At 45.3% G+C, this 60,948-nt stretch overlaps 3 protein-coding genes and 2 non-coding genes across 8 annotated transcripts; all 5 read right to left on the bottom strand.

Annotated features, from left to right (window-relative positions):
• Positions 1 to 2,463: 2,463 nt before the first annotated feature.
• LOC116335324 (P2Y purinoceptor 14-like) lies at positions 2,464 to 3,761 on the bottom strand. Its single transcript, XM_031758983.2, has 3 exons — positions 3,513 to 3,761; positions 2,927 to 3,186; positions 2,464 to 2,764 (listed from the first exon to the last, which is right to left on the bottom strand). The coding sequence occupies exons 2-3, from the start codon at positions 3,157 to 3,159 to the stop codon at positions 2,491 to 2,493; spliced, it is 507 nt and encodes a 168-aa protein (XP_031614843.2). The 5' UTR covers positions 3,160 to 3,186; positions 3,513 to 3,761; the 3' UTR covers positions 2,464 to 2,490.
• A 10,610-nt stretch (positions 3,762 to 14,371) lies between these two features.
• On the bottom strand, positions 14,372 to 26,631 carry atg16l1 (ATG16 autophagy related 16-like 1 (S. cerevisiae)). 4 transcript variants are annotated; one of them, XR_004200632.2, is made up of 21 exons: positions 26,427 to 26,631; positions 24,569 to 24,677; positions 23,645 to 23,738; positions 23,467 to 23,569; positions 20,187 to 20,260; positions 20,029 to 20,098; positions 19,347 to 19,528; positions 19,189 to 19,254; positions 18,958 to 19,044; positions 18,820 to 18,879; positions 18,544 to 18,649; positions 18,351 to 18,456; positions 18,162 to 18,232; positions 18,016 to 18,087; positions 16,891 to 17,011; positions 16,716 to 16,821; positions 16,451 to 16,600; positions 15,609 to 15,656; positions 15,428 to 15,529; positions 14,908 to 15,343; positions 14,372 to 14,789 (listed from the first exon to the last, which is right to left on the bottom strand). XR_004200632.2 is itself a non-coding variant. In XM_031759033.2 (20 exons), the coding sequence occupies exons 2-20, from the start codon at positions 24,672 to 24,674 to the stop codon at positions 15,250 to 15,252; spliced, it is 1,818 nt and encodes a 605-aa protein (XP_031614893.2). In that variant the 5' UTR covers positions 24,675 to 24,680; positions 26,427 to 26,631; the 3' UTR covers positions 14,372 to 15,249. The 4 variants fall into 4 exon arrangements, 3 of the variants coding, with proteins under 3 accessions (XP_031614893.2, XP_031614892.2, XP_031614894.2); XM_031759033.2 differs by having other exon boundaries at positions 14,372 to 15,343; positions 24,569 to 24,680; XM_031759032.2 differs by having other exon boundaries at positions 14,372 to 15,343.
• Positions 17,332 to 17,607, bottom strand: LOC116335363. Its single transcript, XR_004200635.1, has one exon.
• LOC116335362 lies at positions 19,600 to 19,872 on the bottom strand. Its single transcript, XR_004200634.1, has one exon.
• Positions 26,632 to 31,661: 5,030 nt separating the features above from the next.
• spint2 (serine peptidase inhibitor, Kunitz type, 2) lies at positions 31,662 to 40,188 on the bottom strand. Its single transcript, XM_031759005.2, has 10 exons — positions 39,641 to 40,188; positions 36,209 to 36,379; positions 35,089 to 35,202; positions 34,699 to 34,719; positions 34,442 to 34,603; positions 34,272 to 34,328; positions 33,938 to 34,102; positions 33,818 to 33,862; positions 33,488 to 33,593; positions 31,662 to 33,369 (listed from the first exon to the last, which is right to left on the bottom strand). The coding sequence occupies exons 1-10, from the start codon at positions 40,077 to 40,079 to the stop codon at positions 33,282 to 33,284; spliced, it is 1,368 nt and encodes a 455-aa protein (XP_031614865.2). The 5' UTR covers positions 40,080 to 40,188; the 3' UTR covers positions 31,662 to 33,281.
• Between the last annotated feature and the right edge of the window lie 20,760 nt (positions 40,189 to 60,948).

Here is a 60,948-nt window from a genome sequence, read left to right as displayed (position 1 = left end):
TATTACATCTGTGGGATGATTATTGGTAATTTTTTCTCTAATGATAAAAATTTTATTTGTGAAGAAGTTCATGAAGTCATTACTAGTTAACGTTAAAGGGATGGTTGGCTCAGTAGAGCTCTGACTGTTTGTCAGCCTGGCTACAGTGCTGAAGAGAAACCTGGGATTGTTCTTATTTTCTTCAATCAGTGACAAATAGTAAGATGTTCTGGCTTTGCGGAGGGCTTTCTTATAAAGCAGCAAACTATTTCTCCAGGCTAAATGATGATCCTCTAAATTTGTGACACGCCATTTCCTCTCCAGCTTACGAGTTATCTGCTTTAGGCTACGTGTTTGAGAATTATACCACGGAGTCAGGTACTTCGGATTTGAGACCTTAGTTTTCACAGGAGCTACAGTATCCAGAGTGAAAAGGTTTATGTAACCTAACTCTGACCATAAGCTGCTGTGCAGCAGCCACACACTGCCCTTTAGTTTCTATGCCATATGTTAAAACAAGATCTAGAGTGTGATTAAAGTGGTGGGTGGGTTCTTTTACATTTTGAGAGAAGCCAATTGAGTCTAATAACAGATTAAATGCCATGTTGAGGCTGTCATTTTTAGCATCTACATGGATGTTAAAATCACCCACAATAATTATTTTATCTGAGCTGAGCACTAAATCAGATAAAAAGTCTGAGAAATCAGAGAGAAACTCTGTGTAAGGCCCAGGTGGACGATAGATGATAACAAGTAAGACTGGTTTCTGAGTTTTACAGCTGGGATTGGGATGGTAGGCAAACTGAAGGGGATCGACAGTGTCTGGGACCATTTGGTTGATGTGTGTGAGAACCAGTTGTTCTAGGCACTTCATGGCAACTGGTGTGAGTGCTACTGGCCTGAAGTCATTTGGGGGACTGGTATGATAGAGGACTTGAAAATATGTGGAGCTACTGCCTGGGATAGTGACAGGTTGAAGATGTCGGCATACACACCAGCTAGTTGTTCCCCACAGGCCTTCAGAACTCTGGAAGGAACTCCATCGTGTCCCACATCCCTGTTGGGGTTCACCTTCTTCAGAGTTTTCAAGATCTGTGTGTGTTTGACCTGGAAGCCAGTGCCCGTGGGGTCGCTGGGGGCCTTTGAGGGTGTGTCTGTGTTCAGCCTGTCAAACCTGGTGTAGAAGGTTTTAAGGCTGTCTGGATGGGTTGCATGTTGGGTGTCTGTGGTAGTTGTGGTTCTTGATTAGTTTGTGACAGATTTAATTCCCTGCCACGTGCTGCGTGTGTTGTGGTATCTGGAACAGCACATGGAGGGTCCAGACCAAAGCTGTGACGTGTCTGTGCTAACTGGTACTCCGCTGTTCCGTTACGATGTCTGACCAAATACTGCCTTTTCTTCTGTTTGACCACAAGGGTGGGTGGACTAAAATGTTCTGCTTAGACCCTGCCTCATGGCACCCCATGGTCAGAGTTGTGAAGTAATGAAGTACAAATACTTTGTTACTGTACTTAAGTGGAATTTTAAGGTGTCTGTACTTTACTTGAGTATTTATTTATTTGAGTATACATTTTCTAACAACTTTTAACTCTTATTCATCACATTTTCACATAAAAATCTGCACTTTCTATGGCTTACATTTTAAAAACAGCTTCTTTACTTTTGGTTCAATTATTTCAGTTATAATGTTTATGATGGAGGGTTCAGGTGGGTTCACTTACATCAGGTGTAGTACATTCATTTGTGTTTTAACCAATGACTCTTAGATTAATGCACTAAATTCAGCCTTCATACCAACAGTGTTCAGTCGAGGATAAACACAGTATAAACAGTATTACTGTCAGAGTCCATCCATCTATTTTCTTCTGCTTATCTGGGGCCGGGTCGCGGGGGGAGAAGCCTAAACAGAGAAGCACAAACCTCCCTCTCCCTGGGGAACACCGAGGCATTCCCAGGCCAGCCGAGAGATATACGCTCACCAGCGTGTCTTGGGTCTGCCCCGGGGCCTTCTCCCAGTGGGACATACTGGGAACACCTCACCCAGGAGGCGTCCTAGTTGAACTGTCTCAACTGCCTCCCCTAACCCTACTATCAATGTAGGGAATGGAAATCAGGCAGGAAAACTCATGAAACATTTGTTTACATCTGGTTGAATTTAGTTGCGTAAATCCACAAAGAGCAGGAGCCCTGCAGGAGGTGCTGTAAAATGGTAAATGGCCTGTATTTGTATAGCGCTTTACTTAGTCCCTAAGGACCCCAAAGCACTTTACACTATATTCAGTCATCCACCCATTCACACACTGGTGATGGCAAGCTACATTGTAGCCACAGCCACCCTGGGGCGCACTGACAGAGGCGAGGCTGCCGGACACTGGCACCACCAGTAGGCAACGGGTGAAGTGTCTTGCCCAAGGACACAACGACCGAGGCTGTCGGAGCCGGGGCTCAAACCGACAACCTTCCGATTACAAGACGAACTCCCAACTCTTGAGCCACGATCGCCCAACACGATCATGTTGTAAAGAAGACCAGGGATATTAGGACCACCAGGAAGATGATCCCCAAACAGGTGTGGATGCCCTTTCCGAGCAGGCTGGCAGATGCACTGAAGACGGAGTCACAGTGTCTGAGGTCAGAGATCTGAGGTTTTTGGGTGATGAAAAATGTGGTGATGAAGCTGATTGTTGGGGCCAGGAGACAAGCCCAGGTGATCCCGGAGAGGATTTTTGCAGCTCGTACTGTCTGCAACATGTGAGTTCCTGATGGATGGATGATCTTCAGATACCTGGAGAGACCAGAGGAAGGAGGCAGTAGATAACTTTACTAATCAGTCACAGCAGTTCCTGTTCTCATCTGCAGAAGGCGTTAAGAAGAGAACAAGATTCATGTTTATTAAGCTTTTAATATTCTTATGAACTACAGTCTGAAATCAACAAAGGTTTTCTACCTGTTAGCAGCAATGTACCCCATGAACAGGATGCTGGCGTACATGTTAAAGTATAGCACAGGGATTCCAATGCTGCAGTGGAGTTGGTGGATGGTGGTGGAGCTGCTGGCGTAGTTGGTGATGCGGATGGGCAGGCTGAGGCAGAGCAGGAAGTCAGCAGCCGTCAGGTTCTTCAGGTAGACTGTCAGGTTGCTGGATACCCGATGATGAGCTCGACAGAAGTAAAACTTCATGGTGAAGCTGTTGAGGAGTAAACCCACCTGAAGACATGAAGAAGATGGAGAAGACAGGAGTTGGGACATGCATGGGAAAGGGTAACTTCTTTTAAACAGTATGGTCCAATAAAGCATCAGCTGGAGATCTTGTCACGATTCTGGGTCATGTGACTCAGCGTTTTGAGTTTTAATATATTTTGATGTTGATGGTTTATGTTCATTAGGTTCTCTAAGTTTATTTCTATTATGCCTAGGTTGCTGTTATAGTTCATTGTTTCTTATGTTACGTTCCAAGTCTAGGTGTGCATTAAACGCAACAAGAAATTGGCCCCACTCACGACCCACCCAAGAAACAACACAAAGAGTAGTACCTTTTAAAGTGCTAAGCAGCCATTTAGTTGCTTCAGCAGTGAGCAATGTGAGTGACAGCAGGTGGCTGTCATCTGGTGGTTAAATACTGGAGGTGATCAACCAATTATCCAATCCCAGGACAGCAAGAGACTCCACCCAACTACTCAGCAGGCACGCCCAGGTGTCCACCTCCTAAGAAAGAAAAGGAAAACCCCACAGCCATCCTCTGGTGGGAGGAGTCACACATAAAACAAACACTGACAACATTGGACCATAACACTTAGGCTGTGTCCCAATTCAGGGTCTGCACGCTTGAAGTACGCGCACTACGGTGCGTACTATAAGTACGAGAAGTGCGGAAGTGAGAGGCTTGTGAAATGGGACGGTCTAGCCTTCCGTGCTGCTCAGGTTGCCTAGCAACCATGATACTAACCGCGAGAAACGTTACATACAGCTTTGTGTGACAGAAATGAAGGAGAAAAAATGTTTTGTTGGTCATTCATTTTTGTCATGACATCACTTTGATTAGTTGAGTATCTGAGGCTGAGACCACAGGACTGTAAAACAAACCTGCAGTCAGCTGAGACTGAAGAAGTCACTTGGATGAGTGACGAAACATTTCTCCCACAAAACGCTATGTCCAGATGAACAGATTCAACTTTTGGATATTTACTTTCCTGGATGATTGAGAATGCATCAAGACAAGAGAAGGAGGATTTAGTGTTTGTGTTATTACGAGTGCTAAACAAGAAGAGTTCCAGATGGTCCAGTGGACACATGTGTGACTCCTGTGATTAAAGCATCTTTCTTTCAGCTTAACGAGTGAACCGTCAGCTCGTTCAAACACACGTTAAAGTCCGTTTGGCTCGACACCACCGAACAGAGGCAGCAATATAACATAGCTAACATTAACAGTACAGTGAATCCTGCTTGTGCCGTCATATTCAGGACTGCAAACCGAGCAGCATCACTGACTTTCAGCTTGTTGTGTTTGTGGATATATGACTGACTTTAATTATCCATAAAATCATCACATTCTCTGTAAGATTAAGGTCGACAGTATATATATACATATATATACATATACATATATATATATATATATATATATATATAAAAACACCCAGCACGCCCCTGCGGGGCGGTTTATCCTTCAAGCTCGGGTCCTCTACCAGAGGCCTGGGAGCTTGAGGGTCCTCTTGCGCAGTATCTTAGCTGTTCCCAGGACTGCGCTCTTCTGGACAGAGATCTCCGATGTTGTTCCCGGGATTTGCTGGAGCCACTCGCCTAGCTTGGGAGTCACCGCACCTAGTGCTCCGATTACCACGGGGACCACCGCTACCTTCACCCTCCACATCCTCTCGAGCTCTTCTCTGAGCCCTTGGTATTTCTCCAGCTTCTCGTGTTCCTTTTCTTGATATTGCTGTCATTCAGAACCGCTACATCGATCACTACAGCCGTCTTCTTCTGTTTGTCTACCACCACTATGTCCGGTTGGTTAGCCACCACCATTTTGTCCGTCTGTATCTGGAAGTCCCACAGGATCTTAGCTCGGTCATTCTCCATCACCCTTGGGGGCGCCTCCCATTTTGACCTCGGGACTTCCAGGTTATACTCGCACAGATGTTCCTGTACACTATGCCGGCCACTTGGTTATGGCGTTCCATGTATGCCTTGCCTGCTAGCATCTTGCACCCTGCTGTTATGTGCTGGATTGTCTCTGGGGCATCTTTACACAGCCTGCACCTGGGGTCTTGCCTGGTGTGATAGACCCCAGCCTCTATGGATCTTGTGCTCAGAGCTTGTTCTTGTGCTGCCATGATTAGTGCCTCTGTGCTGTCTTTCAGTCCAGCTTTGTCCAGCCACTGGTAGGATTTCTGGATATCAGCCACCTCCTCTATCTGCCGGTGGTACATACCGTGCAGGGGCCTGTCCTTCCATGATGGTTCCTCGCCTTCCTCCTCTTTCTTGGGTTTCTGCTGCCTGAGGTATTCACTGAGCACGCTGTCAGTTGGGGCCATCTTCGTGATGTATTCGTGGATGTTTCTTGTCTCATCCTGGACTGTGGTGCTGACACTCACTAGTCCCCGCCCCTTCCTTCCGCTTAGCGTACAACCTCAGGGTGCTGGACTTGGGGTGAAACCCTCCATGCATGGTAAGGAGCTTTCTTGTCTTTATGTCAGTGGCTTCTATCTCCTCCTTTGGCCAGCCTATTACCCCAGCAGGGTACCTGATCACGGGCAGGGGCGTGGTGTTGATGGCCCGGATCTTGTTCTTACCGTTCAGCTGACTCCTCAGGACTTGCCTGACCCTCTGCAGGTACTTGGTGGTTGCAGCTTTCCTAGCGGTCTCTTCATGGTTCCCATTCGCTTGGGGGAACCATGAAGAGACCGCTAGAAAGCTGCATCCAAAAGCTATATATATATATATATATATATATATATATATATATATATATATATATACATACATATAGAAGTAGAGGCTTTAAAACCAAGTAAATGCTGAATGTACAAACATCACTAATGTCACACAACTTTGCCGACATGTGGCCAACAGTAATGTTTTAATGTTCTTAAACATTCGCACATAAATAAGTGACATAATATTCAGTACTTACTTTTGACAGTTCTCTTCAGCCGCTCCCTTCTGCCCTATTTTGCGGCAAAATTAACCACACCCACCGCTGTGCTATGAATTGTGGGATATATGGGACCACGAAGCGTGCACCGGACCACGCTTGATATTTGGGGAAATCAACGGCGCATTTGGAGTATGCATTTGAAGTACACTTCGAATTGGGACAGCCGTCGTCGCGTGGCGGTGATGTAATCGCACTTAAAATGCGTACTTCAAGCGTGCAGACCCTGAATTGGGACACAGCCTTAGATTCCCCTTCATCCCTGTGTTTAAGTCCCCCTCACCTTCATGTGTTTTATGTCTGCGTCTCATTATGTTTCCTGTTTTATTTTGAAGAGGTCTGGTGTCCCATGTTCAATTCAATTCAATTCAATTCAATTTTATTTATATAGCGCCAAATCACAACAAAAGTCGCCTCAAGGCGCTTTATATTGTACAGTAGATAGCACAATAATAAATACAGAGAAAAGCCCAACAATCATATGATCCCCTATGAGCAAGCACTTTGGCGACAGTGGGAAGGAAAAACTCCTTTAACAGGAAGAAACCTCCGCAGAACCAGGCTCAGGGAGGGGCGGCCATCTGCTGCGACCGGTTGGGGTGAAGAAGGAAAACAGGATAAAGACATGCTGTGGAAGAGAGACAGAGATTAATAACAGATATGATTCGATGCAGAGAGGTCTATTAACACATAGTGAGTGAGAAAGGTGAGTGGAAGGAAAAACTCAATGCATCATGGGAATCCCCGGCAGCCTACGCCTATTGCAGCATAACTAAGGGAGGATTCAGGGTCACCTGGTCCAGCCCTAACTATATGCTTTAGCAAAAGGAAAGTTTTAAGCCTAATCTTGAAAGTAGAGATAGTGTCTGTCTCCTGAATCCAAACTGGAAGCTGGTTCCACAGAAGAGGGGCCTGAAAACTGAAGGCTCTGCCTCCCATTCTACTTTTTAAATACTCTAGGAACAACAAGTAGGCCTGCAGAGCGAGAGCGAAGTGCTCTAATGGGGTGATATGGTACTACAAGGTCATTAAGATAAGATGGGGCCTGATTATTTAAGACCTTGTATGTGAGGAGCAGGATTTTGAATTCAATTCTGGATTTAACAGGAAGCCAATGAAGGAAAGCCAAAACAGGAGAAATATGCTCTCTTTTCTAGTCCCTGTCAGTACCCTTGTTGCAGCATTTTGGATCAGCTGAAGGCTTTTCAGTGAGTTTTTAGGACATCCTGATAATAAAGAATTACAGTAGTCCAGCCTGGAAGTAATAAATGCATGAACTAGTTTTTCAGCATCACTCTGAGACAGGATATTTCTAATTTTAGAGATGTTGCGCAAATGGAAGAAAGCAGTCTTACATATTTGTTTAATATGTGCATTGAAGGACATGTCCTGGTCAAAAATGACTCCAAGGTTCCTCACAGTGTTACTGGAGGCCGAGGTAATGCCATCCAGAGTAAGAATCTGCTTAGATACCATAGTTCTAAGATTTTCAGGGCCGAGTACAATAACCTCAGTTTTATCTGAATTAAGAAGCAGAAAGTTAGCGGCCATCCAGGTCTTTATGTCTTTAAGACATTCCTGCAGTTTCACTAATTGGTGTGTGTTACCTGGCTTCATGGATAGATAGAGCTGCGTGTCATCTGCATAGCAGTGAAAATTTATGCTATGTCTTCTAATGATGCTGCCTAAGGGAAACATGTATAATGTAAATAGAATTGGTCCTAGCACTGAACCCTGTGGAACTCCATAATTGACCTTAGTGTGTGAAGAGGACTCTCCATTTACATGCACAAACTGGAGTCTATTAGATAGATATGATACAAACCACTGCAGTGCAGTACCTGTAATACCTACAGCATGTTCTAATCACTCTAATAGGATATTATGATCAACAGTATCGAACGCAGCACTGAGGTCTAGCAGGACAAGCACAGAGATGAGTCCACTGTCAGAGGCCATAAGAAGATCATTTGTAACCTTCACTAAAGCTGTTTCTGTGCTGTGATGAGCTCTGAAACCTGACTGAAACTCTTCAAATAAGCCATTCCTCTGCAGATGATCTGTTAGCTGTTTGACAACTACTCTTTCAAGGATTTTTGATATGAAAGGAAGGTTGGAGATTGGCCTATAATTAGCTAAGACAGCTGGGTCTAGAGATGGCTTTTTAAGTAAAGGTTTAACTACAGCCACCTTGAAGGCCTGTGGTACATAGCCGATTATTAGAGATAGGTTGATCATATTTAAGATCGAAGAATTAATTAATGGCAGGACTTCTTTGAGCAGTTTTGTAGGAATGGGGTCTAAAAGACACGTTGATGGTTTGGAGGAATTAATTATTGAAGTTAACTCAGAAAGATCAATTGGAGAAAAGAGTCTAACTTAACAATCGATGGTACTAAAAGTAGCTGTAGATAATATTACATCTGTGGGATGATTATTGGTAATTTTTCTCTAATGATAAAAATTTTATTTGTGAAGAAGTTCATGAAGTCATTACTAGTTAACGTTAAAGGGATTGTTGGCTCAGTAGAGCTCTGACTTTTTGTCAGCCTGGCTACAGTGCTGAAGAGAAACCTGGGATTGTTCTTATTTTCTTCAATCAGTGACGAATAGTAAGATGTTCTGGCTTTGCGGAGGGCTTTCTTATAAAGCAGCAAACTATTTCTCCAGGCTAAATGATGATCCTCTAAATTTGTGACACGCCATTTCCTCTCCAGCTTACGAGTTATCTGCTTTAGGCTACGTGTTTGAGAATTATACCACGGAGTCAGGGACTTCGGATTTGAGGCTTTAGTTTTCACAGGAGCTACAGTATCCAGAGTCGTACGTAGAGAGGAGGTAAAATTATTAACAAGATAATCGACCTCTGTTGGAGTAGCGTTCAGATAGCTGCTCTGCTCTATGTTGGTACAGGGCATTGAAGATGATAACAGTGGGTGGATTATATTCTTAAACTTAGTTACAGCACTTTCAGAAAGACATCTACTGTGATAAAGTCTACTCTCCACTGCTGTGTAATCAATTATTGTAAATGTAAATGTTATCAGGAAATGATCAGACAGCAGAGGGTTTTCAGGAAACACTGTTAAATGTCCAGTTTCTATGCCATATGTTAAAACAAGATCTAGAGTGTGATTAAAGTGGTGGGTGGGTTCTTTTACATTTTGAGAGAAGCCAATTGAGTCTAATAACAGATTAAATGCGATGTTGAGGCTGTCATTTTAGCATCTACATGGATGTTAAAATCACCCACAATAATTATTTTATCTGAGCTGAGCACTAAATCAGATAAAAAGTCTGAGAAATCAGAGAGAAACTCTGTGTAAGGCCCAGGTGGACGATAGATGATAACAAGTAAGACTGGTTTCTGAGTTTTACAGCTGGGGTGGACGAGGCTAAGCATCAGGCTTTCAAATGAATTAAAAGTCTGTCTTGGTCTTTCGTTAATTAATAGACTGGTGTGAAAAATTGCTGCCACACCGCCCCTCGGCCTGTGCTTCGAGGTTTCTGGTAGTTAGAATGACTCGGGGTGTTGATTCATTTAAACTAACATACTCATCCTGCTGCAACCAGGTTTCTGTAAGGCAGAGTAAATCGATTTGTTGATCAATTATTAAGTCATGTACTAACAGAGACTTGGAGGAGAGAGACCTAATATTTAATAATCCACATTTCACTGTTTTACTCTTTGGTTCAGATGTGGATACTGTATTGTTCTTTCTTTGTGATTTTTTATGTTTAAGTTGTTTATTGCTGGTTTTTAGTTTGTTTTTTGTCTTTTTGGGAGCTGACACAGTCTCAATGGAGATGGGTTTTTGGGGGGGTAGCAGGAGGAGAGAAGCTGCAGAGAGGCGTGTAAGACTGCAACTCTGCTTCCTGGTCCCAACTCTGGATAGTCATATTTTGGGGGTTTAATAAATTGGTCCATATTTCTAGAAATGAGAGCTGCTCCATCCAAAGTGGGATGGATGCCGCCTCCTAACAAGACCAGGTTTCCTCCAGAAGGTTTGCCAATTATCTATGAAGCCCACATCGTTTCTGGGACACCACTCAGACAGCCAGCAATTTAAGGAGAACATGCGGCTAAACATGTCACTCCTGGTCTGATTGGGGAGGGGACCAGAGAAAACTACAGTCCCACATTGTTTTGGCAAAGTTACACACCGATTCAATATTGATTTTAGTGACCTCCGATTGGCGTAACCGGGTGTCATTACTGCCGACGTGAATTATGATCTTACTGTATTTACGCCACCCTTAGCCAGCAGTTTTAAATTTCCTTCAATGTCGCCTGCTCTGGCCCCTGGAAGACAATTGACTATGGTTGCCGGTGTCTCTAGCTTCACATGTCTGAGAACAGAATCACCAATTACCAGAGTTTGACCCCGGCGGGTGTGTCGCCGAGCGGGGAAAAAGTTTAGACACATGAACAGGTTGGTGGTGTACCTGGGGCTTCAGTTTAAGACTATGCTTCCTCCTCACCGTCACCCAGCCGCCTCTTTCCCCAGCTGCTTGGGGTCTGCCGGGAACAGCTAGCGGGGCCTACGCTATCTTCGGCTGCACCAGCTACAGGGGCCTGGCTAGCTACGGGTGAATGAAGGGTGCGGCTTTAGTCTCCAATTCAGTAATCCTGGCCTCCAGAGCTGCAAACATGCTACATTTGTTACAGGTATCATTACTGCTAAAGGAGGCCGAGGAGTAACTAAACATCTGACACAATGAGCAGGAAAGTGCAGGAGGGACAGGTGAAGTAGCCATGGTGCTAACGAGTCGGCTACGAGCTAAGCTAAGCTAGCGAAACAGTACAGAGACAGTGAGTGAATACTTTGGCTATAAATTAGGTAGTGAATACACAGAAAGGGTGATTCAGATGAAGCACATTAAGATTATACTATGAAGAAGGGATGTATCAAAAGATTTAAATTAAATTGCTAAGCAGAAAAGCTACTCAGAAACACCACTGTGTTTGAGCAGGAACAGGAAGTGATACTCTACCACAAAGCGAGCGAACACCAAGTGACAGCGCCACCAAGAGTCAGGGAGTCAGAGAGGCCTTCTCCAGTCACTGTGTTTAGTTTCACTTCCCCTGTGGTTTCATTATGTTTATTCTAATCAGCTGTTTCCCCAGGTGTTCCCACTTCCCCTGATCACCTCCTGTGTGCTTTCAGTCTTCATTCGTTCCTTGTCAGGTCATCTGTTGTTTCTCACCATGTTTCCAGGTCTCATGTATATGTCAGGGTTCTTCGTGTTTTAGTTCACGCAGTTTAATATTTAGTTTTGCATCACTTTGCCCTTTACTTGTACCTTTTAATCAGCCTTATTAAATGGCTCGCCTTTTGTTAATTCAAGTTACGTTCCATTGTGTCTGTGTTTGGGTCCACTATTCACACTCCACACAGTCTGTGTCCACACACTGTGACAGATCTGAAAGTCACCAAGAACACCAGAGTGTGGAACAGTATAAAGCAGGAGTGTCCAACTCCAGGTCTCGAGGGCCGGTGTCCTGCAGGTTTTAGATATAACCCTGGGTGAACACACCTGAGTCACATGATTAGTTCGTTACCAGGCCTCTGGAGAACTTCAGGACATGTTGAGGACGTCATTTAGCCATTTGAGTCAGCCGTGTTGGACCAAGGACACATCTAAAACCTGCAGGACGCCGGTCCTCGAGGCCTGGAGTTGGACACCCCTGGTATAAAGGGTTGGCTGCTTTGGTGACAGGATCACGGGTCTGCCCTGGGGCCTTCTCCCAGTGGGACATACTGAGAACATCTCACCCAATTTGTGTTAAACCAAAGTCACAGCAGACAGTTGACTCCGTCTGAAGGCGTTTACTGAGAGATTTAAACTCAAAGATTATTTTAATTGCCAGTTCACTATATGCACAAGACATACAGGAGAATGGAAATACTGTTTCTCTCTCACCTTAGTACAAAAGAAAAATGAAGAGCAGTGTTAGCATCTTTGGCTCACTGGTTTTGGATCCACCGTGTGGGCGGGGCCATGACCCTGATAAAGATAAGGGGAAGAGAATGGAAAATAAGGGACACTCCAGGGAGTGTATGAAACGTATAACAGTGAGCAGTACTGCACGGGATAAATACAGAGAGCAGCTTGTAAGATGGACAGGAGCACAAATGACCACAGCAGCAGGTATGACAGTGAGAGCACATGCATGCTTTAGTACAACCCCCCAATATCAGAGAGAGAACCACAATGATCAGATGATCCAGCAGAGCCAGGACTGAGGAGGCGATCGTCCGTGAGAATGAGTGAGATGGAACCAGGGATGGAAGAAAAAAGAGAACGTGAAAGGAGAGAACAGAAAGACCACAAAAAGTCTCTGTTCATAAATGGGTTGATGACCGATCAACATATAGATGACAGAAATCCGATTACAGCAAAGCAGCAACCTCTGGGCTGCAGTTCCTCTACTGCCCAACAGAGGCAGCAGTGAGTCAGTCCCATAGATGTTTACAGCCTGGTACACAAACCGTTTGGTCTCTAGTCACACAAACCGGCTCGCTACGCTTGCAGGCAAAAGACTGCTCCATCGCGACAGCCAGTAGTGGAAGGCTGAAGTGTTTTTTTCCAGCCCAGATTACTTGGATCATCTGTTCATGGAGGAAAAACAAAGATACGGAGAGATGTGTGATCCATAACATGGCAACGTCTCTCCCAGAGCTCCAGTTCGGTGACATGTACCTGTATCACCTCACCCTGCTGCCAGGACGAATGCTTCCAGTTACAAAGTTACACGCAGTGTTGATGTGGATGGGTAAATAATGCTGCTGTGTGGGAGCTGTTCGAGGCCGCTGCATGGAGGGACTCACTTTCTGTTTTTAGCTGCATCTCAACCTAGTCTTAAAAAAGTATAAAATGGATCATGAAGCATGAAGTACAACAAACGAAAAGCCTGCAGGTGTCTGATCAGCAGAGAGCGGTGAAACCAGCCTCATATGGTGTAACGGCACCGAGGACACATTTCCTCTCTTCACTGTTTCCATGTGAGACAATAAAGACATGAGACGGAAAAACGTCACTTCATTCTCTGATAAGTTACAATCTTTATAAAACTCCAAAAGTTGAATCTGTTCATCTGGACGTAGCTTTATAAAACTCACCTCTTCTTTTTCTCAGCTGGACTCGAACCCTGATGGCAGAGAAAAAAAAAGACCTCGACCCAAACACAGCCGTGTTTGTCTTATCTCTCACTGCATGGACGCAGTCATATATTACTGCATATGTGCTTTTGATTAATCCAGCCTCAGATAATTCATGAATGTACCACAGAGGATCAAGTCCTATAGACTGCTAAACATTTAAACCACTTCCTGTTCACACTTCCTCCTGGTCAGCCATTTTCTTTGTAATGGTTCAAATTAAACATGCAACAAATTCCTTTCCCCTGTGACGTACCGCGTTATGTTGTAAGGACGCTGCTGACATCACAGCATGCAGTTGTAATGTCTTTGATATCCACATACATGATCAAATGTCAGCCAGTCAGGAGTGCAGATGCTGCAGGTATTTTAGAGGCTATTGATGAAGCAGCGAACACCACGAGTATCAGAGACGACACATGGACAAAGAAAGTGTGTGCAGATTTTGATGGTGCTGCAGTGATGATGGGTGAGAAAACAGGAGTAGCCCACATCATAACAATCCACTGTGTGGCACACGTATTAGAGCTAGCCGTGCCGAACAGTTGAATCTTTTCGCCCTGACAAGTTTATTCGTTTCTGGAAAAGGTTCAAGACACCTGGATCATCAAACCCCGACAAGGAGAAAGAAGTGAAACGGAGGCCGATGCACAGGAAGAGAAAGCTGATGAAGGAAATGCTATGGCCTCAACGTCACGTGGCATTTTCTCATCTGACTTCAGTGCAAATGTCGGATTCAGAATCTGACACAGACTGATTCATGTTCTACACAGTTCATAGAAATTTCTGTTCAATTAGAACCAAATATTTGAGTTGATGATTGTAATTTTTATACAGTTGTTGTACAATATTATACAATAAAAATAATCTCTACCAAAAACTGAAGCGTGCCTGCCCGAAGGGCAACCAGGGATTTTAAAATTTTGCGAGCCCTGCTTCCAGCAAGAATGTTTGGCTCCTTAATGTGAAGAACGTTTCGCGGGAAACATCGAGACGTAAAACAAGATGACCTCAGCCTGGGCTCAGGAACAAGAACAGCTCGCCACCGCAATGAGGGGCTCAGAGAGCGAGCGGCGTGGAAGAACGCTCAGGTGTCAGAGGATTTATTAATCAGGATTTTTACAAGACATTTACAATCATCGGGTTACACACTCGCCCATCTGTCCATGCTCGCAGCGAGGTTAGTGCTGAACAGTATGTAACACACCTGTGAATCAAACACACAAACCCACACAGGTGTGCTCTGACAGTTTAATGTGAAGGTCCACTTCCTGTTTGTGGAAAAACATCACTGATGGCGGTTCACTTTACAGTCCAAAGGGCCTCATTTCCACTCCGCCCCCTCCTTCCTGTTTCCACTGACGACGGAACCGAAGCTCGCGCTGACCGCCAGTTGAGGCTCGGGCAGGCGCCGCATTCAGAACACGTGATGTGGAACACGCTGTCCTGCTGATGATGTCACAGCGACACCCGCAGCAAGGACGCGGTTCTGCCTGCAGTGGAAAACGAACAACAGGAAGTCAGTGGTACCTGGAGCGAGTGAAGCGGCGAGGTAGAAATGAGGAGTTGCTGAGTGCAGACAGGAACAAACCACACGACAGTTTCTTTAACCTCTGATTGGTCGGTGCACGCACTTCCTGTTTCCTGAGGCGTCCTGTGGAGTGAGGATGAGTAGAGGAAGCGTCAACATTGAAATGTCTCTGCGTTTCCAACGGGTCACCTGACATCCGCCTGTTGTCCTCGCAATAAAACCTCATCAGCAGCTGCGGCGCCGCATATGGCTCCGCCTCCTCCCGGTCATTAAAATGATGCTGAACATTAAAAGCTGCAGAAACAGAACACGGCAGCTCGTCTCCACAGTCTCAGTGGATCCTCTTCATCTTCACCGCGATGAAGACGGCAGAGGGGCCGCCACTGGCTGCCTACAGCCTGACTCCGCCTCCTCGGGCCCAGTCACATGTCTGACCACAAGATGGCGCGACTGCCTTTCTCCACGCTTGCCACGTATGCTCCCGAAGGCGACCAGGACACCGAGTTGATGGCTGAGCTGCAACAACAGTAGCAAAGAGAGGTCAAAGGTCAGCAGTGTGGCGTAGGCCGCTGGCGTGTCGATAAACCTGAACGATCTTACCTGTGGTTCCGGTCTAGAGTTCGGTCCACTTTCCCCGTCAGCACGTTCCAAATGTACAGAGCGCCGTCAGCTGATCCACCAGCCACGTAGCTCCCGTCAGGACTGAAAGAGAACGAGACACACTGAGCACGCTCAGATCTCGCACACACACGCACAGGCACGAATAATGAGAGGAACCCACCTGAAGGTCACTCTGGTCCAATCAGCTCCACACTTGAAACCCTGCGCACTGAACAAACACACACACAGTGAGTCAGCCGAGGTCACCTGACCATCACATCACAAACAGAATGAGTCAGTCACAAGACCACAGCGGAGCACAGGAAGTGGATCTGCCTGTGACGTCAACAGTGAGTCAGTGTCACTACGGCAACAAAAGTATCCTGGGTACTTTTCCCGGGAGTCTGACGTACGACACGACCGTCAGTCAGTTTGACTATTTTTATATGTTACAAGCACAAAAGAGCCGCTTTGTCATTTCAGTCGTTTTATTTTGTCTCGTGAATTCTTTGCTTGAATTCTTTTGTTGCTGTTCGTTAAAGTTCGGCGCCGAGCACCTCGCGTGCAGGTGATGGTTAAAAACACTGAGTGTGAGTTTAGGCACTGTACGGCTGAAAATCATGCTTTTACACTTTATAAACCGTATTTTTAGTTATACCAACATTCCTACCTCTTTAAACTGCATTTATTATATTAGCAACAGCTAACTTGTACATATCTTTCTTGTGTAAATGTAAATTTGTCTGTGTTATTGTGTAGACAATATTTCACACACACGCGGAGATGCCAAACTGCCTTTCACTGTTCTTGTAACAGTGACAACAAAGAGCTATTCTTATTATTCTCCTTATAATCTTCTTGTTTTTGGAGGTTATTTAAATATAAGGTGATATTTCCTCACATGGCCCAGCCCTGCCGACTGCCTGCCGACTCAGGTGAGATGGACTCGCCATGTTTCTGCTTCCCACCTGCATGGCTGTCTCTGAACTTTGACCGCTTTGTGTTACACTGGGCCCGCCTCACCTGAGCGTCTGCTTCACGGCGTTGGTGCGCAGGTCGACGATCTTCACCAGGTCGTCTCTGGAGCAGGTGAGCAGCTCGGTGCGATCGTGGTTCAGATCCAGAGACGTCACTCTGCCGAACAGCTCCAGCTCCCGCACGATGCTCTCCGCTCTGATCGCACACACACACACACACACACACACACACACACACAGAGCGTGTCATCATCGTGACGCAGAGTGATGTCAGAGATGCCAAGTGATGACAGCGTTCGTGTGCCCCTCACCTGATGTCCCAGAAGCGAACCTTTTTGTCAAAATGTCCGCTCATGACGCATTGCTCGGTGCACACGATGTCGTTGCAGCTGGAGCCCGCGAACACCGTCTTCATACCTGCACAGGTGAGCGTCAGTTAGCTCGGGCGAGGACTCAGTGAGACTGAGCGAGTGTGCACTCACGTACAGACTTTGCTGCGAAGGTCCCACAGTTTGAGCGTGCGGTCGTAGCTTCCAGAGACGATGCGAGCGTTGTCCAACAGGAAGCGAGCAGAGAGGACTTTCCCGCTGTGACCCGTCAGCGTGTGCTGCCGGATGGACAGAAAGACACAGGTAGGCGCAGGTAAACACACACACAGGTTATCGGCAGGTGACATCTGCCACTTCCTGTCAGTACGAGAAACCCCGGCGACTTCTGACATCATCACTCTGCATCAGTCCCACCATCAGCTCGCAGATCTTTAACGACGTCGAGTCATCATCAATAATTGATCACACCTGCAGAGGTCAAACTGAACTCAGGTGTGACCTCGTCTCGGCAGGTAAGCTCTACCTGAAGACCTGCTGATGTCACTGCGGGGACATCACCTGATTCAGACAGGTGACATTACATGGACAACAGTTTTCTGGCCTCAGAACAGGTGTGAGATCACCACTCAGACCCCGCCCCTCGGCCTGATGCTCCATGCTGATTGGTTTTGTTGGATGACATCATCACAGAGAGGCTGTAGGAGCTCTGTACAGACCTCGCAGTGATGCCACATCCTGTGTGTCAGCAGCTGCTGAGACCATCGCTGCACCACTAGAGCATGATGGGAGCAGAGAGCGGGGCTGCTGGGAGCCAAAATGGTGGCCGCCAGGGGGAAGAACTGAGCTTCAGACCTTTTACATGACATCACTGACCAGGAAACTGAGCCGCCACTTCCTGCTGGGCTCAGGTGTCGGACAGGTAAGAGCGTGGTTTAGCTCGGCGCACGCAGACAGGAGCAGCTGAGCAGGACGTTGGTCAGATAAACCTGTCACCACCAGGGGGCAGCGCTTACTTAGAAATATTTTCCTGATCTTTTGAAAAAAATCAAATAAACTGCAGAAAAATGTGTTTCAAACACAAACAGGTGCAGAAACAAGGCGGCCAGCCGCTGTGAGGTGCAGCCTAAATGGAACCTTTCTGCTCCGTCCACGCTGTTTGTTCTATTGCAGCCGCTGTAGCTATGGTTACCCAAACACAGCTCAGCTGACTAATCTGTTGACACACGGTTGGATTTACAGTGAGCGTGTGTGATGCAGCTGTGTGACAGCTGGACGCACTCACCCTCAGTCTGTAGTCATCCACGGTCCAAATCCGGCTGGCGAAGTCGTTGGAGGCGGCGAGCAGGTAGGAGCCCTGAAACACAGGAAAGCAGGTCAGTCTGAACAGGAAGTAACACTGCCGTATCCTTCCGCCGCCTGGACACTCACAGCACTGTCGAACTCAATGCTGGTGATTCCCGCGTTGCTGCCGGTCAGAGCTCCTTTGGGCTCACAGCGACCTGAACGCAATTACAGGAAGTGATTTAGTCACGTGACCTGCTGCAGCTCCGGGGTTATTCGATCAAACATCCTAGTGCAAGCAAAACAAATTCCTGTTTAAACCCCTCCTCCACTCACCTGCCACCACCTCCCACAGCTTCACCCTGCGGTCCATCCCTCCTGTTGCTAGGAGACGGGAGCCAGGGCTGAACCTCACAGCGTTCACCTCGCCGTCGTGGGCTTCCTGAACACTCAGAGAGAGAGAGAGAGTGCAGACTGAGACACGGCCGAGCGAGTCATCCCGACGACGACGAAGAGCGGCTGTACTTACAAAGACATGCAGCGCCGTGGTGGGCACGCGGACCTCCGTGCAGACGCCTGACGGGGCCTCGCTGCTCTCCGGTGAAGTGCTGAAAGAGTTGGCGCTCCGACGCCTGCTGAGGACGAACAAACGTTCACCTTTTATTTATCGACAAGTGACAACAAGGGTCACCTCGAGGCACTGTGTGCAAGGTGGTCCAATACAGAGGACCCCGAGCCAGCACGCACAGACACACACACTCATGCACACAGAGAGACGTGCGCACACACACACACACCTACATACCCAAACATGAGGGAGATAGAGTCAAGCAGCCCCCCTGGAGGCTGCTGGGAGATCTTCTTACTGCGGGCAGAGACACATCGTCACACACATGCTGAACCTCCGTAGAGGTCAAAGGTCAGTGGGCACGTGCGGCCTCACCTGGGAGTCCTGGTAAGCAGCCGGCTCGGCGACGTCTCCCCTCCTGCCTTCCCGGCGTCCTCAGTCAGCACTTCGATGTCGTCGTCCCTGCGGAGAAGCAGAGCGAGGTGAGGAGCCGTGAGAGGAATTCCTTCTGTGTCACTGTTGTTCCTTTATTTTTTCCTGTCTGCTGTAACCATGGGAATTTCTCTGGGACATCTTATCACATCTGATACAAACTCAGACACGCACGCCTCAATGGGCAGCGGTTCCTTGGCAGCGTCGGCGAGCTCCTTCTGCAGTTTGGCCTGCCGCCGTCTGAAACACACACACACACACACACACACACACACATGAAGATGACCTGAAGTCGCAGCGGCAAACCTCCCGCCTCCAGCCGCCCCGCTTACTTGCTGTCCTTCTCGTTCTCGGCGTTCAGCCGGTTCGCCTCCTGAGCCTTCTCGGCCATCCAGCGGGACACCAGCTCCTGGTTGTCCTCGGTGGTCTTCCTCAGCTTCTCCTCCAGGGCGGAGAAGGTGATCTGCAGGGCGTCATACTCGTCCTTCAGCGTCTGATTCGCCCTCTCCAGGTCCTGTGAAACAGGAAGTCACGTTAACCTCACTGTTCGGAGCGAGGTGATGCTCGCATGTTCTGGGCAACGAAGGTCTCAGCTTGAAAACTTGAGATCAGCTCCCTGCTCCTCCTCCTCAGCCCGACGCTCCATGCTGATAGATTCTGTTGGATGACATCATCACAGAGAGGCTGTAGGAGCTCTGTACAGGCCCTGGCGTGATGTCACATCCTGTGTGTCAGCAGCTGCCGGCACCACTGCTGCATCACTGGAGCATGATGGGAGCAGAAAGCAGGGCTGCTGGGAGCCAGAGGCAGCAGGAGGGGATTGTGGGTAATCAGACCTTTTACTGCTCATCACTGACCTTCATGACCTTCTCACTTGGTTTACAGATGAAAACGATAACAACCGTTATTGGTCAGTATAATAGAACTGGTCACAGGTGGGAGGGAGTGACTCCACCTGTCCGTCACAGCTACACCACCTCAACCGCACAGGTGAGCCACATGAGGCGGTCCTACCTGCAAGCAGCTCCTGAGCTCGCGGCAGTCGCCCTCCAGGCTGGAGATCTGCTGCTGGTACTCAAGCATCCTGCAGGGGGCAGCACAGAGGCAGGGTCTGTGTTACTGTGTGTGTTACTGTCTGTGTGTGTGTGTTACTGCGTGTGCGTGTGTCTGACTTGGCCTCGTTGTTCTGGATCTCTCGGTCCTTCTGTTGGATCTGGTTGTTCAGTTCGATCACGCTCTGAGCCAGCTGATGACACAAACACAAAAATAACCAATCAGCTGTTTACAGGACTGTCACATGACCAAGTCACAGGAAACAACATACACACAAACACAATAAAGACCCTTTTTTACCTACTAGGATCAACTTGGCACAGTTTTCAATTCAATTCAGTTTTGTTTTTTTTGTTTTTTTAAATACAGCGTCACAACAACAGTCGCCTCAGGGCGCTTCATACTGTGAGGTAGACCCTACAATGATACACACAGAACAACCCAACAATCATATGACCCCCTATGAATAAGCACTTTGACGACAGTGGGAAGGAAAAACTCCCTTTTAACAGGAAGAAACCTCCGGCAGAACCAGGCTCAGGGAGGGGCGGAGCCATCTTCGTGTACGTATACGTGTTTGAGAATTATACCACGGAGTCAGGTACTTCTGATTTGAGGCCTTAGTTTTCACAGGAGCTACAGTATCCAGAGTCGTACGTAGTGAGGAGGTAAAATTATTAACAAGATGATCGACCTCTGTTGGAGTAGCGTTCAGATAGCTGCTCTGCTCTGTGTTGGTACAGGGCATTGAAGATGATAACAGTGGGTGGATTATATTCTTAAACTTAGTTACAGCACTTTCAGAAAGACATCTACTGTGATAAAGTCTACTCTCCACTGCTGTGTATGGAACGCCAGGACTGACATAATGAATTAATTAAATACACCATTAAATAATTAATTAAAATTGGAAATAATTAATTAAATATTTATGACATGTTTCATTAATTATGTATTTATTTAATTTTAATTTCCTTAATCATGGAATTTGCATAATTATGATTAAGGAACTGACCTCACAGCCCATTGTTCCTTCAGTGGGCTGGTTTCAGTCATTATGCAAATGTGCTGTTTATAAGGTTTGGGGAAACCTGCAGTCAGCTGAGACTGAAGAAGTCACTTGGATGAGTGACGAAACGTTTCTCCCACCAAACGCTACGTCCAGATGAACAGATTCAACTTTTGGAAACAAGAAGAGGGCTTTCAGAGGGGGCAATAAAGAGGAGGTGAGGAAGGTCCAGGTGTTACTAAAGGACAAGATCAGAGAGGCTAAAGACAATTACAGAAGGAAGCTGGAGTGGAAACTCCAGCAGAACAGCATGAGAGAGGTGTGGAGGGGCATGAAGACCATCACTGGATTCAGGCCAACCAACAGCAGGGGAGCTGAGGGAGGTGAGGAAAGAGCTAATGAGTTGAATTTGTTTTTCAATAGATTCGACACTACAGTGGCTGCTCACACCCCCACAACCTCACCTGTAGTCAGCCTGGAGTCCAGAGCCACACCCCTGTGCCTCTCTCTCTCTTCACATGGTGCTCTTGCCTCCTGTGAGAGTCCTGACACCCCTCCCCCACCCATCACTTTCACTCAATACCAAGTTCAGATGCAAATGAGGAGACTTCACTCAGGCAAGTCTGCTGGACCAGACGGAGTGAGTCCCCGCATCCTCAAGGCCTGTGCCCCCCAGCTGTGTGGAGTATTCCATAAACTGTTCGTGGTGAGTCTGAGTCTGCAGAGGGTCCCAGTGCTGTGGAATCATGCCTCGTTCCTGTACCAAAGACACCACGTCCCAATGGCCCCAAGGATTACAGGCCAGTGGCGCTGACCTCCCACATCATGAAGACTGGACAGGCTCATCCTGGACCAGCTCTGACCCATTGTCATACCACATCAGGATCCTCTTCAATTTGCTTACCCGCCCCATCTCGGAACTGAGGACGCCATCATCTACTTGCTCAATTGTGTCTACACCCATCTGGACCAGCTGGCGAGCACTGTGAGGGTCATGTTTTTGACTCTTCCAGTGCTTTCAACACCATCAGGCCGACCCTCCTGGCTAGCCCTAACCCTAACATCTAGAGTGTGATTAAAGTGGTGGGTGGGTTCTTGATTGAGTCTAATTAAAAGTCTGTCTTGGTCTTTGCTTTTCAAGGTTTTGCATTAGGTCATAGGACGTGGTACCTTTGTAGTATCAGATACGTCTGTAGTACCTGTACGGACGAGGTTCCAAGCGATCTGAGCAGGTACTAAAATGTGACGTCATCAGACTGTGTGTCACCGATTGGCTGGTCAGTGGCGTCACTCGATGAGTGTTCCCCTGAGTCTGAAGAAACGCCGTCTGCCTTTGTTGTAGCATTCGTGTGGCACACTAATTACTTCGCGGGACGCTCGGACGCATTGCTATGACAACGACCAGCAAATTAGGATGTACTAAATTGTAATGGAAAACCAGTTGATCGAAGTAGGTACTGATGAACACACATGCAGGCTCCTGTTGGATGCAATGTGGTTCTACAGCCCAAAGGTGGCACCATTAAACCAAACCAGAGGTCAAAGGTCAAAAACTAAGCCAGAAACAGAGTAAGTTCACGAAAAAGGAAAGCAGCTCAGCTTCAGCCTGTCCATGGATCACTCTTTATGCTCCGTTTGGAGCTGTGACATCATCGGCATCAGCACTCAGTGTTCAGAGGTGGAGCTCTCCAGCACAGGACTGCACCTCCACCTGCCCTCGCTCACTGTGATGAGCTGCAGCAGGAGGGAGAACTGAAAGTCAAACATTCACACTTCCTGCTATAAAGCCTCATGCGTCACATGTCACCAGCTCAGAGTTTCCATGAGTCAGAGGACATCAGCTGACTTCCTGCTCTGAGTCACCGACACATCACAACTGAGATCACGTGACTCCATCGCTGTGACATCACTTCCTGTTAGTGATGGTCGGGAATCATGTGATTAGCTGCGAATTCCCTCATATGATCAGAACTGCGAGCTGACGTCCTGTCATCCTCGCCCGTTTCAGGCATCCTCAAGAAAACAGACCTGGTGGCGTTTTAAGCAGCGGGCGTGGCACAAAGACGCACCTCAGTCTTGGGTGGGCCAGCGGTGTATGGGTGAAGCAGAGCCTTGTTTCACCACCAACACGTGAGCGGCCACAGCGCGTCGGCAAACACGTGAACAACCCTCCACCCGCAGTCTGTCTAAAACGATGTCACGGCGCTGCGACTAGTCACTCTGTCACCGGATTATTCAGGAACAAACTGAGCGTGTCAGACAGGAAACACTCAAGGCTTCCCTTCACCATGTGCACAATCACAGCTCCGGAAATCGCACCTGTACATCCCCCTAACCACACCTCCCCGCACACATGCCTCAGGCCCGGCGGCACGCCGGCAAGTGCTCACCTCTCCTCGTTTCTTGTGCAGCTCCGTCAGCTCCTCCTGGTGCCGAATCCTCATCTGAGCCATCTCCTGCTGCAGGGCGTCGCTGCGACTCGAGTCTGCCGCACTGTCACAGGACACAGAGACACGTTAGACAACATGCCAACGAGTGACAGCACACACCAGCATGCTCTAAACTTACCTGGACTCGTGGCCTCTCTGGACGTCATATTTGTCGGCCTGGTAACGCTCTGATAGGACGGCCTGCAGGTCCGCCTTCTCCAGGAGACGGTTATCTGAAAACCCATCAATACATCAAAAAACAATGACAACTCGAACAACATGGCCGCTACGCTGTAGGTGGAGCTGACAAGTGTGTGGATGGAGCGTCCTTCTGTCAGCTACACTCAGGGTTACGTCAGGTCCTCCTGAGCGTCGACACGACAGCTCCAGTCAACTGTACAGGTGTGTGAGCTGCAGTCATGTTTAAATCCAACATGGGAGTCAGCACTGCATTAATGTGAAGGGGGCGTTACCACAGCAGCCTACGAAGCAGAGCTCTGAAAGCCTTTACTGCAATGAGTCGATGTGTCGCTGAGTGCTCCTGTGGGCACACACTGCTCTGTGCTGCCGACGGCCTCTGCTAACTGCTGTTAGCTGCTGTCAGTGGAGCTTACGTCGTTGGTATCGGACACTTGGTGACCAAACAGAGTCGAACTGAGAACGTATTCATTCTTCATCAGAGTGGAAGTGTGATTTTTAGGACACTCAAGCCTAACATTAGCGGGCATAATGCTAGCTTCTAATCAGCTCCTGCTGTTGTTTGGCAGGGCGTAGTCATGTGGGTCTAATCTATCGGGAATAACTGGGCGTGTTCATCCAGGTTTGTGTCTTAGAGCTCAGGACTTCATTTCAGACTTAAGGAGGAAGATGAAGAAATGTTCATATATAGCGCAGCTACTTGAGATCTGTAACTTCAAACCAACTTACAGCTGCTGCCTTACAGCAGTTTTTAAGATACATTTAAGAGTCTTTGACGGATTTCTATCTGAATCTCTGGAATCTGGAACATTCCAGGGAATTCTACCGAGTACAGAGTGTTAAAGAAAGCGTGTGTGTGTCTCACACTGCAGGATGATCTCCTCGAAGGCCTGTCTCTGCTCTCGGTCTCTAAGCTTCAGTTGCTCCGCCACGTGTTTCTTCCACAAACACTCGCCTCGCCGCTCCGCCATCACCTGCTGACACACACACAAACACACACATCTGGGTCCAGACAGAGCATCGACCTTTTAATGCAGTCTCCACCTGATTAACAGAGGGCCATAACTAGGAGGTGCAACATATCCAGGCTCTCTTTGAGTTAACTAGATCAACAAAACCTAACCTTAGTCAGAGCTAACTCTCTCTGATAACCTGGGCTCTCTGCTTCAGGCTCAGTGTGCACCCACATAAAACAGGGGTGTTCTGCAAGTCATGCGACTCTTCCTCCTCACAGAATGACCCTATGAGTGCTGCTTGCACCAATCAAAGCCATGATCAGATGATGATGATGACGATGATGATCTGAGAGATGAAGCAGCAGAATGTTCGGCACAGAGCGGGAGAATAAAGTTTGAATTACAGTGAATGATTTGGTGTCTGAGCGCGCTCAGTGCTGCTGTTTGTCTCTAAGGTGACAGCTGCACATTAGAGCGGTTTCCATGGAAACATGAACACTTCCTGTCCCACAGCCTGATGAAGGAGACGTGAAATCAGTTCAGAGGGAATGAATGTGATTAGTTGAACAGATGTGTTCACTGTTTGCAGAGTGACTCAGCAGGAGTTCTGCATCACATGACCACATGACCACATGCAGTCTTAGCTGCTGGGCATCTTTTACTGCTTTCAGGAGGAAGCTGCACACTGACAACATGCTGCACATAAAAAAAACCAGAGGAAACATCACCTGTTCTGCATCGGTTTCCATGGTGATTCAGCCTGTGGAGGAGCTGATTGGACCACAGAGTCTATCTCAGCTGATAGGTGATAATAAAACCTGGAATCTGTGTTAAAATTGCCTAAATAGGATCTTAAGTCCCGCCTCCTAGATCTCTGTCTGAAAACAGAGGCTCAGGCTGCTTAAGTCTCACCTGGCCTGCAGGAGTGTAACCTCTGCTGCGATCCCTCTGACATCCAACAGAGGCCCACTGTAAATGTCTCTATCTTAATTGCCCCTTGGGGATAAATAAAGTCTCTCTGACTCTGTGAGTCTGCGCTACAGACTGCCATGTTTAACACCGGACAGGGTGTGGAAAACACGCCTGGGTAATAACCTGCATTATTGGGGGCTTGGCCTCTTTGACTAACAGGTGTCTGTAAATGGACAGGTCCGATACAACTACCGGAGTGTTCAAAGAACTTTAAATCTCTCTCACACACGCACACCTAAAGAGTAACTCAGGGTTCAGTGTCTTGCTCAAAGGCACTTTCGCACCCAGGGCTCAAACCACCAAACTTCTGATTGCTATATAACCTGCAGCTTCACATGAGCTACCTGGACCTCTGTCCCACCATCTCCACAAGCATGTACGCCTTACAGGTCGGATGACGTCACTCTGATCAGACCCACCTGGTGGCGGAATATCTAAGCAACCTGTGAACTCAGGTGAGGAGCACAGGCGACAGCGACGCGGTGAACCACAACAACTCCCACAACAAAGAGAAACATACTGATGACGTCAGGTGGACCCCGGCTCCCCTGAGCGGACGGCTAGCTTCTGTTAGCATGCTAACATAGGAAGAGCAGTGCTAACAGGCTAACAGGCTAGCGGTCCTCTGAATTTCTCCGCCCGCGGTGGGCGGCAGCGTGGCCGCCGGGAGGGCTCCTGCGGGCGGCCCCGGGGTGCTCCGAGGCTCGCGGCGAGGCTGCTCGCGGACTCGGACCCCCGTGACTCAACACGTTAGCATGCTAGCCGCGGGGCTCGCAAAGCGGAGCGGACACTCACTGAGCGTGTGTGCGTCCCGGACGGCGGCGCGTGTCCTCCGCGGGATCCCCGACCGCCTCACGCTCCGGTCTCCGGTTTTCGGTGATTTTCGGTGAATTTGTCATCAAACGACACCTGAGCTGCAGCCGCTGCTCCACCTCTGCGCCATTCTGGCTCCAGCGCGCACTTCCGGGAGGCCGCACGAAGATGACGTCAGAACTAACTGTTTGGTGAATCTTTATTGACACTGCGTGAATGAATGGCCCAGAATGAGTGTGTATGCGTGTTGTTCCAGTGTTGTGCCAAAAACTGATTGCTCGTATTTAAATGCTGTAAATAACTTGTTGGTCTATAATATGTGAAATGTATGTCAGATGTTTCCCTCATGAATGACATCAAGCCATCTTGAGCCACAAACAACATTCCTGTCACAAGTTAGACACGGCAATCAGTTTTTGGCAGTGACTTTTATATATCCTTTATTTTTCCAGTTAAATAAATCTCCTTGACATTACTGTTAAAATTTTTTTTAATGTGGCCACTGGCCAAGAGGACAGCAGATATTGCAACAAATATAACAATAGTTCTGTAAACATATTTCAAGTGGACAAAAAGGACCGGATTGGTTATAATGTAAGTACAATAACACAGAGTTACTTGAAAAACGTGTAATTTTTAAATTCTATATATAACCCATCTGTTCACCAAAGTCTATTTACCAACATACAACATAAAACTTTTTGGCACAACATGGGCAGGTGTTCAGCTCAGAAAAGACTGTACTTCCCTGTTAAAAAACACAAAGAAAAAGACTGCATGTGCTTAGGAACAGGATCCTCCTGGAACAGAGCTCTGACCTCTTCATCACAGTTTCAACAACATCAGAATTACAGACAAAGAAATGAAAGCTCCAGTTTTAGACAGGATATGAAGAGGAATGACATCACACATGCTTGTAGGAAGCTGAGTAATAATAAATGTGTTGTTTAGAGAGGAGGAAGGAAGTCAGAGCAGCGTTCTCATAAGAGTTAATCATTGAAGATTTCTTTATAAAATGAGTTTGATTCTTCCAAAGCTGAAGAGTCAAGGATCCATTCCCAGCTCTACAGCTCACCTGGAGATGCCCGCTGCATGAGTACTGAAGCCTCTCAGAGACCGAGCTCAATGAGCACCGACTGAAACTGAAGTTTAATGAGCCTCGTCTTTGTTGGTCTTTAGTGAGAACGATACCGAACAATGAGATCTCACATTTATTGATGTGAAGACAGAGACCTGCTGCTCTGTAGGAGACGTGAAGTGTTTTAATAGCTAAATGAAATTTGGCCCGAAACTTGTATCGTCTGCTGATTGTGTCAACATCAATTAAGTCACAAACTCCTCGAGGAAACCTTTACAGGTGTCCCTGCTGCAGCACACCTGAGTAACATGACGATCATCATGTCACGCGTGAACGTGGGGCATTTCCCAAACACTAACACTTGAGGAGGGTTCGGGGCTGAGCGTGCAGTCAGGTGTTGCTAATGACCTGCTGATGTTACTCAGGTGTGCTGCAGCAGGGACACCTGTAAAGGTTTCAGGCCCTCGAGGACTGGACTCCAACCCCTGATGGGCCCAGACTGTAGTGACAGTCCCCGAGCTGACAAACAGGAAGAAGCAAACATGCAGATGGGACATCCTTGATGATGTCCTCTGCAGATATTGAAGCTGAGAGTTGAGCCACAGGTTAATGGAGCGCTTATAGAGTTCAAACATCAGCAATGAGGTTTCTACCAAACCCAAATTTATCAGGATGTCCAAAATGAGCCTTATGTTATTTGTTATATGTTTTTCATAAATCCTGATTGTGCCCCATCAATAACGGATTTTAATTAATGCTGGAATTTTAAAATCATTATTCAGTAAACAAATAGGACGCCAGTCCTCAGTGACCAAGAGCGGTTATACCCCGAGTTAGAGTCGCTGGGATGGTTTAGTAAACCTTCTATATAAAACTGCAATAAGAAGGGAGCTGGCTCATCAGAGAATGACTTATAAAATTCAGCCATGAGTCATTCTGCTCCAGGAGATTTATTGTTTTTGAACTGACAGATTGCAGTCTGGTAAGTGGACTGTCACATAACTCCTGATCCGATTTGGAGATGGGATCTACCTTCAGAGAGTTTAAGTTTTAGAGTTTTAAGGGGCGATCGTGGCTCAAGAGTTGGGAGTTCGTCTTGTAATCGGAAGGTTGCCCGTTCGAGCTTGGACAGTCTCGGTCGTTGTGTCCTTGGGCAAGACACTTCACCCGTTGCCTACTGGTGGTGGTCAGAGGGCCCGGTGGCGCCAGTGTCCGGCAGCCTGGCCTCTGTCAGTGCGCCCCAGGGCAGCTGTGGCTACAATGTAGCTGCCATCACCAGTGTGTGAATGTGTGTGAAGATCTGCCCCTTATGTACATTCTGTAGTATTCATTCCACCTCATTTCATTTTTGTATTTTATGTATATAAGTTTAGATTGATTATTTATAGTTGGTTTACACAGCTTTGTGTATGTAGGTGTATGCATGTGTAATGTATATATAGACACGTGTGTGTGTGTGTCAAGGTCAAGGTAACTTTATTTATACCCACAGGCAAGGTAAATTTGCTTTACAGAAAAATGAGAGCATTTGGCATCCCTTCAAAAACACACATACCTAATAAACCTCACTGTAGCACATATATAGTAATTTAATATTTCGAATCAAAAACAAAAACAGTTCTTATTTAATTCAGTGACAGCAACAGGGACAAAGCTGTTTTTATAATGCTTTGTCCTGTATCTTGGAAATAGAAACCTCCGTCCTGAGGAAAGAAGCTGAAATTCACCCCTTAGAGGATGGGAACCATTTCTAAGGATTGATAAAGCCATCCTCTGTACCTGCTTAGAGTACAGGGAGGCTAAACAAGACTGTGGCTCACCTATCAGACGACTGGACCATCTCACTATCTGATTTAGAGAGTGTTTCTCTGTGACAGAGGTCTGACCGAACCATGCCACCAAACAAAAGGATAAAACAGACTCAATAAAAGAACGATAAAACAAAGTTAAAATTTTTCGGTCAATGTGGAAATGAGCAAGTTTCCTGAGGCAATAGAGGTGCTGGTGACCCTTTTTACAAACTGATTTGCAATTCTGATCAAAGTTCAGTTTTTCATTGATTATGCTCCCAAGATATTTATATGATTGTACTTGCTCTATTTTCTGACCTTTAATTAAAGTGACTCCGTGCCCATTTTGTTGTTTCCTAAAATCAATAACCACATGTTTAGTTTTAGATATGTTCAGCTGGAGATAAGACTCCTCACACCACTGAACAAAGTCATCAATGACTGGACCGTGGTTAGTTTCACCCCCTTTCAGTAAGCTGACAATAACAGAGTCATCTGCATATTTAATGATGGCCCTGTTTTCATATCTGCTCTGATCTGTGTGTGTGTGTGATTTACATTGCTGTGCTTGAGAGCCACCATCTACCGGAACCAAATTCCTTGTATGTGTCTGCACATATACATGGCCAATAAACACGATTCTGATTCTGATTTCTTGGGTAGTTTTTGACATTGTGCTAATATAGTTGCGGTCTTAAGCAATAAGAATAATAAAAAACAAAATAAATCCACTTCAAAATTGAAGGTTATGATGGAAAGAAGCACGTGGGATCAGAGAACGCCATACAAACAACCTGCCGCCATCTTGGACTGGGGCCTCGGCTGGGCTGTCCCCAGTTTTCTGTTTACAGCTGCTACCAGGTGTATGTCTTGGTGCACGGGGTACCACAGGTAGCGTCCAAGCACAGTGTGCGCGCACACACACACACACATGCTTCAGGAGATCACTGTGTGCTCTGAGATCAAAGCATCACTCATAAATAAGTGAATTATTAATGGAAACTAAATAAAGTGTTGTATATTGCTGATCTTGTAAAACACTGCAGTATTTATACGTGTTTATTCAGAGTTAGTGTTTGAATACTTCAGTGTTGGTGTACTGAGGCAGGCAACAGCCCAATAAACACACTGACTGAGCAGCAGCGATGAGCGTTTAATACGTCCAAAGTGACTCAGTCACCTTCAGGCTCGCACATGCTCAGTAAGCGTTGCAGTCAATCTGAGTCACCGCAGGTGTGTCTCACCTGTGTGATGGTCGGCTGATTCAGTGATTACAGGTGGAGGCGTCTGAGGGCTCCAGAACAGCTGATCTGTGCAACGGACTGACTCTCCTGCTCCTCTCGATTCAGACGGAGGTGCTGCTCTTTTCCCGTTGTCATGGCAAATCCTTGTATCGGCGCTCCGGTGATGATGTCGTTCTCAAGATGATATTTGGAGCTGATCAAACCAACCAATCAGCTTTTAGGAACAAAGGGTCCATTTTGCTGTGGAAGGTTCTTCACTGGGAGGCGTGACCTGGAAGTATCTGCATGCTGGTCACAATCGGAGCTCTTCCAAATCTCCAAACACAAAGGAAAGGAGCTTCAATGCTTCCTTTATTGCTTCCTTTAGAGTAGGGTACACTGGACCGTTCTTTGAGAAAATGCCGACTGTGCATGAAAAGATGGATATAATAACCAAAGTGCGGCAGATCAGATAAATGTCAATCATCACTGCATTTTCCATTGAATCCATGAGCTGCTGATATATTTATAGTAACACTATCATCGCCGTTACACTCACAGCTGGACTCTGAGCCTCACACTGCTGGAATGATAACTACTTCCTGTTCTGTTGTTTCTGCATGAAGAACGCTGAACGAGCTCAAGATTTTGATCTCTGAACTGCTCCTTCATGAAAACAGTGTTACTGAGGAACAATCAGTGGGCTCGCCTCTGAATTTGCAGCGTGACACTGATGAAGACTTAGAGGACGCAACTCGTCCACCTGAAAATAAAGTGTCCAGCAGCAACATCAACTGTCCTCCTTCCTCAAATTCCAGCCTTTGTAGCGAAGGACATTTTCCCAGGCTGTTCTCGTTTATATGACATCCATGAAATAACAGAACACGTTGTGGTGAAGTAAGATGCACGTATTGTAGTCGATCTTCTGCACATTGTAGTTTCAACATGGCAGACATTGATGTCACACCATCAAGGAGAGTTCAAATTTTCAGCACACAGCTCTTTATTTTCCAAAGAATTCCAGGAAAAGAGGTTGGAGGTACCTTTGGGACGCAACCCAAGTTTGTCAAACCTGCTTCATGGAGCAGGTCCCTCATCAGGTCTTATCAATTAATCACACAGTCAATGAAATAATCAGATTATTTATTACGCTGATCCATACAAAATGTGGAAGAGGTTTTCAGAGTAAAATAAAAGTTTATTAAGAGTTTTCTTAAACCCGACACAGTTTACAGCTAATAAAGATAAAACAGTATTAAAAACAAAGAAATCACCTTAACAGGCCCAGTGCAGTTTCCCCAGCAGGAGGAGCCAGCAAGTCCCCAGGTGCATCGTGGGACCTGTTGTGCGCTCAGTTTGACCTCAGGTTAGGGTCTGATCAATAATCTGAGTGAGCTGAAGTCCTCTAGCGTCCAGCTGAAGGAGATGCTGCACTGAATGCTCTGATTAAACACACCTGAGCTGATTACACACACACTTTAGTTACAGTTGTGAACCACGGAGGAGCTGCAGGTCCAGAAGCACCTGCACCACATTCTTCTCTGAGCTCACCACTGGGCGAAAGGATACACTGTAATTAGTTAGAAAATAGTGCAGCCACAGACCTGCCCCTGAGATGATCAACGACCCCCATCCGCTTATTTAAACATGAGAAACAAACAATTTTATAATTTCACACAAAACTGGAACACTGAAAAAACCTATTACTGATCAATGGAATCAATGACATCACGGATCATTACTCATGATCAATGAACATCTATGTTTACACAGAGTAACACACCTGGCACAGGTGCACGAGGTTAAAGGGCTGCTCAGCAGAAAAAGAAACCCATTGGAGAGTTTGATGGGTGGAGTCTGAAAACTGCCAAAAGCAGAAACAGGAGTTTAAGCTGAAAGTCTTCATTAAAGTTAGTGTCACTGCTGTGTACTACTCCCTCCACATAGAAGCTCAAACTGACTCCGCCCACCCAATGCACACCTGAGCAACAGAACTTGCAGTCTGAGAATCAGATTTAGCTCCACTGGATGGTACCTGCGTGAACTGGGTGGAGCATCTGTGAGGGGATTAGTAGACACCAAAGACACAGATGGTCCACACTCAACCAATCAGCTGCTTGCTGCTGTGATCACATCATCACCAAATGTTCTTTTTAAAGTGACTCCTCAGCACCTGACAGGTGTGTCACTGCACAGAGGTGATGTTCTGTTAATCGTCAATATTGATTTATGATCCGTCACTTCAGTAATTATTGCCTTCTACAACACTTCTGATCAATTTCATGTTCAAATTAGAAAACTTTGTTTAGTTTTATCACCTGTGAGGTACAGATCACATGACATACGGACACTGATCACCTGACCCGACTCGAGATTCACTTTGATTAGTGGTTCAGATGTTTTGCTTGATGGGGGTAATCTAAAGCTTCACACGGAGTGATTGATTATGTAAAAAAAAGAAAAAAAAAGAAAACAACAACTAACATAAACTAAACGTCTTCATCAAATGTCTCACTAATGCGATTGGTTAAATTAGGAGGACTGCTCCTTTAATATCAGGAAGTTAAAGCTCTGATCAGTGAAGATCGATACAGTGATTGATTACTCAGTAACAGACGCAGTGTAATTGTGCTGCAACACGAAGGAAAGGAGATGTTTTATTTAGCTGAGACCTTCAAGCGTCTCTGACAGCGGCATCACAACAAGCCCTGCCCCCACACTCAGCGACGCCTTCACCCACGCCCCCTCAGGCCTTCTGATCCAGTTTGGGGCTCTCGGGGAGGGGGAGGGAGTCCAGGGACGCCTGCTCGTCTGGAAGCAGCTCCTCCTTATCGCTGAGAGACAGGAAACAGGAAGAGAAGCAGCGTCACTGAAACAGCTCCTCCACGCCAAGTCTGCCACGCCACCCACCAATCAACCCCACCCGAGTCTAGAGGGGCAGCGTTCTATTACCTGGAGGATCGGCGACGGGAGAGGCGGTGCCGTCTCAGCGTGATGATGATGAGCGTGGCCAGCAGCAGGGCAGAGATGGCTGTCAGTGTGACGAAGAGGAAGAAGGCTGCAGGAGATGAAGATGAACACCTGTTAAACTCAGAGCTTTTATTGTGAAAGGGCCTGAAAGGAAACAGATTATTGGTGGGGTTTGGGAGCCGAGGGTCTCTGCAAGGCTGTGTTTATTTGTGCTGTGGAGCCCTTGTTGGACATCAGCTGAAGCACAGCCCTGAACACAGACACACTCACACACACACACAGACACACAGACACACACTCACACACACTCACCTGCGGTCCAGTGGTTACGGACTTTATCATGAAAGTCAAACCGACCTGAAAGAGAAGCAGAGGTCAGACTTCACCGTGATGAGGGCCACTTTAGGATGGATGTAGGCGGTGTCCCTTTACCTCCACTGCAGCTACTCATGCACTCGTCCTTGCTGCCATACCGGTTGTTATTGCCATGGCAACCGCCATATGTGAAGGGCTGGCAGGAGGCTGAGTCTAGGTCGTAGTAGAACATGGTGAAGGCGGCACGGCAGGGCCCGGAGTCCGGCTTCTCTGTGCACATCCCTGTAACACACACAGGCGCAATCACACTCTCCTCCAGCTGCTGCCTACATTACCCACATTGCACCTGCACCGTGCCAGCAGCAGTCCCCATAACAACCTAATCATGTGTGCTCTAGCTCCACCCACAGTCAGGTGACATGCTGCAGGAAGAGTGCGTTTCATTTCTTACCCTTGCTGTCTGAGGAGTCCTCATCGGCAGCTTTCTTAGAGGATGGCAGGACGGACACTGCAGGAGACACAAACACTTCAGCTTAACGCTCTTCCACCTGCCCGACAGGTGTGGATCTCGGATCTCTCAGCTGTGCGGGTACCCTCAGGTGATGTGCATGTGTCACTCACCTGTGCAGGTCTGCATGCAGCTCTCTTTGGTTGGGTAGTTGTTCTTGTTTCCTCTGCAGCCTCCGTACATGAACGTCTCACAGCTTCCTGTCTCTCGGTTGTAGTACCAGTGCCTCAGCGATGCTCTGCAGGGACCTGGTTCAGGCTTAGCCTCGCAGTACTCTGATTGGACAACACGGCACAGGTGTCACTTATATGGAGAGCAGATATAAAGGCAGGTAAAGGTTTCATGTTTGTGAAAGAGTAAAAGGATATACCATTCCCCTCGGCAGTTATCTCTGCAGGAGGGAGAAAGAAAGGCAGTTAGTCACTTCCTGTTTTCAGACCTCAGTTGTACTTTCTGTTCCTACCTGTCTACTTGTACACCTGTGTTTTACTTTTTGTCTAAAATTAAATTTTAAATTACATTTTTTTTTATTTTGCATAAAACTGTGACAAAAACTTCCTGTTCACAGCCACACTGCAGTACTGTTTAAACCTGGTTGTCCTGCGGGTGGCAGCACTGCATCTTCCTCTCAGAAGAAGTACTTTTCAAAGGTAACTTGAGTGGTACTGCTGGTAGTACTAGAGTACTGCAGTAGTGACAGGTGTTATAAACGATCAGTATTATTGATCAGCGATTGGTTGGTGAGTCGGGGTGGCATTACCGGATTTGTCAAAGTCAGCAGATTCTGGATCAGATTCATCCGGAACATTTGGAGCCATCCGAGGAGCTTTAACAGGAGGAGGAGCAGGAGTGGACTCATCAGGGAGAACTGGGCCTGGAAAAACACACACAGTTTACTTTGACCAGGTGTGCTCCACAGGTGTAACCAGGTGCAGGACCTGAACGAAGAATGCCCGTCTTTCCAGTCGAACAGTCAACCAAGCATGAATGCTGTCATGTGGTTTTACGGTGCTGCTTTTATAAACTCATCAGCTGATTACAGCTGAGTACACCTGAGTACAGGTAAGCCAAAGCTGTCCTTTTAAAGGAAAGCCGATGGTGAGAGGACACACTCCACTGATCGTCCAGGAGGTTGAAGGAAAACCAGGTGTTCTGTGGTTTACCTGAACCACAAACATTAAACTGATCCAGTTCTGGTTTCACTCAGGTACAAACACCAGACCGCCTTAAATAAACCAGGTGTTAGTTCCGCCCCTTTTACATTCTTTAGATCAGATTTGAATGTTTTTACTGTCAAAGTTTTACTGCGTGAGTGTAAACACACCTTTGATACTGTGTGTGAGAGACCTCTGTGATTATGGTGCCTTCACGTGGTGTCGTAATAATCTGAAAATCGAGTGTCTAACAGGAAAAGTCACCTGATCTGATTGTCCAATCAGATCATCTCAGATGGGAGACGACGTGAGCCGCTCAGCTGCTGATGTGTGATTCAGAAACACGGAGGAAAAAAATTATTTTAATGGAAGAAATTTTAAAAAGGACAAAGATTTGTGCTGTGAACCCCACAGCTGTCACAGCCACCCCCCACCCCACAGTCGGTTTAATAATGACCATCACAGTTATCGATCAAACGTTGGTTACCGATTATCAAACATGTCATTGGTCTGTGTGACTTTAAATAAGTGGTTTCATATCCGATCTGTAACTTGTGCCGTGGATCTGTGTTTTAATGATGCTCACATGTGTCTGTATGTTTAGTTCCAACCTGCAGGTGAAATCCGCCTGTGTGCCTCATCCTCACACAGTCAACGATGAATTTATAATTCCCGTGTCATTAAATGGGCACTGTCCCTTTAAACAAACATAAACAGGAAGTTTACCTGTGACCCCGGAACAGGTGGCCTCACACTCCTCCTGAGACTCAAAGTGGTTTCCGTTTGCCTCGCAGCCGCCGTACACGAAGCCGCTGCAGTTCCTGCTCGTCACATTATAGAAGAAGCGTGGGAAGGCGGCGCGACACGGGCCCACCTTCATCGGCAGACGACAGCGAACTGAGAGAGATGACGGAGACACGATCAACATCATCAATAACAGGACTGATAATGTTTCAGTGCTCTCTGATTGGCTGAGTTCAAACACTGAGTTTCCTGTAATTTCCAAAGTGCTCTTGAGCAACAGATCTCCAGCTTCCTGAAGGAGTGAGTTTGTTTGTTGACCTCTGAACTCTGACCTCAGGCTCCTGATGCAAAGATGAGCCAGTCTTGTCTCTGCTCATAACAGACACCTGAGCAAAGAACCAGTGTTAGGTCTAATTGTTGAATGTTGCCATTGTGTTTCTTAAATTTGTACAGTCTTAGTTCAAGCAGTATTATCAAAGCTATTCCTTTGATCCTGAGCACCTCTAACCACTTTGTGTTGGGGGAGGTTTTATTGCAGATACATCCTATCTGGAAGATCTACTTCCTTTGATGTAAGCTTCCTGCGTTTACGACCCTTTGGTCAGCAGGAGGACACACACACACACACACACACACACACACACACACACACACACACACACACACACACACACACACACACACACACACACACACACACACACACACACACACACACACACACACACACACACACACACACACACACACACACACACACACACCTGCATATACATACATACAGTGCCTTGTCTTTGTAACCAAAGGGGGTTGCGAGGGGAGGTGTTTTGTAAACTATTGTTTGAAGTTTGTCAATAAAAGCCAGCGAGAGGAGGCCCTCATCGGGGTCACTTCCATGCTGGACATAGACGAGGCCTCCCTTGCGCAAGTAATCGATCGATCGCTGACTGTCTTGTTTTCATTCATGATGAATAAGTCTCTAGAATTAGCGGGGTTTGTGGGAACAGACCCAACAACCAGTTTTAAACTGTCTTTAGGCTCTTTGTCAAGGTCGTCATAGCTCACTGAAATAAAAATAAGAAAACTAGATGTTTGGAAAAAAAAGAAAACTAACAAGGTTAGTCACCGTGGAGAACTAAACAATACTAACATGAGAGAGTTTTAACACTTGTTAGTTTGGTAAATATACCTTCCCTGACGAGCCTCAGACTCTGGAGTCAGACGCTTGTCACATGCCCTCCTCACAGTAAGAACTTAAAAGTGTCAAACTAACACTCAAAGTAGCATCATCTACTAATAACCATCATCTAGGCTATGCCCACACTAGCCCGGATAGATTTGTGTGGCGTTTTCGTCTAAAAACGCTTGGCCACACTAGCGTTTTCTGTCGTTTTCACAGAGTTGCGTGTCCATTGAAACGGATGAAAGCGCTTACGTTCCAGTCCTGCGCATGCTAAAAGTGAGTGAGAATTAAAGAATTTGAAGAAAAGCTATCTGCAGCATGTACAGACTGATATTAATCTTTTTAGGGCTGTCAAAATTGAGAGCAATCAAAACAACTGCTGTATAATGCCCTCCGCTATCTTTGTTTATTTGGTCACATGACTGCATCACATGACTAAAATACATCATCGTTTTAGAAAGTCTGCGTTTTCGGCGTCCACACTGCGACGGGACAGCTGTGTTTCGAAATGTATGTGTTTTCGAGAACGTTTTCAAAACACTGCGTTTTCCTTGAGGAAAGCGCCGTCTCAGTGTGGACGGGAGGCCAAACGGAGGGAAAGCGATGCGTTTTCAAATGAAAACGCATCAGTGTGGACGTAGCCCTAGTATCCACTGAAGCCTCATCAGACAGGTCTCAGTGAAGGATGGCTGTCAGGACATCGTTCTAAATGAAGGGACACAGGAGGAAAGACTGAGGTCTGAAAACGACACGAGAACTGGACTGAAGATCAGAGCAGCAGGTCTGATGGAGCGATGGATCCACATCAATGCACAAGGAGGTCCCACATCTGCGAACCACAGTGGAGGCTCTGTCATGGCTTCAGCTGACCTTCCAACCAAAATACAAAGAAAGGAGTGTCGACGTATCAGGTAACATCGATGAGTTAATCCAGAAAAACAGGTGCATTATGGGTGTGCCAGCAAAATAAACAGGACAGTAGATGGACTGAAAAACCCAAATCTCATGAAAATCTCAGGTGTTTAAATCACCTTCAAACAAACAGATGAGGGTTCCGCCTCCTCTCAGGTGAACCAGCCCAACCGGTTCAACCTCTCGGAGAACAAACAGCCTGTGAAATACCTGCACAGGTGGATTCCAGGTAGGGCATGGTGTCACACTTACAAGAAAACAAACAAGAGAGCCGATCATTAACTTTGTCTCGGAGATGCTTGACCCGAGAGAGGCTGCCGGGGGTTCCCATGATGCACTGCGGGTTTCTTCTTCACTCACCTTGTGTTCATAAAGCTCTGTGTGTTTCAGGTAATCTCAAACAGACCTTTAGTCCTGATGACATCACTGAGCAGCTGAAAGCCTCACCCGTCACGTTAGACTAAAAAAGGTCAAAGGTCAGTTTTTCTCTGTGACATCAATTTCACTTGTTTTTATCATCATTATAAAAATGACGACAGCGTCCACGCTCTCAGGTTCAGTCCATGTTTGGCGCTTCCTGTTGACGATTAGTGCGAAACTGTCTCTGATGAACCAGAGCGTGAAGCGTCACCGTGACAGAGACACAAAGAGGCCACAGGTCATGTGTTTGTGTCTGCAGTTCACCTGTGCAGGTAACAATGCAGCAGAGCAGGATGGGCAGCATTGGTCAACATGCTGCAGCCCAACATTTATCAATGAGGCACTAAACGCGCCGCCCACAACGACTCCCGTTTCACAGATTCACTTCCTCTTTGGTGTTCTGCACCAAGATGTCGGCAAACTGCATTTAAACATTCAACCACACACCCTCCACGCACCTGCAGACGCCCCCACGCACACCTGCAGACGCCCCCACGCACACCTGCAGACGCCAATTCTGTTATTGATCAGGAAGTATCAGCTCAGTGTTCTCAAAGGTTTCAGTGAATGAGGTCATCACTGAGTCAGCTCTGACTCCGCCTCCTTTTCTTTCCTGCTGCGACTCATCTTTTATTTTGAAAGTCTTCGGCTGAAGCACGAAGGAGGAAATCAATACTAATAAAAATACTGATAATAATAATAATAATAATAATAATAATAATAATGATGATAATAATAATGACGACCAATAATCAAGTGAAACTGATCAGGTTTCTCCCCGCAGACTGATCAATGAGCCATCTATCGATTAGGTAAAGGATCAGTTATGGTCAGCCTGATCTGTCAGCTCCATTACGGCTCTGCCTGTCGATCAATAATCGATAATCAAAGCTTCTTACTGTTGTTGGACCCGTTGCTCCGCGGCTCCCAGCGTTGCACCTGCGGCACGATGCTCTCCTCCTGGCCGCCCTCCTGCACCTCTCCGTCGGCCTTTTCCGCCACGATCTTACGGTAAACCTCGAACTGGCTACTGGGGCGCAGTGCGCAGGCGTCGTGGCCGTCCCCACAGGACACCAGCGTGCAGTGGGTCGGTCCGTCCGCTGGAAACCCGACCACGGCCAGGTCGCAGTCTGGGAGCGCGCAGCAATTCGTCCGGCAACTCTCGGGATCGAGCTCCAGCACATCGTCCAGCAGCCGCGCTCCGCCAGCCTCGAAGTCCGGGACTTGGTTGGGGTTGGTGGACTCCTCCCAACCGCAGTCCATAGCCAGACCCGAAGCCAGCACGAGCCCTAGTGCGAGCAGCTTCAGTGGGATCAGGGTCGCGCCCCCAGTCATCATCAACAATCAATACAAAGCTCCAATAATCAGCGAAACAGCGCAGCGAGCCTCCAGCCACACGGTCACTTCCGTGTTCTTGGCTCTGTCGCACTTACATTTACCTACGACAGGTGCGGCAAGCGAGGCCACGCCCACACCCAGACGTCACTCACACTCAGACACACACACACACACACACACACACACACACCAGAGTGCTGTTGAACTGTGTAAAAATCAAAGGTTTAAGTAAAACTCGTTTTCTTTTACTGAAACAAAACTGATGACGATGACGATCTGAGAGATGAAGCAGCAGAATGTTCGGCACAGAGCGGGAGAATAAAGTTTGAATTACAGTGAATGATTTGGTGTCTGAGCGCGCTCAGTGCTGCTGTTTGTCTCTAAGGTGTCAGCTGCACATTAGAGCTGTTTCCATGGAAACATGAACGCTCCCTGTCCCACAGCCTGATGAAGGAGACGTGAAATCAGATCAGAGGGAATGAATGTGATTGGTTGAACAGGTGTGTTCACTCTCTGCAGCAGAGTGAGACTCAGCAGGAGAGCAGAATCAAGTTCTGCATCAGCACATGATCACATGACCACACGCACTCTCAGCTGCTGGGCTGCATTTAAAAGAATCAGAGGAAACGGCTGATTTCAAACTCTGAGCTCGACACATGACTCGGCTCCTCTGCTTCCTGTTTACTGTCTGACTTCAGTCAGGTGTGAGCAGGTTTGGCTGCAGGCAGGTGAGGATGGCGGTACTTAGATCACACCTTGTAGTCCAAACTCACCTGCATTCATGACTCTGATTATCTAACTGGCTGAGGGGAGGGGCTTATTGGGGATGAAATAAATTTCACCTTGAACATGGCGGTAGGATGACTCTCAGGTAGCTCACAGGTTAAAGGTTAAAAGTCATGTCAGAAGGTTCCTGAGTGACGTGACCCAGACGTTTCTGTAGGGCAGAAAGGTTCAGGTCAGAGACGTTTAAATGCTCCAAACACTGAGGACAGCAGCTTCAGTCCTTCCTTTATTACCTCCTGTGGCAGTGTGTGGTTTGTCCATAGTTGCCCTGCTTCCACGTCTGCAATGTTGTTGTTTTGAATCGCTGTTTCTGTGGCTGTGATCAGTTCCACTAGTGGGATTTGTCTCTGCACCACAGCAAAGTTAAACCCTTTTGTAAGGATGTTTTTCTCTGCTTGGGTGAGTTGTCTATCAGAGAAACTTGTCCCCATCCTCGGTGTGGCATCCTTCTCTCGTCTGGCCGCTGAGGACACTCTCCATATTTTGCTTTGATTTCTGACCTTACGACCAGTAAGTCAAACTTCCTTGTTGCCTGGTCTTAGACTTTTCATGCTGTGCTGGACGAGCCTTCTCAGTGAATTCAAACTGAACTGTTTCATAATTTGTCACGGAAGTTCATAAGAGATTACAGGATTCAATTCAATTCAATTCAATTTTATTTATACAGCGCCAAATCACAACAAAAGTCGCCTCAAGGCGCTTTATATTGTACAGTAGACTCTATAATAACAGATACAGAGAAAAACCCAACAATCATATGACCCCTATGAACAAGCACTTTGGCGACAGTGGGAAGGAAAACTCCCTTTAACAGGAAGAAACCTCCGGCAGAACCAGGCTCAGGGAGGGCGGGCCATCTGCTGCGACCGGTTGGGGTGAGAGAAGGAAAACAGGATAAAGACATGCTGTGGAAGAGAGACAGAGATTAATAACAGATATGATTCGATGCAGAGAGGTCTATTAACACATAGTGAGTGAGAAAGGTGACTGGAAAGGAAAAACTCAATGCATCATGGGAATCCCCGCAGCCTACGTCTATTGCAGCATAACTAAGGGAGGATTCAGGGTCACCTGGTCCAGCCCTAACTATATGCTTTAGCAAAAGGAAAGTTTGAAGCCTAATCTTGAAAGTAGAGATAGTGTCTGTCTCCTGAATCCAAACTGGAAGCTGGTTCCACAGAAGAGGGGCCTGAAAGCTGAAGGCTCTGCCTCCCATTCTACTTTTAAATACTCTAGGAACAACAAGTAGGCCTGCAGTGTGAGAGCGAAGTGCTCTAATAGGGTGATATGGTACTACAAGGTCATTAAGATAAGATGGGGCCTGATTATTTAAGACCTTGTATGCAGTGTTGGTCAAGTTACTTGAAAAAAGTAATCAGTAACTAATTACTGAATACTTCCCCCAAAAAGTAATCCCGTTACTTTACTGATTACTTATTTTCAAAAGTAATTAATTACTTAGTTACTTAGTTACTTTTTAAAAACACGATTTACAACCTGAATAGGTGATAAAGCGATAGATCTTTCAGCCCAATTCTACTTTTTCTGCATAATCCATCATACAAAATGTAATCAAATGGAAACGTCTCTTTTTAAAACTTGTTTTATTAGTTTTAATCTTTTAACTTTATGCATCAAGCAAAAATTAAATTATATGCAACATTCTCTGACTGGAAGAAATGTGTTTAACATTTAAACCTATTTTCTGCACATTCCAGCACATAAAATAAAATATTTTTTTGTGTTTACACTCACTCTTTCAAATAGATGCAAGTAAAACACAGCAGAAAATAAATAAAGTCAAAGGCTAGTTGCTCTATTTTCACCTGTAAAGCAGGACTGAGGTAGGCGGAGGTTTACCCTGGTGCAGGTGTGCCGCAGCGGTCAGTTGAAGACTCCGTGAGTTTCTCTGTGAAGTTCCCATTACAGTCGTAGCGCACTCGCTGCTTGCTTGGAAGTTAAGGGGTTTTTTTTCGCTGTAAAAATAAGTTTTCTTCCCACGCACAACGGACACTAATGTTTTTGTCACTTTTTATGGAGTCAAACTCAAAGTAAGGTCAGTACTTCCACGCTTTAAACGCTGCACGCTCATGCTCTCTCCCGCACTCGACATATTATCCATTGTTGATCTGTGAACAGCTGTTGTCACGAATGTCGCACTCGCTTACGTCACTATCATGAGACATTCTCGCAAAAAACCCACGGTTTTAGTAACGCAGTAACGCAGCGTTCCTACGGGAAAGTAACGGTAATCTAATTACCATTTTTGCAACAGTAATCCCTTACATTACTCGTTACTTGAAAAAAGTAATCGGATTACAGTAACGCGCCCATCTCTGCTTGTATGTGAGGAGCAGGATTTTGAATCCTGGATTTAACAGGAAGCCAATTGTTGTATGGTGTAAGTTCAGCAGGCATTACACACACACGCAGGTAGGAACAGAGGATCACCGGAGATAACTCCTTTCTTTATTTTCCTTTTTTCTTCTTCTCAAAAGCCACAACAACAACAACATACTCACTAGCGCCCTCTAGCGCTTCTGGTAAATGCATCACAGAACAAATGCAATAGTATGTGGACACAACATCTTCCCCCTTTGAACAAGGATTTCTTACATGAACCTGACTTCATCATTCTGATGTATGTCACCTAATACACATTTAACATATTTCACAGTACTCTATAACATTCACTTCCCCATGACAAAGTCTTGGGTCCAGCAAGGTGGATTCCTCATCCTGGTGGGCCTAAGCCTACTATCAGACTCATCAGAGTTAGATGCTAGATCAGTTCCTGGTTTATAACAGTCCATTGTTGTGTCAGATTCAGTACCTGTGTTCAGCTCTGACAGAGCAGATAAGTGTGAGGCGTTCCAGGTCCTTCCATCATCCAGCAAATAAGTATTTGGTCCTTTCCTTGTCATGACAGTCCTTGGTTTAGAAAACTTTAACTCGCCTTTCTTTACCTTCCATGGCTTCCTAACCCGTACCTTGTCACCAGGCTGGAAGTTGGACGGTTTGGCGTGTCTGCGAGCATCGGTGTATTCTTTCATTTTCCTTTGCTTATTCTTAACTCTTTTCGCACATGGTATGCCTCTCTGTCTGAGGAACAGGCATATCCATTACCTGTAACTTTGTTCTCATTCGTCGTCCGTGGAGCAGTTCTGAAGGGAAACTCCAGTTGTTGAATGAGGTGTTGCTCTGTAATCCATCAGGTAAGTTCTCAGGAACGACTTCCAGGGTTGTCCTTGAATTGAAGCAGTCTGTAGGCAATCTTTAACGCATCTATTAAATCTCTCAACTTCCCATTAGCTCTTGGGTAATACACTGAGGATCTCAGGTGTTGGATTCCCCTGCTTTTGAGGAAGTCAGCGAACTCAGCAGAGAGAAATTGGGAGCCATTGTCACTTATCAATGTCTTTGGATTTCCTTCACGAGAGAAAACTACAGAAAGGAACTGAATGATAGTAGCTGCATCAGCTCGGGAGCAAAAGCTACTTCAGGCCACTTACTAAAATAGTCTACCAATGTGATGGCAAATCTACAGTCAGAAGGGGCTATTTCAAAAGGGCCTATGATGTCCACAGACACCTTTTCCCAAGCGGCAGCTGGGAAAGGAATGGGTTGAAGTGGAGCATCATGGGTGACAGTGGACTTGTCATTCTGTCTGCATGTTGCACAGTTCTTTATCATTGTCTCTATGTGACAATCCATTTTGGGCCACCAGTACAATTCCCTCAGGCGTTGTTTGGTACGCACAATGCCTTGGTGAGTTTCATGAGCTATATCAGTGAGTTTTTTTCTGCAACGACTCAGGCACTAGCAATCGATGTGTACCTCTGACGATGCACTCGTTCATGACCGCAAGTTCATGGCGGATTGGGAAATACGGCTGTAAGTCAGGTTCCAGTGACGTCTTCCTTGCAGGCCAGCCTTTCTGTATCTGCACACGGAGCTTTGTGAACACTGGACAGGCTTTGCACGCTGACTGGAAGTCATCCTCAGACACAGCACTCAGATCAGTGAGGATGGCTGCAACTGACTCCACATCCCCTGCACATGCCATGTCTGTCTCGGGAAGCGGGAGCTTAGAAAGACAGTCAGCAACATGGTTCAATGACCCGGTTCTATATTCTACTTCATAGTCAAACTCCAACAGACGAGCTGACCATCTGGCTATGCGTAGACCAGCTCTGTTATTGCCCTTAGTAGTCAGCAGTGTTGTGAGTGCTTGGTGATCTGTTCGTAGGAGGAATTTTCTGCCCCAGAGCCATGTGCGCCATTTTTTCAGCAGCCCAGGCGCAAGCTAGGGCTTCCTTCTCGACGATTGAGTATTTCCTCTCTGCATCAGACAGGCTCCGAGAGGCAAATGCAACAGTCTGTTCTGCATTATTACCATCAAGTTGAGTCAAAACAGCACCTACGCCGTAGTCTGAGGCATCTGTCGAGACTATGGTTGGCTTACTGGGGTCGAACATCACCAGAGCAGGGCTGTGCACGATTAACTGCTTGACTTGATCAAATGCTACTTGAGCTGCTTTGTTCCAGTGGAATGAACAGTCCTTACGCAGAAGAGCTCTCATAGGTTCAACAACAGTCGCATAATTTGGCACAAACTTGCTGTACCATGCACTCAAGCCAAGAAATGAGCGCAGGGTTGCAGGATCAGTAGGGGGCGGAGCATGCAGGATAGCAGTGACATGAGAGTCATCTGGCAGCAGACCTTCTGGACCAATCTTTTGACCCAGAAAGCTCAGAGTAGTTTGACGGAGTTGACATTTGTCCACATTGAGTTTCAGTCCTGCATTGTTGATTCTGTGTAACACAGCACGCAGGTTGGCCTCATGTTCGGCTTCTGAAGTCCCATATATGATGACATCATCAAGATAGCATTGCACCCCTTTCTGGCCACGTAGGATTTGTGTCATCATCTTTTGGAACACTGCAGGCGCTGAACTCAACCCGTAGGGGACTCTGCAGTACTGGTACAGTCCTTCATGTGTAATGAAAGCAGTGAGCCCTCTCTCTTCATGTAGTGTCAGCTGATGGTAGGCGGATTTAAGATCCAGGGTGGAGAACATGACAGCCCCACGCAGCTCAGACAGTATGTCCTCTATCAGTGGCAAGGGATGACTGTCAACCGACCACCGCTTTGTTAGGTTCTCTCAAATCAACGCACATGCGTATGCCACCAGTCTTCCTTCTAGTGACTACAATCGGGAGACCCATTCAGATGCATCAATTTTCTCTATGATGCCATGTTCCTCAAGGTTCTTGAGTTCTGCGGAAACAGCCTCATGGACTGACAGGGTAAGCGTCGAAGTTTCTGCTGTATTGGCTTCACTTCAGGTCGCACCTTCACTTTATGTACAAAGTCCTTTGCACATCCAAATGCAGATGGAGACTCACATTCCTGTTTGCAGTGAGCGGGCAGAGCAGAGGTTTGCTGAAGTGTAGCACAGACCTTGGGACTCTCAGGACCAATTGTCCCCCTTTATGTGTAGCTGGAGGCAGTGACCAAGTCCATACCCAGTATGGGTGTTCCTGTTCTCACAATGTAGAGATCTGTGGAGGCACTCTTGCCATTGTAAGTAATGTCAGCTCTAAGACATCCTAATACATCCAGTTTCTCTTTTGAATATGTAATAAGCTGAACAGCTGGATTACTTAACTTAACTGAGCCAAAGTTTGTGCTGTAAACATGTTCAGGCAGTATAGAAACACCAGATCCTGTGTCTACTAGTAGTTTAACAGTACATGCCTGTGCAGTATTTGGTACAGTGACAGTAACAGGGCACATCAGTTTAGCTGGATCACTACTGACACAACTGTCAACAGTTAAAACACACATTTCAGGCACAGTCACTTCATTAACAGGCTTATGGGAAGATTTACACACTCTCGAAAAATGTCCGATTTTCCCACAAGTATTACATTTGCAGTCTTTTATGGGGCAGGATTTATCATTGGCTTTGTGATCAGCTGAACCACAACGGTAGCACGTCAGAGCTGTATCCGCTTCTTTAGCTGCTTTGTATTTTGGCTTATGCATCTTCTTTTTGTACTTGAACAGCGGCAACAGGCTTTGTTTCACCAACAGCAATGGCCTTTGCATCAGCTATTGCAGCCTCTGTACGCCTAGCAATTTCCAAAGCTCTATCAAGGGTCAAATCCTCCTCCATTAGCAGTCTTTCACGTATACGAGCATTATTTATCTTCTCTACAAGTTGATCCCGCAACATTTCGTTTTCCATAGCTCCGAACTTACATTGTTTTACGAGCTCACGCAGTGCTGCGACGTAGTGATCTGTAGACTCACCGACAGCTTGAGCTCGTTGCCTGAAGCGGTATCTCTCGGCGACAACATTGACTTTAGGATGAAAGTACGTTTCCAGAGCCTTTACGGATCCCTCGTAATCATCCGTAGCGAGTGGCAAGGCGCTGTAGATTCGTTGTCCCTCCGTTCCCAAGCAGTGAATGAGCAGGGCCCTCTTCCTCTCCGCAGCAAAGTCATCACCCCCGATCGCAAGCAAGTAGTTATCAAACAACTTTTTCCACGCAGTAAATGGAATTTTCGGTTCGCCTGGACAATCCAGGAACACAGCCGGGGGTTGCAAAGAGAGCAGAGCCATGACTGAATCACCACTACTCTCGTCGCCACTTGTTTTATGGTGTAAGTTCAGCAGGCATTACACACACACGCAGGTAGGAACAGAGGATCACCGGAGATAACTCCTTTCTTTATTTTCCTTTTTTCTTCTTCTCAAAAGCCACAACAACAACAACATACTCACTAGCGCCCTCTAGCGCTTCTGGTAAATGCATCACAGAACAAATGCAATAGTATGTGGACACAACACCAATGAAGGGAAGCCAATACAGGAGAAATCTGCTCTCTCTTTCTAGTCCCTGTCAGGACTCTTGCTGCAGCATTTTGGATCAGCTGAAGGCTTTTCAGGGAGTTTTTAGGACATCCTGATAATAATGAATTACAGTAGTCGCTGCACCATCGAGAGCATCCTGACCAACTGTATAACAGTCTGGTACGGGAACTGCTCCGCCTCGGACCAGAAGGCGTTGCAGAGGGTCGTGAAAACTGCCCAGCGCATCGCCGGAGCACCACTTCCTGCCATAAAGGACATCTACAGGAAGCAGTGCTCTCTGGGAGGCGCTACAGGAGCCTCCGGACTAAGACCACCAGGTACCGGAACAGCTTCTTCCCCACAGCTGTCAGACTCCTGAACTCTGCCTCCTGACATCTGACCCACGTTAAACTCATGGACTGAACATACACACACCCACACACACACACACAATGGACAACTGTACCCTCAAACACACAATAATAACATGGACTGAACCACCACTCACAACCAAGGTTATTATCGTTAACGAAAACTAGAAGTGAAAAAACATTTTCGTTAACGGAAATAAAAATAAAAACAAAAAAAGGAAAACTAACTAAAACTGTAATGAGTGTTCACAAAACTAACTAAAATTAACTGAATTTATAGCAAAAATGTGTTTAGTTTTCGTTGATGTGTGCGTGTCATACAATAGTCAAGGGTGAAAAAGAAGTTTAGTTTCCAGGTTTTTTTCTTGCTGTGTCTCATTATGCCAGCAGGTGGCAGTACGTTAGTCGAGTCGTCTGTGTTGCTGCTCCGTCCATGCGCAGAATCATGTCAGGAAAAGTCTGGAGAAAGCGCCAGCTTCCAATTTGGGATTACTTTGAATATGACTGTGTTTTGGATAAAGCAAGTGTCTTGTAGTGGAAAGAGACAAATTATGAGGGACATTTCTAAAAGGAAAAAAATCCCACAAACCTTAAAGTGCACTTGAAAAGCTCACACAAGAAGGCTAACCTAGCTTACTTGGAGAAGGTAAGGGAGCACGCCCAACCCTCATCCCCAGAAACAGAAGCTAACCCCAGGCAAGGCAGCGTGATGCATCCCGAGACAACAGGACTGGGATATCTACATAACTGTGTGAGTCAATTGCCTTAACACCCGGTGCTGCAAGAGTTAATAGTCTCATTGGGGCCAAGATATACATTTTATAGTTGCCTGGTATCAACGGTTGTTCATCTGCCTTTATTTATTTATTTATTTATTTAAAGAACCCATAGGTGGGAATGTGAGTTGTCTGTCTCTGCGTGTTAGCCCCTGCGACAGACAGGCGACCTGTGCAGGGTGCAGGGTATGGTAGCTGGAATAGCAACATACCCAAGGATAAGCAGAAGAGAATGACTGATATGATGAAACTGGGATTTTGTTACACTTTATTGCAAACACAACTAAAACTATAACTGAAACTAATCAAAACTAAACTGAAACTAAGGATTTTCAAAAAAATAAAAACTAAACTAAACTAGCAAACAATTGGTAAAAACTAATTAAAACTAATATAAAATTGAAAATCTGAAGTCAAAACGAAATAAAAATAAAAACTAATGAAAATTGCAAAACTATTAAAACCCTGCTCACAACCACCAGCACTTTATATAGCCTCTGTAGAAATTATCCACATATCTCACTTATCTTAACTGCACTACTGTATAGTTCTGTGTAAATAATCATTCTGTACATACAATAATTTTTAATCCTACAACTGTTTATAACTTGCATAGTTCACATTTCTGTATAACTGTATATCTCATATTTCTGTATAGTTTTTTATTTCATATTTATATCCTGTTCATAGCCTGTACATACTTATAGTTATAGCATATTCATAACATACTTCATACCGTGTACATTATAACATACCATAATAGACCTATTTCTGTAATATACTTACATATCTATATTATTGCTAATATATATTGTAATATATCTATATCACGGCTAAAGCACTTCTGGATGGATGCAAACTGCATTTCGTTGCCCTGTACCTGTGACATGTGAAATGACAATAAAGTTGAATTCTATTCTATTCCAGCCTGGAAGTAATAAATGCATGAACTAGTTTTTCAGCATCACTCTGAGACAGGATATTTCTAATTTTAGAGATGTTGCACAAATGGAAGAAAGCAGTCTTACATATTTGTTTAATATGTGCGTTGAAGGACATGTCCTGGTCAAAAATGACTCCAAGGTTCCTCACAGTGTTACTGGAGGCCAAGGTAATGCCATCCAGAGTAAGAATCTGCTTAGATACCATATTTCTAAGATTTTCAGGGCCGAGTACAATAACCTCAGTTTGATCTGAATTAAGAAGCAGAAAGTTAGCGGCCATCCAGGTCTTTATGTCTTTAAGACATTCCTGCAGTTTAACTAATTGGTGTGTGTTACCTGGCTTCATGGATAGATAGAGCTGCGAGTCATCTGCATAGCAGTGAAAATTTATGCTATGTCTTCTAATGATGCTGCCCTAAGGGAAGCATGTATAATGTAAACAGAATTGGTCCTAGCACTGAACCCTGTGGAACACCATAATTGACCTTAGTGTGTGAAGAGGACTCTCCATTTACTTGAACAAATTGGAGTCTATTAGATAGATATGATACAAACCACTGCAGTGCAGTACCTGTAATACCTACAGCATGTTCTAATCGCTCTAATAGGATATTATGGTCGACAGTATCGAACGCTGCACTGAGGTCTAGCAGGACAAGCACAGAGATGAGTCCACTGTCAGAGGCCATAAGAAGATCATTTGTAACCTTCACTAAAGCTGTTTCTGTGCTGTGATGAGCTCTGAAACCTGACTGAAACTCTTCAAATAAGCCATTCCTCTGCAGATGATCTGTTAGCTGTTTGACAACTACTCTTTCAAGGATGTTTGATATGAAAGGAAGGTTGGAGATTGGCCTGTAATTAGCTAAGACAGCTGGGTCTAGAGATGCTTTTTAAGTAAAGGTTTAACTACAGCCAGCTTGAAGGCCTGTGGTACATAGCTGATTATTAGAGATAGGTTGATCATATTTAAGATTGAAGCATTAATTAATGGCAGGACTTCTTTGAGCAGTTTTGTAGGAATGGGGTCTAAAAGACATGATGATGGTTTGGAGGAATTAATTACAGGGAGTGCAGAATTATTAGGCAAATGAGTATTTTGTCCACATCATCCTCTTCATGCATGTTGTCTTACTCCAAGCTGTATAGGCTCGAAAGCCTACTACCAATTAAGCATATTAGGTGATGTGCATCTCTGTAATGAGAAGGGTGTGGTCTAATGACATCAACACCCTATATCAGGTGTGCATAATTATTAGGCAACTTCCTTTCCTTTGGCAAAATGGGTCAAAAGAAGGACTTGACAGGCTCAGAAAAGTCAAAAATAGTGAGATATCTTGCAGAGGGATGCAGCAGTCTTAAAATTGCAAAGCTTCTGAAGCGTGATCATCGAACAATCAAGCGTTTCATTCAAAATAGTCAACAGGGTCGCAAGAAGCGTGTGGAAAAACCAAGGCGCAAAATAACTGCCCATGAACTGAGAAAAGTCAAGCGTGCAGCTGCCAAGATGCCACTTGCCACCAGTTTGGCCATATTTCAGAGCTGCAACATCACTGGAGTGCCCAAAAGCACAAGGTGTGCAATACTCAGAGACATGGCCAAGGTAAGAAAGGCTGAAAGACGACCACCACTGAACAAGACACACAAGCTGAAACGTCAAGACTGGGCCAAGAAATATCTCAAGACTGATTTTTCTAAGGTTTTATGGACTGATGAAATGAGAGTGAGTCTTGATGGGCCAGATGGATGGGCCCGTGGCTGGATTGGTAAAGGGCAGAGAGCTCCAGTCCGACTCAGGCGCCAGCAAGGTGGAGGTGGAGTACTGGTTTGGGCTGGTATCATCAAAGATGAGCTTGTGGGGCCTTTTCGGGTTGAGGATGGAGTCAAGCTCAACTCCCAGTCCTACTGCCAGTTTCTGGAAGACACCTTCTTCAAGCAGTGGTACAGGAAGAAGTCTGCATCCTTCAAGAAAACATGATTTTCATGCAGGACAATGCTCCATCACACGCGCGTCCAAGTACTCCACAGCGTGGCTGGCAAGAAAAGGGTATAAAAGAAGAAAAACTAATGACATGGCCTCCTTGTTCACCTGATCTGAACCCCATTGAGAACCTGTGGTCCATCATCAAATGTGAGATTTACAAGGAGGGAAAACAGTACACCTCTCTGAACAGTGTCTGGGAGGCTGTGGTTGTTGCTGCACGCAATGTTGATGGTGAACAGATCAACACACTGACAGAATCCATGGATGGCAGGCTTTTGAGTGTCCTTGCAAAGAAAGGTGGCTATATTGGTCGCTGATTTGTTTTGTTTTGTTTTTGAATGTCAGAAATGTATATTTGTGACTGTGGAGATGTTATATTGGTTTCACTGGTAAAATAAATCATTGAAATGGGTATATATTTGTTTTTGTTAAGTTGCCTAATAATTATGCACAGTAATAGTCACCTGCACACACAGATATCCCCTAAAATAGCTCAAACTAAAACAAACTAAAAACTACTTCCAAAACATTCAGCTTTGATATTAATGAGTTTTTGGGTTCATTGAGAACATGGTTGTTGTTCAATAATAAAATTATTCCTCAAAAATACAACTTGCCTAATAATTCTGCACTCCCTGTATTGAAGTTAACTCAGAAAGATCAATTGGAGAAAAAGAGTCTAACTTAACATCGATCGTACTAAAAGTAGCTGTAGATAATATTACATCTGTGGGAGGATTATTGGTAATTTTTTCTCTAATGATAAAAATTTTATTTGTGAAGAAGTTCATGAAGTCATTACTAGTTAACGTTAAAGGGATGGTTGGCTCAGTAGAGCTCTGACTGTTTGTCAGCCTGGCTACAGTGCTGAAGAGAAACCTGGGGTTGTTCTTATTTTCTTCAATCAGTGACGAATAGTAAGATGTTCTGGCTTTGCGGAGGGCTTTCTTATAAAGCAACAAACTATTTCTCCAGGCTAAATGATGATCCTCTAAATTTGTGACACGCCATTTCCTCTCCAGCTTACGAGTTATCTGCTTTAGGCTACGTGTTTGAGAATTATACCACGGAGTCAGGTACTTCTGATTTGAGGCCTTAGTTTTCACAGGAGCTACAGTATCCAGAGTGAAAAGGTTTATGTAACCTAACTCTGACCATAAGCTTCTGTGCAGTGTAAAAAGAAAATTTTTACAGTCCAAGTCTTTACCCTTGGTTTCCTTCTGTGGGAACAAACTTGCCTGATTAGACCCGTTCAGTCTCTGCTCCCTGGGTTCTGCTTCACATGCTACCCCGCTGTGTTAAAGAACCTTCTAATGTGATGTTCAGGCTCATCAGCTTAGCGTTTACAAGTGTACAAGTTTTTTTTTTTTTTGCAGCATGTTTTGCAATATGAAAAACACAACTTCAGAACATATATAGATTCAATATGTGATTTAAAATGAGGTCATTACATGTAAGCTTTCCAGTTTAAGAACTGCTCATGGTATCTAATACCTCTAAAATAACTGGTTCCCTTCCTCTCCTGTCCTGGATTTCTCTGTCTTACTGTCTCATGGTCTTCTCTCACTGTAAATGCAGCAGCTGGACCTTTAGCTGAAGATCCAAGCAGTCTGATCCACAACTCCCCAATCACGAGAAGCCACTAAATCCTCTGTCTCACCCCAGGTTTTTATTTTTTTTATTTTTTTTCCCAAATCTTTATTTAAACATCAGTAAAATACAAAGTAGAATTAAACGGTACTACAATAAAGGTGTTGTACTTACAGAAATTGTAAACCATAAACAAACAAATAAACATTATTCAGAACGTACAATATACATATGCTAGGGGGAGAAGTTTAGCTGATTAAGCCAAAGAGTAAAGTGACTGAAGGAGCTTCATTTTTTCACATACATAGTTTTTATAGCTTTTGGGTTAGTAGAGTTCTTAATTGAATTAAGATATTTCACAAGCTCATAAACATTTGGATTTGTGAATATGAATTTAGATTAACAAGTTAATCATATATCTGTTATCAATGTTGAATTGTCTTTGGTTTTTGTGGAGACCAAATAATACATATTTCCAAAACAGTGCAAAAAACACATAATCTCTGCCAGAAGTCTTGTACAAGGGGACAAAACCAAAACAATAACTGAGTTAAGAACCATCTTAAGTCTGTTAGCTAAAATTAGAGCAAATACTTTATAATTGTTATTTAATAAGCGAATTGGTCTCCAATTATCAATCATTAATAGGTCCTTATTAGGCTTTGGAATCAATGTGGTCAAACTTGATTCATTGTAGTGGGAAGTTGTTGGTTTCCTATGCCCGTCTCACCCCAGGTGCAGATATCTTGCACAGAAGTTGCGGTCTCTCAGAGAAAGCAAACGAGTGTTTCAGTACTGCGGCGCTGTCCAGTGGTATCACTCTTGCATCACACGGATGTCTTCCTCCATCTTTAGTGGGGTTCATTTTTATTTATGTAGCACCATTCACAGCAACAGTCGCCTCAAAGCACTTTATAGTGTACGTTAACGACCCCACAATAATACAGAATCAGACGGTCCCCTATGAGCAAGCACTTCGGTGACAGTGGGACAGAAAAGCCCCCTTTTAACAGGAAACCTCCAGCAAAACCAGGCTCCAGGTAATCAGCTCAGGTGCACAGGTGTGGTTGGTGCATACACAACACAGGTCAGGCGGACCACGACCAACGTACCACCGGCGCAGTTTAACCCCCTACTCTGGTGCGATAAATGATGCATAATTATATGGTTGTGTGATAACCGTCAGTGATTGATACAACAACAGTGTCTTGAGCCACAGTAAAGCTGCAGTATTCAGGTGGCTTCCATCTTCTCCCCGGTGGTTTCCCGTAAGCCAGCTCAGCTCTCGCATCGTGCATCTATGGCTTCATCAGTCAACTTTCACCTACACCCTAACAGCGTGTGTGTGTATGTGTGTGTATGTCTGTCTGTGCGTGCACAGAGTTTGCATCTGCTCTCTGCACCTTAGTTGACCTCAACTTAGGCAACCAGGCTAAGGCCATCCTGTGTGTAATGATCTTAACTTCTATGTAAAATGTATAAAACAAATGTTTCAATCTAATACAACTACTTAAAACTTAATCAACACTTAATCAGAAATATAAATGCATAAAAGATGATAATAGCATCATCCAAACTGCACTGAGACTCTGGTTTTGGTTTCACTTCCTGCAAAAGCATGTAACTTCAAAAACATATAACTTCCTGTCTTCTTTTGGCACAGAGTTACTCTTTCACCCTGCAGTCTGCATAAACATTAAAATTATAAATTCAAAAGCATTTCGGGTTATAGATTCAACTCAACAGTTTAAAGTGGTTCTTTCTGGACCTGTAATAAAGGCTGATATGATACCAATATGTTTGAACATTTGAATGCAATATCAATACCTCTTGTATCAATACTTCTTGTATACATATGCTTGCTACATGATTATGATGCAACAGTAATGACAGTAATAACAGAAATAACAAAATAATAAAAATAGAATTAATAAAAATAAAATAATAAATGGAAATAACAAAAATGACAAAAAATAATACTTCGTTCCCAACACAACCTTTCTGATGGCGAGTGCCATTTAAAATTTCCTCAGAAGTCAGAGTGCCATATGATTGCATTAGCAATAAATTTAATAACGCTTTATATTAACAGTTACACACTATATAGAACAACTTTATAGAAGTATATTTGTTTGCAGATGTTGGCAGCTATCAGCGAATAGTTATCAGCTATTTTGAAACAAAAACAAAAAAAAGTTCCATAACAAGAACTCCATTACAGCAAATACAGAAAATACAAATGCTATTTATGGTCTCCTCACAACAATGATAAGAAAAATAAACTGGGCCAATATGGTATGTTTGTTAATACAGAGATACACATGTTAATGTGATCTCTGGTCTCCCACTCAGAGACACAGGTCTCCGAGTGTCCAGCATTCAGACGGCTACCTGAGGACACTCATGTGAGAGAAAATCTGCTCACACAGACATGTAGAGCCAAATACTGTCAATAAGGCCTCTGCAATGTTCTGAAGACAGTTAAACTTGTCAGGCAGTGATGTCCAGCAGGTGAAAATGCAGCTCCATGAACACGCACAGCTGTGGATTCTAGCTGCTTCGATGTTATATGTATGATTTCTATACATTTTATGTCAGATAAAAACTTTGGTTGTAAGCTTCAGATAATTATTTAATAACAGCGAGACATTTTAAATGAGAATAAGAAAGTATTTCCTTGTGCCCCCCTTTCCCTGTTAATGCCCTACCTGGCCCCCTGGCATCACTTTGCTAGACCCGCCCCTGCACAGTTACCAGCTGTCAGCTACGTAGAAAAAGGATCCTGGTGTTATTTGTCTCTCAGAAACAGTTCATAACTTCCCTTCAACTCATCCATGTCACCTAAAAGGTAAACCTGTTTCTCCATCACCTGTTCAGCTCTGATGATTCAGTAAGGACATCTCCTGGTTTCATCTGCATGTTTCCCTCTCACCAGATATACAAACCATCATGACCAGCAGCTTTACAGCTGTGGCTCCAGCAAACATCAGCTGATACTAGAAAGTAATATTAAATAAATTCTAACAACAGCTGATCAAGCTTAAACGTGCTGCTGTTGTTTAACGCGACATCCGCTGGTTTCCTCTTTCTGGCACAAATAAACAAACACGAGAGAAAAGCCGATCAGCTGATCATTGATCGTTTCATGATTGAAGTAGCAACAGGAGAGGGAGGGGGAGAGAATGAGAGGAGAAGAGGCAGCTGCAGCGTAAGGACAGAATAAATCCAGCGTTGTGTCTTTTTTTCATTTTGGCTAAAGTCCGGGACAAACTGTGTTCCTTTTCAGCTTAATACGAAACGCGTAATATTTTCTCTGAATGAGGGACGATTCCGGCTTTTTACAGGCAACTCTACTAACTAACCTTATGAATAAAATACAGTTCTCTATCAGTAACATCACAGCACCCGCCCAGCTGTATAGAAACTCCGTCATGCTAGCTAGCACACAGTACGAGTTATTGTAACTGACTGTAAAAAGTCAGCACAACGAAAATAAACTCCACCTAAACTTGGTTTATATCTGACCCAGATAGACTGCAGGTCATAACTTCTTACCTGAAGTTCAGTTCACCTCACGCTCAGCCGCCTCGGGTCTCTCCTCCTCCTGCCTCCCTTTTCTCTCATCCACCTGCTGGCCTCCACCACTTGCTAATTTTACTGAATCTGGGGAAGCGCCGCCATAGCCACCACCACACAACTGAGTTATTTTTACACACAGACCAGCATCTGGACAAACCACCACCTTTCATTGTTTATACCGTTACAAAGGGGAAAAAAAAGTCACCGGGGCACGGAGCAAATGCCCGATGGCCAGTCCAGCATTGGTCGTGCCATCAGTTAGTTGGCACGCGTGCCGAGGGTTGCCGACCCCTGCTTTAGATGGAAGGAGCATCAGCTGGTGTTTTTATTTCTAAACTTACTGATTCCTGAAAAAGTGTCAGACATTTTTAGAAAAATGTAATTTTGAAATACATTTTTTTTTTTACTAAAACCACATTGATAACAAAGGTGTGCCGACCAGCGCTAGCCCGGCTCACAACACAGAGCACAAACCAGGAGAACATTTATGCACTTTCCTGCCTCTCCTTCCTCCTGCATCGGTTTTCCTGCTCTGGACATTTTCAGTAGGTCGCTTGCAGGAAAACCACAGTAGTTAAACACTGTTATAGGAACACTGCACAGTGGTGGGGTGCCATCTCTGCACAGGACACAGAGTCAGCTTGCATCGTGGGATATGTAGTTTATGGTCACTGTACAGCAGGGGTCTCAGCAGGGGGATCATAATATCAAACTTGTGCAAGTTAGTCTTTTAAAAATGTGTAATTGTAACTTAATTCAGACATGAAGGTTTTTCTTTTGGTGTTGAATGAGCAGCAGAGCTCTATGAGCTGTCAAACGTAAGGAGAAAAAGGCCTTTCCTCTCCGACTTCTGAATCTCTGCATAAACAATAAGCAACAACAGAAAAACAGACAGAGGTCATTTGATTTATATCGTGCAGCCTGGATGTGATGTGCAATGAGGTCATTTATATCTCATTATTCTTTATGATCCAGGTCAAAATCTCTTTTCCGTGACGGAGCTGGCCAAGATATTTATAGAAATAATACTTGTATCTGAAATTAAACATGCTTTTAAAGGTAATAAAGAACTGAGCTTACCTTCTGTTTATGTCCCGTGTCAGTAGGGCTGCAGCGTGCAGCTGATAAGAAAACCAAACATGTAATATGATAGAAAACATCTGGCCTTCAAATATGCAGGACTGACATATCCATCACTGCAAATCAGCCATGACAGAATAAATGTACTCACTGTAATGTTGTTGTAATGATCATTACTGTTATTAGTGTTCAGTGTTTGGTTTTCTTGAATGGCACGCGTGTGATGAGCTGTGGATATTCACTAAAAAGTGTCCAGTAAGAAGCTTTGTTATTAAAACAACAATAAATCAACAAACAAAAAATGAATGCTGTTAGCCCCTCACCTGGTCGGCTACTGTGGAAACAGCTTCTAGCTGCTTCCTCAGGTTACAGGAGGGCGAGGCCATCATCCAGAACGCCTGATGGTTCTGATTCAGCTGTAGCTGCAGGAGAACCTTCAGTGTCTCCTCAGACAGACGTGACTCACACTCACAGTGGCTCTGACTGCTGGCAGCGATGCACATGGATGCAGTTTAAATGAACGTGTCACTTACCTGATGTCAGTGACAAATCCGCTGATTGGTGAAGGCGTGTTAGCTTGATGACACAGGAAAAACAGAAAATGTGCTAATGAAGTCTCAGATGGCATCCTGGGAAATACAAGCCCAGCCTTTCAACACGCTCAGTACTGTCTCTGTTGTCTTTGACAATGTCACCTCTGATGGGTGGAGTTCTGAAGGTGGGGCACAGAGAATGCTTTCAGGGACCTTCTGACTTCCAGTCCAGCTCTGAGACAGTAAAAGCAGATCAACTGCACGTGCCGCTCATCAGCGCCGCCTTAACACAGCTTTACACACCGGCAGCAGCGTTAACCCTTTGAGGTCCACACCAAGAAAAAAGCAATGGAAAAGTTTTTTGTTTGCGTTTTCATTCCATCAAAAGAAAGTATAATATCAAACAACAAAATGCATAGTTTTTTCATCTGCAAATGTGAAAAATGTGCTACGGCACAAAATACTTACATTCAGGCCACTTCTGATTGAATGCTACTGTGCAAAATCAGTTTTGTTTTTTAAAAAATAAAATAAAAACAGTGCAACTCAAGCACATCTGCTTGTGTTTTTGGTCGTTGGGGTCTTAGGGTGTACCATTTATTCTGTGGTGGTGGAGAGCTGAATCATGGTTGTTCAACTCTAGATGCTGGCTTGTTAACTTGGTTCAGACACAACCAGGTGGAATCCTTTTGAGAGCCGCGGTTTCTGATCCAGTAGGGCACAGTCCCTGTTGTAGACCAGGTATGCAAGTCAAGGATGTATCCGAACAGTAGAATATGCCATTTCCTTAACTTGTAACTTATAACTTGTCTTATACATGTGTAATATCATATCAGAAAGCTTAATTCCTCCCATATGCTAATTATATACAGGGATGAGTGATGGGCATGGAATGGTGATCTTTGCATTGGACTCTTTGCTCCACTGTTTGACCGATGAAAGAAGCATGAACCCACAGGCATTGTTTAGAAGGTTGACATATTTGGTGTCAAACCATTTTATTGCAATCAGACCTTCATCAGACCTGTAATCACAGGCTCCATGGCCCTTATTCATCAGGTCTTTGTCTGCCATCAGGGGAGCTCCACCAGTGCAATTTGGTCATACAGTACCAATGCACCTGACACCCAAGGAGGTGTGCAAGTTCTGCACCAAGCTGAAACTTGTGAAGAGCTGAGGTTCTTTTATGGGTTTGCATAGTGTTTTTTTACAATTTTGGCCCCTTAGAGGTAGCTTCTGTTCCTTTTCACTGAGGGGAGCAGTGAAGAATGTAGACCCCCTTCATACAGCAGCAAGTCGTGGATGATGCCAGACGAACTTGCTTGGCAGAACAATTTAAAGCCCCACTCATCTGGTTTGTTGGCAATATATTGGTGGAGAGTGCCAGCCCTTGTGGCTTCATATGAAACCATGACCTCAAACACACAAAGTGACAAATCAACTGTTTGGTTGAGCACTTTTAAAAAAAATTATTAAACATTTAATTTCACTTTTTAATGCTGTCAAGTGACATACATCTGTTTAGTAAGTCCTCTAACACTGTCATATATCAAAAATTATATCTTCCTACCTTAGTTTCATCAAAACACTTAAAATATGTTGGATGTTTTTTTGTTTCTGACTTCCTGGTTGGGAGAGGGATAAGAAGAGCCAACAGTTTCCATTCACAGCGCCTTCTGGTGGATTTTTTAGCAGTACAGATGTAAACCAATTGGTAGAAAAGACTCAACAAGGTAGGTCAATTTCAGTGAAAGCCTCAGTTAGATATAGGGCCTGAAAATGTGCTCTACCAATTGGTTGAGCAGAATGCTAGAGGGTTTTAAGGCTGAACCAGCTCATTCCTCCTTAAAGAGGGGTTCAGTAATAAACCAGTGAAGATTAGTACAGGCTTTAGCACAAAAGCCACAACTGATTGTAAGTGGTCAAAAACACACACACACACACACACACACACACACACACACACACACACACACACACACAGAGTACAGGTGAAACCAGCAGAAACTCTTAGCAGCAGTGGCTCGCTGCAGGCCTGAGCGTGACCCCTTCAGGGACCCTCGTCCCCAGATGTAGAGCTCTGCAGGGGAAATGAGGCCAGCGTCACAAACAGCCTCTCAGTCGATGACACTTAGTAAATCCTCACAGCAGCTTTTTCACTTTTGGTCCTGCTACAGCAACGCTGGCCCTTTATGTTTGCTTCCCTTTAAAATGCAGGCTTTGTAATGAAGGCATGTTTTTCACAGGCTATTCTTTTTTATTTGACAGGGGTACAACGTGCAATGCAGTCAGTGATATCGGTCTCTGCACGTTCCTAACTCCTTAATCCACTCGCCTACACACCTTTCCTTCACCTCGGGGAG

This window comes from Oreochromis aureus, linkage group 14 (genome assembly GCF_013358895.1).
Source record: "Oreochromis aureus strain Israel breed Guangdong linkage group 14, ZZ_aureus, whole genome shotgun sequence".
Classification (NCBI taxonomy): Eukaryota; Metazoa; Chordata; class Actinopteri; order Cichliformes; family Cichlidae; genus Oreochromis; species Oreochromis aureus.
Note: the sequence above shows the minus strand (reverse complement) of the source record. Positions and strands in the feature narration are given on the sequence as shown.

What these genes read in the sequence shown, in the direction of transcription:
- LOC116335324 (XM_031758983.2), bottom strand. Translation starts at nt 3,159, where the DNA reads ATGAAGTTTTACTTCTGTCGAGCTCATCATCGGGTATCCAGCAACCTG. An exon ending in GGGTACATTGCTGCTAACAG is followed by an intron (nt 2,765 to 2,926) that starts GTAGAAAACCTT and finishes TGGTCTCTCCAG; the next exon opens with GTATCTGAAGATCATCCATC.
- atg16l1 (XM_031759033.2), bottom strand. Translation starts at nt 24,674, where the DNA reads ATGGCGGAGCGGCGAGGCGAGTGTTTGTGGAAGAAACACGTGGCGGAG. An exon ending in TCTATCTCCCTCATGTTTGG is followed by an intron (nt 18,650 to 18,819) that starts GTATGTAGGTGT and finishes GTTCGTCCTCAG; the next exon opens with CAGGCGTCGGAGCGCCAACT. An exon ending in ACTCTAGACCGGAACCACAG is followed by an intron (nt 15,344 to 15,427) that starts GTAAGATCGTTC and finishes CTGTTGTTGCAG; the next exon opens with CTCAGCCATCAACTCGGTGT.
- spint2 (XM_031759005.2), bottom strand. Translation starts at nt 40,079, where the DNA reads ATGATGACTGGGGGCGCGACCCTGATCCCACTGAAGCTGCTCGCACTA. An exon ending in TGCTGACTTTGACAAATCCG is followed by an intron (nt 34,720 to 35,088) that starts GTAATGCCACCC and finishes TCCCTCCTGCAG; the next exon opens with AGATAACTGCCGAGGGGAAT. An exon ending in GGACTCCTCAGACAGCAAGG is followed by an intron (nt 34,103 to 34,271) that starts GTAAGAAATGAA and finishes TGTGTGTTACAG; the next exon opens with GGATGTGCACAGAGAAGCCG.